At 40.1% G+C, this 60,000-nt stretch overlaps 1 protein-coding gene across 1 annotated transcript; it reads left to right on the forward strand.

Annotated features, from left to right (window-relative positions):
- The first annotated feature begins 7,513 nt into the window (after positions 1-7,513).
- On the forward strand, positions 7,514-47,041 carry LOC110164053 (globoside alpha-1,3-N-acetylgalactosaminyltransferase 1-like). Its single transcript, XM_055154998.1, has 10 exons — positions 7,514-7,547; positions 8,610-8,655; positions 10,344-10,382; positions 12,756-12,851; positions 13,408-13,440; positions 13,989-14,123; positions 17,508-17,616; positions 45,957-46,071; positions 46,136-46,252; positions 46,912-47,041. The coding sequence occupies exons 1-9, from the start codon at positions 7,514-7,516 to the stop codon at positions 46,150-46,152; spliced, it is 624 nt and encodes a 207-aa protein (XP_055010973.1). The 3' UTR covers positions 46,153-46,252; positions 46,912-47,041.
- The last annotated feature ends 12,959 nt before the right edge of the window (positions 47,042-60,000 follow it).

The following is a 60,000-nucleotide window of genomic DNA, read 5'->3' on the forward strand; positions in this document are numbered from 1 at the left end:
TGTTTTTATTTTGATTTCTTTTTTCTTTACACCTTTCTCTGTTTCTCTCTATGTCCCCTTCTCTCTTTTCGCGCTACTATTTTCTCTTTTTTCTACTTCCGGGGCAAGGCAAAATGTCACACAACTCAAAAGGCAATACATTCACAAATAAAATAAAAAAACAATAACTGCAATATTCTGAAACATATCACTTGAACAAATAAAATAATAACTCACTTATTACTATAAAATCAAATATACTGACTTTATCGTCAGTTAAACCAGTCCTGCCACAGACCAACAGCCTCTCCTGAGTCTCCTCTCTCCATGTCCCCCAGAGCGTCTGACCTCTGAGGATTTATACACAAATACCACTTACATATCAAAGCAGAGTGACTTTAGTTTCACAGACTTGAGGACAGGTCAGACCACAGAGGCTTTTCCTGACGCTCGTGTCTGCTGAGCCTTTACACCTGCTGATGATGCTCTGGTCTTGGGTTTTACAAAAGACAGATTGAAAGAAATCTTTCCACAATATACATTTTATATAAATATAAATTTTATGTATTTTATTATGGCTTCTCCATATTACTCTTATCATATTCATATTAAAACGATTACCACCGATAAATCAGAGCGGTGTCAGAACGAGGCCTTTCCTGATCTGTACACCAGGCTCCCCCTGGACTCTGCTGTGACGCTGCAGGACATAGAGGAGGGACACTTTTGGCTTTTTCACAGGATCTGCTGACCCTCCCTGACCACTGCTCCTGTTAAACTGCACTGAGACATTTGACCTTTGAGACACAAAGGACACTGAGACACTCACTGGAAATGTTTACTGCAGCAGAAGTGCAACAGTTTAATGCAGCAAAACTTGAATTATCCTCAGGATTAATAAAGTATCTCTTTCTCTCTAAAACTGACCTCTCCATGGAGAGGGCTCTGAAGTATGGTTTGAACATTCTGGTTCCATAAAATCAGGCAGGAAATATCCTACCTCCAGAAAGGTACATACTGTAGCTTTAATATAAACATTTATATTTCCAAAGAAACTATCGTCAAAGCATCAGTGATGGGAAAAACGTTTTAAAACAGTTGACATCATGATATGTATGATAACCGACTATGAAAACAGACATGTTTTTAGAATAACAAGCAAATAAACACTAGACTAATATATGTTTTATTATATATTCCTCCTAAACAAGTTTCTGGTTTGTTCATGTCATGCATTTTAACTATTCATATTCTGTGCACACAAAAAACTCTAGGTAAACATGGTGCATTAAAACTATTACATTTTTATGTTTTTTAATCTGGTTTTACCTGATTTCTTGGTGCACATATTGAGACACACAAATTCAATCTCAAAACGCTTTTTTGAATCAATAGACGCAAAACCAATAAACAGACATGCTTAAATTGCATTGTAGCTGATTCACCACAACCTCGATCTATGACCTATTTTATGAAGTTAATGTTAAAATGTGCTTTATTTTTGAGGAGGGTAAAATTTGAAACAATTTTATCCTAAACTGATCTGTCTTCTAGATATAATGTTGAGTATTGTTTTATTATCCAAACAACTATATAGTTTAAGTTTTTTTTTTGTTTTGTTTTTGTTTTTTCAAGAACAGATAAAGATTTTCCTCCAGGTAGGTCTTAGTCCTTTGTAATTGCATAATTAATTCAAGTCTTTACAGATTCTAGTGATTATTTATATATTTAATGTTAATCAACATACTGAGGACTGTGCAACTGGGGCGGGCCACAGAACTCAAATACCATGAAGCACGAGGTTCAACCTGTATCATCTTTCTTCTTCGCAGGTCAGTTATCTCTCCAGAGAATTTTAGAAGTGTTATTCTCTAACTAATTCAAAGACAGATATTTTTACTGTTGCTGCATTTAGGCGACATTGTTTGTACAACTATATTCAAAAGACTTCAGAAACAGAATCTCTTAACTTATTATTCTCCATATTATTTTTAGATTTACAATGTTTGTTTTACTTTCAGAATGAAAAGTGCTTGGGGCTACAGCAATTTACCACAAAGGTTAATGTGAGAAACTAAAGGTGCACTTGTTGTAACTTTTCTAGGTAGAGGGTCCTGTAAACTAAACTACATTTTCTCTCGATGGTATCAGATGTTATTGCTTTGTCTGATATTGTATTCACCAGCATAATGTATTTTAATAACCTTTCTATTCTTTCAAATGGAGACCAAACCAGACCAAGTTACAGGTCGGGTCTGTGCAGAGCGAATCATCACTGCTCAACTCAGTTCAGAATGTGTTCTGTCTTTTTCTCAAGGTATATAATATTCAGCCATAAAGACACCATGTAAATATCAAAATAAATGTGTAAGGTAGAGCTGTTTAATGTCATACGTGGAACATTCCTGGCAGTCTCAAGATGTACACCATTGATAGGAAATACATAAACAGGTGACGAACCTCCCAACTAAAACCCATTACTTTGCTGCCACACTTTAAAACAACACATACATGAATTTCAAGTCAATACATTTGACTTGTTGACTTTTTCCATTGATCTTGAGGGTCTGTACTTACGACTTGAAGCTGAGATGAATAGACGATCGATTTTCTGGAACAAAAGGCACAACAAAATGACTTCATATGATACGAATTATTGACCACAAACCTTAAAAGTGTTTACACTTACTGTATAACTTTTTCAGTCGAGTTCATGTCTCCTGATATGTCGTCAGGAGAGTTATTGTGTTGCTTCTGGAATGTTCTGACATTATTTATCTACCTTGAAAACACCAGATCTCGACTTGGGATAAACTGGCCCTGTAGTGGCATTCTCCTGTTGTCTCCAAGAAACAAATACATTTAAGCCATACTGTGTAACATTTTATCTATGTTAACAACTGAAAATCTGCAGGTTGTCTTTTTTCTTACTCAAGTTTTTTAGGGCCATTCAACGACTGTTTGACAACTTCTTTAGAGACCTGTTAAAACACGAGTCTACAAAGCCTCCTATATGTGAATGGGTGAATCAGCCTGTTATAGATCTAATGTACAATATTTCTGTTATGTAGTTAAACCATTTGTTATTTTTTGAATCATTGCTGAGTGTTGCTTTCGATTATATTCGACACTGCATCCTTTTTAAAGAGCTCTTGACATCAACTCCCTTGTTTCTACTTTTTGTTGTATTATCTCTTTGAACTTGAGCTGCATTTTACCAGTGTTGTGCAAATTGACGAATCAAAAGAACGCGTTATTGGAACGACGTTCATTTTTCAGTGAACTATTGAACTGAACGCACACTTTATCGTGTAAGATCAGAACTTTTGAACCGATGAATTTGTTCAGATCTTGTGTGGATGAAACACGTACGTCCATGGTTTGCGGGTCAGTTTAAACGTCGGAATTTGTTTGCTTCACCTTGACGAGTGACGATCTGCCTCGGCTTCACCTCGCGAAACCACAGCCGCGTGTCAACCGCCGGAAGGCGACCTCCACCGGCAGCTTTAGCGGAACGTACGGGCTCTTTGTGTCCCTCTCAATGCGGAAGTCAATCCCACAGACTCTCACTGGTGCGTTTAGCTGTGTATTTACCTCTGTATCCCAGAGGCCCTGCACCTACCCGGCCCAAAACGCAAAGACCTCTTCAAAGTAATCCTATATACAATGCACTACAATATAACAGTCCCTTGTTGGATCTGGGGCTCCTCCATAATGACATACAGAACTGCCCAGCAGCATACAACATCTGCTATTTAGGTAAAATACCAATACCAACCAATAGATCACCAAGACTCGTCTGTGCGCGAATTTTGACCGAGATTACGCCGCCTTCACAGCTCCTGAGAGCTGTCACAAAAAACCTAGGATGGGTCTTTTCTGAAAATCTACACGCACAGGATCGCTGAGCTGACTCCCGCGCGTCGATGATTATCATATTTAATTGGTACATATGTTAGTAAGCGCGTCACAATGCTTTTTTAACCCTGGATTGAAAGGTGGGCCTTATTCTCGATATTTTCTCATACGATTTAAACTAAAATCACCGCGATATCCTTAGCAAGCCGGTGAAACGGACCGAGAGGTGGCCCGGAGACTCCCGCGTATGATCCATGAGCCGAAACCAGGACCCGACGCAAAGTCCGGCTTCCACCTGATGCCAAATTACCCACGCAGCTGACGGCCCCCGATCGGCCAACTCGGGGTTCCTCTCAAGGGCGTCCCTAGAATTCAAGTTCTAGTCCCGGATCGTCCTGGTTTTGCGTCCCCTGGTTTAAGTCCTTGGTTTTAATGTCTCTGGCGTATCAGACTTCTGCGTTATAAACTTGGTTTTATAACCTTCTTCTAACCTCCAACCTACATCCTACAACCTCCAAGTAGTCCTGGTTCAGTTCCCTTGGTATCAATCAATCCTCGGTTTAGTCCTGGTTCATCTCGGCACTTCCCATTTCATAGGCTTCAGTTTCCATGCGCTTAATAGTCTTGTTATTCCTGCCTTTCACTAGACCTGGTTCAGTCAGCTCTCAGTTCTGGTATAGACCTGGCGCTTTAGTCCTGGAGTTATCAGACCCTTGTTCCAGTTACCTCGTTTTAGTCCTGGTGGGACCTGTTTAGTCCTGTGCCTTTAGACCCTGGTTCCTAGTTCTGTGGTTCTCAGTCACTGGTGAGAACCTGTTCAGTTCTTGGTTTGTCCTGGTTAAGTCCTGCGCTTCAGTTTGGAGTATTAGACCTGCGTATAAGTCCTGTTCATCTCCTGCTTCAGTTCCTTTGCGTCTTAAGTACTTGGTCCTCATCCTGGTTTAATCCTGTTCAGTGCGCCCAATCGCGTTTCACTCCATCTGGATATTAGACACCTCGTTTAGTCCTGGTTCTCGAATGAGTTTAGTCCTGCGTTTGGACTGGTTCTCAGCTTCTCGAGATCTTACGCCCTGGTTAGACCTTCTGGTTTTGACACAACCTGGTTTTAGTCCTGGTTCAAGTCCCATTTACGGCGCAAAAGTTTCAACATCTTAAACAGTTTCTTATGTGACGAGTAAATATAAAGTTGCTGCACCATAGCATATATGTTCTCTTCACCATTTTAAATACAATATAAATATTGTACAATCGTAACCCAATGTACTTAGAAATGACAACGATAACAGTCATAAATAACAATTACCCAGTTTTAAAGTCACTTTTTCCCCAACAGTCGTACATCCTTGAAAGTGTTGTAACACCCTTAGAGTCCAGTTGAATAATAACAAGCCTTTCATTATCACCAGATCTCATCTAAAATAATCCAATGAACTGACCCTTTAGACTCAGAATCCCTTTTCAATATTACAAAATTGTCAACTAAATGCTCGTGTAACTATTCCATCTCTCTGAGAAACAAGGTAACCTGAACTCTTGACCAGTTTCATGAAAAGCTGTCAATTATTGCAACAACCAACTGGCATACTACTATCTCTGTTTTTATCTAAACTGAGGAAACCTAAAGCATGTTCATGTTAAATAACACCACTTTCCAGAATGCGTACAAGCTTATCAACTTATATTTATTTAATCTAGATAATTTCCTGTAAATGTACGGACAAAAGTCTTTTTTAGTGATTTCTCAGACCCAACCTATATAACATTCTATCTGAGTCAGATTTCTGTTGACACTATGAAATATATTCAACCTGATCGACTATTATTACTCTGATGCCTACAATAACAGTAATACAGTGATTCTCTTGAAAGTTTCTTGTCCCGTCTCACAGTAACAACTTTCTGCAAATTTGAGAAACAATATATGCTTTTGACACAAATGATTAAATGCGTCCTCTAGTACCCCTTCTGTAACTCAAGAATTTACCAACTAGAGAAACAACCATTCATTCTTCCACTAGTTACATTGTGGGCTTTGACGCGTAGAATTTTTATTTCAAATCATTCGTCAAAACATATTGATCAAAACACATTTGACATTTTACTGAACCCCTTAAAGCAGCCAGTTACCGTTTCTGTCAACCAAGGGTTCCTTTAGCTGTTTCACATCTTCTTTTCCACTACAGAAGTTATTTACTTCTGTTAAATCCTGCAGTTATGTCCAAAAGTGTGAGGAAATTGCAATCAATACATAGTTGGACCATTGATATCTGCTATTAACACATCTATTATGAACAGGGAGTGAGAGTGGACATAATCCACACCATAGACTCCTGCAGTGACAGAAATGTTGTAATTTGATCAAGCAGCCGGATACCTTAAAAATTAATTCCAGGAGACTTTTGTCCATTCTGCATACGTTACACTATGACATCATAACAGCCGTCATCAGACAAACCTTAGAGTCCCTACATCATCTATGGGCCCGCCTCAAAGCAGAAAGTATACAGCAGGCCAAAAAATTTCAAGTTATATACATCATCTGATATATAAAAAATGTATTCAACCAGATCCACACATGTACTTAGTTTTCCATGAAAACTGTTTACATTTTTTCTGTACCCACTTTTTTGATTCTACAAGTTATCATACCGATATTTTAAACAGACCACTGTCATGAATAGCCATGCGAACAAACACATATCATTTCCCCAACATTATCAAAGACCCTCGCAAATCATGTAATAATTAGTATTTCACATATTTGCTGCATATTTGATCTTTGAACTGTTGACTCGAAGGTACATGATTTAACAAAAAATAAAAATAATTTTAATGATAAAAGATTTGCCCTTGGAGGCGACTGAACATATTTCATAGAATATTACCTTCATTTATTGCAAGTAAATATTAAAGTATCGAAGAAAAGCTGACAACATTATGCCAAATGCACATTCTTACTATTCTCCCCATCTGTTTCCCACTGACCTTTCTTAAATAACAAACCATACATTACTCCATAAAATTAAGCGGTTTTTTACCACACCTAATCTTGTTACCCCATATGATAGAGACAACATACCCTATAATAAGCAAATATTCAAACCAGTTTGTTAGGATATGTAAGTGAGAACGCTATTATCGCTGTTGGATTTATTTGCCCCAAAAATTGCTGCATAATTTCATTCCCTCCGTTCCACATGAGTTCTTTTATTTATCTCCAACAACTTGAATAAGAATAATATAGCAAGGTTTACTTTACACCTCCTGTTGGAAGTGCTAACTCATTTCCACTTTCTAATACACTTACTATCTTTCATACAGTCACTTAGTAATGAATAAGAGCTATTGAATGTAACAAAAACTGCCCTGTTTCCTTCCCATTACCACTTGACGGACTCCTATTCAACATCTGTGAACTTCCCTGTGTGTTCCAACATTCAGACTATAGCCGACAATCCAACAGCTATTTGAGGCTGCAGTGGCTCAGTTCATTACTAATGTATTTGCACTGGCACTCAAATCTATTTTCAACCATTATTTAATGTGTGCCCTTATTTCTTATTTTATTTGATCATAGGTTATATTATGTAGTTTTTACTAAAGCTTCACAAGTTTTTAGTTCTACTTGAGAAAACCAGTGCAGTAGTTTTTGGTGTGGAGTCTGGAATCGGAGAGAATGAGGCCCAACGCCCTCAACATCTCCAGTCCACGTAAGTTTGGATAGGTAAGTATAGCTGTAGAGGTTGAGCCTTTTTAAAGTATTTTATGTGTTGACATGTGTTGAAACTCTACACAGGTAGAACTATTCTTATGAGTCCAGTGAGAGCAGTGACTAGCAGTGGACAAGTCTGTGTCTCTCAGCTGTAAACTCAAGAAAGCGCACTTTCTAATTTGCAGTCCCATTATTTTATAAAAAATTGTGAAATAAATAGTTAAACATGGAACTGGAACAGAGCTCAACATCACTGCGTGTCCAGGTCTGATTGAAGGCTTTTACTAAATGTGAGAGAACAACAATGGAAACAATAGGCGAATTGTCAAAACCAAACACTGTCATTATCTCCAGAGAGTTGGATGTCGATTTAAAGTCAGTGAACTCTTCTTTAAATACAAAATAAAGATATTTTTATCTTATGAACACAGGTGCACAAAGGTGAGCTCTATTTCTATTCTTTCTTTTACTGTGAAATGTGGATGGTTGGGCCTTTGTGTGCAGTGGTTTTTACTCTTGATATCTGCGCTTTGTGTCATTTTTAAAGAGAAAAGGTTGGATTTGTGACTCTATTAACTGTGTGTGTCTATGTGCACACTCTTTTACATTTATTACTGGTTTGCTTCACTGGTTATTCACAAATGTTTCTTTTTCTGTTAACACTGTGACTCTTGAGCGGATTGGCGTTGTTTGAATTAAGACTTGTTTCTGTTCTCTGCAAAATATTCATTAGGATTATTTAATGTGTGTAACTGTTGAAAATTTGTGCAGGACTCAAAGAAACCAACAGAGCCTTCTACGTGAGCGTAGAAGATCAGTGACAGCAAATACATGACCAACACTCGCCCATCAAGTAGAGTAATACCTTATAAGTAACAGAGTGAACTCAGGTTATGGGTTGTTTTTGTTTTTTTCTTACCACCTGTGTTTCGTACCAAAAAAAAAAAAAAAAAAAAAAAAAAAAAAAAAAAAAAAAGGGAGCCAAACAAACAAAAACAAAATAGAAAACTCTATGACAACCTGAATATACTGATGTATACTATAATATTCTTTGACCCAGATTCACACCAGCGCACCAAAGTGTACTACACCTACCGAGTGGCCGAGTAGGAAAATTAATGCAAAAAAGAGATAGACAATAGATGTGGCAAAGAAAATACCAAAAGATGAAATAGCTATTTCTAAAATGTATTTTGCTTTCAATAAAAGTTTACTCTAAAGTCGCAAGTGAGCGCTTCGACGACCATGTTACCCATGTGTTTTGCTATTTTGATAGGTTTCAATTAGAAAAAGGGTAATTAGTGGTTAAAGTAAAGTTTAAGTAATAAAGAGAATAAATTGTAAAAATGCATTATTTTTCCTTCAGTCATTCTGCACTTTAATGTACTGTTGCATGAAAGAAAACACTCATGCCATATTTAATGATCAGATCTAATTGAATTGGTTTATAATTATGATCTTTATATTGTTATCAGTCTAGTTTAATGCGCAGATGTAAGAGGCACCATGAACGTGTGGCAGTGTGACCAGATTTGCATACAAACATGCGTACGATGATAAATTAGCACTCACATCAGTTATTCTGATGTATAACACTTGAATCATTCAACTCAAAGTTTTTCTATTTTATGAGATATTACTTCAAAATTGCTTAATGTCCCACCTACTAACACATACTAAAGTAAAAAGCGACGCATGTTGTATTTCCATATCCCATAAATCAATTGGTTCTTTACAGAATGCCAATTTATGTCCCTACATTTTAACATGAAACTAACCTATTGGGAATGAGAGGTGAGTATTGTATCAGCCTATTCTGTATTTATCATTCTATTTTTTTACTGAATAAATTTCTTGATTTTTAAAAAAATATCCATGTTCAGAGGAACCAACCCCCCACAAGACGACTGAAGTCTGTTGTTATTCTAATATTCGTCCACACTCTTCAGGTAAACAAGCTCTTAAAGCTCTTTGCTTCTGTATTATGAAAAAGACCTGGTTAGTACTTGATGAGAATAAACATGGGAAATCAGGCCACATTCCACAGTGGGGGACCAACTTATGAAACAATTTAGTTGGTCCTTGAAGGCACGGACCACATTTCAAGACACCAATCGACTCCTTTAAGTAGGAACATATCCAGTAGTGTGTGATCGAGTCGTGTGTGTGTTGAGGAAGTCCAGTGGTGTGATTGATAAGGAGTGATGGTGGTTGGAGGTCGAAATGACGCAGATTAGCAGCCCTTCTTCAGCTTGCCGGGGGCTCCGTTGATACTGACCTTTACCAATAAGTATGTGTTTACACAACAAATAGGTATGGCGTGCTCTCAAAAACACACCTGGAGTTGTGTTTTGTTTCATTCACACATGTTTGAGCAACACTTTATTATTAGTCTGTCTACATCTCCAAAGCTCCAAATGCTCTGTTCCACCTTGTGATGTCATGTAGTGGTAGTTTTCAAGTGAACAGCTTCTTTTACCTTTAGTTCAGTAGAGATTGGCAACTTCCATCATTATCCAAATGATTCTAGTAAAGATATGTGGAGTTTACACAGTGGGGAACTTCCTGTATTCAAATGAAACAGAAAACACACACTGAGGAGCATAACTGCTTAACTTTTGGAAGAAAAGTTCAGAAGTACAGAAATTGTCTGCCAGCCCTGGTGCTCAGATCCCCCCCAAGACCAGATACGATGAAGATACGATATGATGATATTTTGTTATTGTTACATCTCTAGCAGAGACGTCTGGGTTTGTTTCATTGGCTGACTGTGATTCCCATGTGCTTTTTATAGGTTCATTTACATTTACACTGGAAGAGACTGGTCCAACTGGTGAGTCCAAGATCACAAAGTCCACACTAGCACCTGTCACAACTCACATCATATTTAAGTCATTTGAAGAATACAGAAAATCTGCTTTACAGAAGAGCAGAGGTGTGTGCTAGATTGACTTGACTTTTAAAGAAATTGTACTTTATAGAGAACTTTTCTAGCAGCACACTTACTCTTACTTGAGGAACATTTTTATTTAAGTACTAGTACTATTGTACAGTGTAACAGTACTCTTACTTTAGTAATATAGTGTACAGTGTAACAGTACTTGTTACTTGTACTTGTTAATCTGAAATGATTTGAACATTTGTGTTTCTTGCAGCTCCCATTAATCGGTAAGTGGAGTCTTAGTCATAAGTATTTATAGTGCAGCAGATTAATTGCATATTTCAAGAGAATCGTTCACTTTGGTATAAAAGCATGACATTTGGCACAGACATTCTCTAAGGGTCATGTTTTGGGAAAAAGGCGTTGGCCATTCAAAAATTCAAAATGGCAGTCATTTTCATTTTTCAAGATGGTCACTATTTCTGTCAAATGTTCATTATGTCGAGCGTTCAAACTGTGATGTAGGCATAGCATTTTGTGAAAATACTCTGTTGAGAATGTTTTTTTGGAGAATGGTGCTTGTCCCTCAAAAAATCAAGATGACAAACATTTGATGGTTGAGATGCCATCAGCATTTTTCCTTTTTTTTTTTCTTCCTCTAAACGCAGTAACAGGTAGGGCATCTGGTATAAAGTCCTCTAGTGCCACATCACTCTGTAGAAATACCATAACTGTTTCAATAGGAAGTTCATTTTGAAAAATGTGTTTAAAATCATTTTAGTTGAGTTACTTACTTTGTTCATCTGTGCTCTGTGGTTTGTTGGTTCTCAAACATCTTCCTTTTTTCTGAAACATCAGCTGTAACATTCATGAACTTCCCCACAGCTGCAGCAGAGCTCTGGATATCACTCTTTGTTTGTAGACGACTCTGGAACAAACACATTCAAATCTGAGTACAACTGTCACACTCTTGTAGATGGACAGTCAAATACAATTTGTCTCATGGAAACAGTCCTTGACATTAACTCTAATTTCAAGTAAAACACCACAAACATGTTTTTAACAATGAGGACATTCTAGTGCAGAGAAGCACATAACATCTTTGAAAAGTCTCACCTCCAGATCAGTTCTCATAATCCTCCTGCTCCACACTGTGTTTCCTCTGCTCCTGGAACTGTCCTGTGTCCTGTTACATTAGAATTTTCCCTCCAAAAGTTTTGGGGAGGAGAATTCCAGAGGGAGGAGCCTCACCACAGATTAGAATAAAGTCATGTTTTCTCAGTCTGATTAAAACATGCAGGTCTCACATCGGCCACAATCAAGTGACCTTTGTAAGATTTAAACATGCTGGACAGAGAAACGTTAAAAAGTCATGTTATTGTTGTCAAATTTGTTTTTGCAATTGGAGCAACCCCTCTCAGACCATTTTTTCAGTATAAGTTTTTTATTTATTTCATTCTTTTCACAGACATTTGTCACACAGACACTTTACAGAGCATTATTCACTCCAGATGCGGTGGTGATAATAACCTGCTATTCTAGCCACAGCTGCTCTGGGGCAGAATGACAGAAGTGTGGCTGCCATGCCAATCGGCGCCATCGGCCCCTTGACCACCACCATCACTCACATGTACCTTTCATACTAGGCAATGTGGGTGAAGTGTCTTGCCTAAGGACACAACATAAACAGTTTTTTACAGCTGGTGCCCCCCTGTGGCACCTGATTTTCCCAGTGTCTCCCATTCAAGTCCTAACCAGGCCCGGAGCTGCTGAGCTTCTGAGATCTGATGACATCAGGTTTGGACAAGCCAGTGTGGCCACAAATAGAAAAGTCTTGAAAAATGGCCGCCATATTGAATTTTTGAGTGGCCAATGCCTTTTTCCTAAATAGCGGCCCTTAGAGAGTATCTGTGCCAAATTTCATGCTTTTTATACCAAGTGAACGTTTTTTTCACTAATCTCCTGCACTAATATTTGAGAAGTGAGTGAGCTGGAGATTTGGTATTTTTTGGTATTCCTCTGTAAAAAGGCAGATTAAACTCACAAGTTGCATCTGTCTTTATATAAATACATAGTTTTCTAGTTCTTCTTTTGTGCATAAATAGTTTTTGCATGAGCGCCCCCTGCAGATGTAGTCTGGTGAGTGCAGTTTGGGTCAGATACACAGATACAGAAGAGTTTCCAGAGCTTTTGCCACACCCCTTTTAGTCGACCAACTGACTGACAGCACAGGTCTTTATTCCTGCAAGAATTTCTTTACTCGCCTAAAGTTGTAATATTTTCCTGTGTTTTTGAGGACGCATAACCATTTCCTTGTTTCCTAAGGTTGCTGAGGGAGCAGGTGCTCTGCTCTGCGGTGGACTCCAAAACACCAGAACTTTACAACCGCTGCAAAGTAGAAGAGCTTCTGATGAGTCCTGGGTAATGTAGCCTTCTGTAATTGAATGATAATATCAGATACACTTCACAGCGAGCGAGACAGACTAACTGAAAAACTGTGGCCTAATGCTGGCTCTTTTGTGACTGTAATGTTGTTGTTTAACAGCACAAATCAACTCACCTGTTGTAGTTCAGAGAAGTCATATCTTTATGATCAGATTGTGTTCAAATACAAATTACCCATTTCATACCAAACGAAACTCCAGAGTGGAGTGAGACTTAAACCAGACTTTTCTGTTGTGTTCACCTGGCTCCTCCTGGAGGCTGCTGTGATGTTGCAGGTGTCCTCCTGTTAAACTGCACTGACACCTGTGACTGAGACACAAAGGTGACACTGTGGACATGTGTAACAGTGGTGGTACAAACAGGACTAAATGAATAAGCAATTGAAGAGTTCTCAGACATGTGTGAAATAGAGCAGTCAGTCAGTGAGAAGATAACTACTACAACACGGTTAAAAGCTCTAAAAAGTCAATAGGGCAGAATAGGTCTGATTGAAGGAAAATAATGTTTTGTCTTATGTTTCCATTCTTTTCAGGTTGAAATATGCCCAGCCGAGCACACTGATCGGGTATGTTTGCTCCACGGACACGACAAGGATATATTTTGTATAGTTAATTTTCACATTCTAAAATTAGATAATGTCATCATTTCAGATGGAGCAGGCCCTATAGAACTTTATGGGAGATTTACTGTTTCTAAAGAAAGCTCCAAACAAATGTTTCTCCTTCTCGTTCTTTGTTTGGGATCGGCTCCACAAAACTTGTCATATGAATCTTATGTCTTAAAGTCCTTTTAGCTCAAACACTCACGTCTTGACGGTTGAATAATGACTCCACTTTCTGAAGCAATTGTCAAAAAACATTTGTCTTTAGTTTATTTCTCCTGACAGAGAAGATGCTGAACTTTGTGCCAGTTTTTGTTTCATGTGGATCGGTCTAGAAACTACAGAAATATGAACCATAAACCAGATCAAGACCTCTGTGATCTGACAGTTACAGAGCAAACTCCAACTGAGACTCTGACCAGTCTGAGCTCAGGTTCTGCTACTCTAGGGCTCTAGTACAGATATGTAGTGATTCTCACAGTAATAACCTGTCACTCTGTCGCCCCCTGCAGACGCACTGATGTAAACTCAGTGACAAACTGGAACGCACCGCTGGTCTGGGAGGGGACCTTTGACCCCGTGGTCATGGACGTCATCTATAAACGAGAAAATCCGAGGATCGCTGTGCTGGTTTTAGCTGTTGGCAAGTAAGTTCATAATAAAACTAGAGGAATCATCGCCATGGTAACCTACGTGTTGACATCTGCAGTACACACAAAGTACAATACAGACATGACATACGTACAGTGTGGAGCTAAAACAGAGTGTAAACTCATATTAAGACTTAGCATTAAAATGTAGGTTTAAAAGGCAGTTAAGGTGCAACAGTAGATCTGAAAGTGGATACTCCTGACCCGCAAGTTTGCACTGATACATTATGTGGCCTGGATAGAACGTGAGTAGAGCAAGAGCAAAATTCCGATGGAAAATAAAATAAAAACAGTGCCAGAAAAGTCATGGTGAAAGTGTTTAAATGGACATATAAAAGTGCATAGGTCCATGTAATAATGCACAGCTCCACCTGTTTCTGTCAGGACTTTTACTCTGAATACATGTGTTTTTCATCCTAAAAACACTGCACTGGTCTAGTACATGTATCTTACACAGAACTCGACTGACCACGTGGACACAATTACTGATCAGTATTCTGTTTACTTCAGGCCTATTACTATAAAAGAAGAGTTTATTACCTAAAAAGGAAACAAAATCTCAACATTTGAAAATGAGTTTGATAGAACGTGAGTTTAATAGAACATGAGTTTGATAGAACGTGAGTTTAATAGAACATGAGTTTGATTGATAGAACGTGAGTTTAATAGAACATGAGTTTGATAGAACGTGAGTTTAATAGAACACGAGTTTGATAGAACGTGAGTTTAATAGAACACGAGTTTGATAGAACGTGAGTTTAATAGAACACGAGTTTGATAGAACGTGAGTTTAATAGAACATGAGTTTGATAGAACGTGAGTTTAATAGAACATGAGTTTGATAGAACGTGAGTTTAATAGAACATGAGTTTGATAGAACGTGAGTTTAATAGAACATGAGTTTGATAGAACGTGAGTTTAATAGAACACGAGTTTGATAGAACGTGAGTTTTGTAGACCATGAGTTTGTCAGCATGTGAGTTTGGTAGAACCTGAGTCTGGTAGAACGTGAGTTTGTTAGAACATTAGTTAGATAGAACTTGAGTTTGGTAGAACGTGAGTTTGGTAGAACGTGAGTTTGGTAGAACGTGAGATTGGTAGAACGTGAGTTTGGGAGAATGTGAGTTTGGTAGAACATGAGTTTGGTAGAACATGAGTTTGGTAGAACTTGAGTTTGGTAGAACGTCAGTTTGGTAGAACATGAGTTTGGTAGACCGTGAGTTTGGTAGAACGTGAGTTTGGTAGAACGTGAGGTTGATAGAACGTGAGTTTGGTAGAACGTGAGGTTGGTAGAATGTCACTTTGGGAGAACAGTAGTTTATTAAAATGTGAGATTGGTAGAACATGAGTTTGGGAGAACTTGAGTTTGGGAGAACTTGAGTTTGGTAGAACGTGAGTTTGTTAGAACATGAGTTTGGTAGAACTTGAGTTTGGGAGAACTTGAGTTTGGGAGAACTTGAGTTTGGTAGAATGTCACTTTGGGAGAACAGTAGTTTATTAAAATGTGAGTTTGGTAGAACATGAGTTTGGTAGAACGTGAGTTAGATAGAACATGATAGAACGTGAGTTTGATTAGAACATGAGATTGTTAGAACATGAGAGAATGTGAGTTTAGAACATGAGTTTGTTAGAACATGAGTTTGGTAGAACATGAGTTTGGTAGAGCATTAGTTAGATAGAACATGAGGCTGGTAGACGTGAGTTTGGTAGAACATGACTTTGGTAGAACGTGATTTTGGGAGAATGTCACTTTGGTAGAATGTCACTTTGGGAGAACAGTAGTTTATTAAAATGTGAGGTTGGGAGAACATGACTTTGGTAGAACGTGAGGTTGGTAGAACGTGAGTTTGGCAGAACATGAGTTTGGCAGAACATGAGTTTGATAGAACATGAGTTTGGTAGAACATGAGTTTGGTAGAATGTGACTTTGGTAGAACATGAGTTTGATAGAACATGAGTTTGGTAGAATGTGAGTTTGGTAGAACATGAGTTTGATAGAACATGAGTTTGGTAGAATGTGAGTTTGGGAGAAGGTCACTTTGGGAGAACAGTAGTTTATTAAAATGTGAGGTTGAGGTGAATTTGGTAGAACATGAGTTTGATAGAACGTGAGGTTGGTAGAATGTGACTTTGGAAGAACAGTAGTTTATTAAAATGTGAGGTTTGGAGAACGTGAGTTTGGTAGAACAGGAGTTTGGTAGAACGTGATTTTGGGAGAATGTCACTTTGGGAGAACAGTAGTTTATTAAAATGAGAGTTTGGTAGAACGTGAGTTTGGGAGAACATGGGCATTAGATAAACATACACAATTATAAGGAAAAATCCGGCGTCCAGCGAACACGTTTCCAACACGTATCATCATCGATCACACTAGGGAATTCCATAAATTCTGCCTAGAAACACGTATTTTACACGAGGCCCAAACTCTTCTACGGTACACAGATATTATTACTTGACAAACAAAAATATAAGAAAACACCTTTATTTAGTTGAAATCATGTTTAAATCAGGAAAAAAATGTATTGCTGGTGTAGAACCTTTGGATAGAAATCTCTCTATAGTTATAACTCTAATATAGATTTTTTTTTTTCTTTCTGCTTTCTGTCATTTTCAACATATTTTTTTCAATATTTCTTTGCAAATTTGCTTCTTGATTTGTGTAAAAATCGCTTATTTTCACAGTGGTGGTGGGGGGGGGGTCTATGACGTATAAGGATTTTCAACAAGCAAATTTTAAAATATTAAAAATTTAGTTTCTATTGAACTTTTTCAAATATTTACAATGTCAGGTCTGCATAAATCTATGTTTAACATTTATATTAAGCATTTTTAGTGTTGTTTTTATGTAAATGTATTGGCTATGACCTTAAACAATGTCATGTGGGACTACAAAACACTTCAGAAAATATGCCAAAAAAGAAAGAAAATCTATTTGATTACATTTAGAATCATTTTGAAGAAGTTTAAACATCAGCAGTTAAGTGTGGACGGTCACACCTCATGACATTTGAACACTTTAAGTACAAAAAACTCTCAGAATAACTAATGATTTCTGAAAAAATGATTTGGTTCCATGGAGATCAGTGGTACTACAGATATGTGGTGAATTATTATGAAATTCGAACCAAGAAATTGCAATTGGACAGAAGATTTTGGCGTCATTTACCCGGGTTCTATCCCGCCAACATAGAAGTAGAGAATCACCAAAACCTGTCACATGCACTTTAACCTGTAGTAACCAGCATCCAGTTCTATAACTCCAGCTCAGACTCACACACAATCATCTCTTCAATACTTCTGCTCACAACACAGACCAGTGCAGGGCTTTGGGGTTTATTCTATTTCATATTTCAGAGGAAAATGTCCTTTACATTTGAACAGGTACACTCAGTTTTTGAAAGGATTTCTGGAGACGGGAGAGAAGTATTTCTTTGTTGGATTCAGAGTGACGTACTACATCTTTACGGACAAGAAAGAAAACGTTCCGAAGGTAAGTTGCGATACAACCAACCCATCAAAGTCACATAAATCAGATGTGAAGTAACAGACTACTACAGTTGACCTCTATGATTCCTGTCATATTCCAAAGAATTAAATATCACGCTGTTTTCTGATCTGTGTTATACGCTGCAAAAACTCAAATCCAGCCAAGTTATGATTACTTGAATTAAGAAAGTTTGATTCTGATTTGAGTAAATTTCACTTGAGAAGTAAAATTTGAACAAAACTTTTTGTACTTAAAACAGAGCTGTCAGACTCAGGCCCGGGGGCAATATTTGGCCCTCGAGATCATATCAAATCTGTATTAGAGCTGCCCACCGGCTACAGATAGACTATAGAGACATTATTTATTTAAAATGGTGTTATTATTTTATATTCTGCTTGTTCTGGATTCAAAGTTTTAGCAAAAACTATTATTAAACATTTATTTTAATAAGAAAAGATTTACAATAAATATTTAGTTTGGCCCATGACTTAGTCCCAGTTTTTCATTTTGGCTTCTGTGAATTTGAGTTTGACACCCCTGACTTAAAATATGAAAATAAAATATATGAAAAAGATAAAATCTTGCTACACTTAAGATAAGAAAACCACAACTCTTTGCACTTAAAATAAGAAACAAAATCCATTGGTAGATCATTTTACTTTACTTGTCAAGCTGAATCTACTCATTTTAACTGACTTAGATATGAGTTTTTGTGGTGTAATGTTGCTTCCTCATCACAAACAGACCTGGAGGTGTGTGTGTGTTGTTTTTTTTATACATGTTTAAGACACAAACCCTGAAGATTTAAGCTGAGTTCTTCTCTCAAACTGAAAACACTCTCTTCCACCTTATGATGTCATGTGGTAATACAGGAAGTGCTCCACTGTGTTTTTAAACTCCATACATCTTCATTAGAATCATTGCGATGATTTAGATTCTAACATGGCTAAAAGCTCACAGGAGTCTATTTTGTTTAATATAGGACCTTTAATGCAGAAAAGTTCATTCTGTCTGCAATAAAATGGAGCAAAAGGCCAAGCCCTGTGATGTAGCTCCCCTGGTTTTTGTGTCCGTTGCTGAAGAAGAAGTTTGTACAAGTCGATATATATTGAGCAGCCCACAATCCTGTGAGAGACAGTGACAGTTGACACTGCCACATCACAATATTTCAGTCAAGTTTTTACACCCCAAGTACAAATGTAGACCTGTTCATATCCTGTCTGTGTTCCACTCTTCTCCAACAAGCCACAGTCCATCAAATTAAATAAATCTTTATTGTCATAAAGCTGTGCATACAACTGTAGTGCTGGCAAGATGAAATTACATTTCTCTAGGTAACAGTCAATAAAAGAACTTAATTTAAACACTCACGACCTCCCCGCCTCCCCCTGCCCCAACATCCATTCACCCATCCCTAAGGGTGTTTTCACACCGACAGTATTTGGTGCGCACCAAACGGTCCATTCAAACCAAAAGTGGTTAGTTCGATTCGTTTGCGTTGGTGTGAAAGCGTCAATCGGACTCGGACCCGAACCAAATCAAGCGGACCGAGACCTCAAAAAAGAGGTGGTCTCGGTTCGCTTGAATCTGCACCAAATGACCAACTTTGGTGCGGTTCCTCTGGTGTGAACGCGAACTCTGGTCCAAACCAGAAACAGTAGGTCCAAACGGACTATTCGAAATGCATCATGGGAGGGGATACGCATCTGCTCTGCCTGAAATGACGCAATATACGCCTTCGGCAACTCCAGCGCAGTAACAGATTGTTGTCCAGACGCAGCCGTGATTCATTTCTGAATTATTTTACCAACCATGGCCAATACAGAAAATGTAATACACGATGATCAGAGTAAGAACCAATGTGCGAACGTGTGGCTCCAGAGTGAGTCAAAATTATGAGTGCGTACCCCTGTTCAGGACCTGCACACACAGAGAGATCCCGGTGTTCCCCGTGATCATGTAGCAACCAGCATTTGTTATTTTAGACCATTAATTAACCAAATAATTTCATGGCAATAGGCAATAGCCTATTCAATTGATGTTGTACTGTTTTTAGGCTAGTGTGAGAAATACAGTCAGACAAGATCCAAACCAGAGTCCTGACCCAGCAGTAGCAGTTCCGGTTCAGGCCGGGCTCAGAGGAGCTGGAGCGGAGAGTGATGTCAGGAGCCTCGGCCTGAGTAGCGCTTTCCCCGGGAAGAACCAAAATGCGAGGAGCACGGACGCTCAGAACGACATATAACCAACCAAACTGGATTCATGCTTCTGTCCGGATGCTTTGCACCACCTCGGAACCAGCGGCGTTTCTTGAGCGTGGAGGACCGGAGCAGCCCGCACAGACCTGTAGGTAGTACCCAGCGCATTCTCACTTTCCCCGCATGGAACCAGCGCGCAGACGACAGAACGTACCCGCTCAGACCCAGTCCATTGTGCACTGGTCTTGCTCGCCACCATTTGGAACCAGCACATGGAGGACAGAGCCTCCGGACCATCTGACCAACACGCCTGTAGGACGACAGAAGACCAAGGACCAGACCCGAGCCACGTCCGGAGGAGCTGCGCACTACTGTGAGCGCTGTTGGCTGAGAGTAATGAAGTTGGCTCAACATTTGACGTTCGCTTGATATTCGGGGTTTAACTTTCCCACAATAAGACCCAAACATGCATTTTGCCTAAATAACTTGACCTAGGTTAAACAAAGTGCAACCTGATAATGTCTATATAACAAAACAACAGCATAAATACTACCTATCGATTTATAGGCAAAAAATCTACTCAGGCTGCTCCAACCTTTGTTCTGTGGTTAACGTCTATGTTAGGGACCATCAACAAATAGTCACCACATTGTTGGAGGGAGTCACTTTGACATTAGTGGAGCCGGGGTACACAATAACTACTTGAACAAAAAATTCACCAAAAATCAACCAAAACACTTTTTCCAAATCTGTGGGGCGTAGTAGTTCCCAAATAAATGTGTTTATTTACTACAGGTCACAAGTTGCCCTGAAATCATGATGACAAAAATTTCCTTCAAAAATTTCTCTTAAAATCAACAACATGACTATTTTCACTTCTGATGGGTGTAGTAGTTGCCCATCTATTTTACAGGTCACATTTTACACCAAAGTCACATAACATCTTTCAGTGTTGTCTGCTGCAACCAATGTGACCTGTACCACCAGTAACAAATATTCCCAGATTTGTCACCATTGCATGTATTGTTTATATGGAGTTTGTTGTCAGATTCTACTATTCAACAATTGTTATGGGATTTTGGTGCTATGGCAATGATCAACCTGTAGACAGTAACAACCACACCTTGATAGCAGTCAGAGTTTTTTTTTTTGGTGCTGCATTGGTATTATACCTGATAAAGCAGTACCTGATATATAGTCTTTCACTCATGTTACATAACAAGGAAGAAATATGTGATAACAACACAAATGCAAGGAAAATCAACAAAACATTCATAATTTCCATAGCTTTAATACTTTTAAATTTCACCCATATAAACAGAACAGGGAACAAAAAATAACAGAAAATTTATTCATAAAAAGGCCAATAAATAAAAATAAACAGATAAATAACACAAAGAACACAACTCAGTTATTATACATATATATATATATATATGTATACATATATATATATATATATGTATATACATATATATATATACACATATATACACACATATATATATATACATATAATTTGATAAAATTTTAGCTCTTGAAAGTAGAATAAATACCTATGCTATGGATAATTATACCTCCATTCTGACTTTTATTTGATAAGTCTTTGGATTAGTGGCATAAAAAAAAAATATATATATGTGTGTATGTATATATATATATATATATATATATATATATATATATATATATATATATATATATGTATATATATAGTGTGTGTGTATACATATATATATATACATACACACACACACACACACATATATATATATATACACACATATATATATATATATATATATATATATATATATACACACATATATATATATATATATACATATATATATATATACACACACATATATATATATATATATATATATATATATATATATATATATATATATATATATATTTTTTTTTTTTTTTTTTATGCCACTAATCCAAAGAATTATCAAATAAAAGTCAGAATGGAGGTATAATTATCCATAGCAAAGGTATTTATTCTACTTTCAAGAGCTAAAATTTTATCAAATTATATTAAAAAATGGAAAAAAGAATTCTACTCACTATCCAAAAGAAAAAGTACTCACGATAAATACTGAAATCCAAAATATATTATTATAGCTTTTATATATTGAACGATAAATCAATATTGTTATCATCATGGCAGGCCTAGACACAGGTAGGTGACGGATCCTCCTAAAGAAAAGCCTTGCAGTCTCTCCTTTTGTCCTCCCAGGCATCAGTGCTTCCCCTCCTGCAGCAGCAAGGCCAGCAACAGCATATTTGTCCTTTTCTTCATATGCAGAGTTCACACATCCATGCAGAGATGCGAGAAATGTCCTCTGTGTCCATCGACAAACAGGCTGTGTGAAACCATCTCTCACACCTTTCACACTGGATCTGTACATGAATGACATGAGATTTTCACAGAAATGCTGTTAACAAAACAATATTAGAAAATGCCTCACCTCCATCACAAATAACCCGCAACTCGTGCCATCCTGCTGAGCAGGGTGAAGGATGGTGGCAGCTTTCCACACTTGGCTTAACCAGTCTTTCTGCCCACGCAAGTTAAACCTTGTTTTAAAGTACTTGCTGAAAACACAGAGACATAAGGACACAAAGTATTAAGAGTTATTGACATGATGTCTGATACACCACTTACTAAGATGACTTAACACCAGTTTTTATCCCTGTTCACTAACTATCAACACAAATTATGCTGATTTGAATTGAATTGAATTGAAATGAACTGAACACAATTGTTACCGGAAGCGCTTGGCTGCTTCTCTTGAGTCATCGAGGTCAGCCTCAGGATTAGCAGGATCCACAACAAATATTTGTGATGTTAGGGCATTCAGGTACTAGACATGTAAGCAGAATGTTTTATTTAGAATAGTATGCCAAGCCATGAAGACTGTCCACAAACATGAAGGACATATTTTTGGTTTACTTACAACAAACTTCCAGTGGTTCTGGTTAACATTGACAAAACCAATGAGCCCCTCATAATCATCAAAGTTCACCTATAGGCAATGATTTAATTAAACACAGTTACAAATCTTATTTGGTCCATGTACCTGTTTTTTAGCAGGTCACAGATGGAATCAGACCTTCATTACTTACATTTTTCAGACTTTGTCTTGCAACTTGGTTGGTGTCACCAAAGAGTAGTACACCTATTATGAAATGGTGCATTTGGTAGAGCCGGCACAAAGCTGTGCTTTGGATGTAGAATTCAATTGTCTACGACATCAAGAAACCACTCACTTTATTGTAGTGTATAGATTTTGTATCATTATTAACACTATATTACAGTTAACAAAAATACATGTTCACTTACATCGCCAGTCAGAAGATTGTGTGGCCTCAGTGTCATGAAATCCCTGTGTCTCAGAATAATTGAATCATTGCTGTACTGTGTCACTGCAATGACAACTTCACATTCACGTTTTTTCCAAAGAATCTGTGTTGAGGTCAGTGGTAATTTTTAGGTACACACAAGGACATAAATATACAAGAAAACAAATTTGTCCATTTGTTACTTAACTGGAGATGGGGGCTAGTCTGTAAGTGTGTGTTTGAGTGTGTGTGCTTAAGGTTACATTTGTAAGGTACATGTGAACACAATAGCAATAGCAAAATGAGGAAGATAAATCCCCATAAGAGTTAAAACATACCTTAGATTCTTGCTCATGTGTGGCTCCTGTGTCTTCTTGCACATCAGCTGCACTGACAGACACCTGAAGGACTTCACCTTTCGCTTGTTTATGGGCAGCTCTGCTACGGCATTGCCGAGTTTCTCTGGGTTTTTTTTTTTGTTTTGGTAAAATCATTTTTTGGGGTATACTGTAATATTTAGATTTTGACTTTGTGATCTTTGAATCATCTTTTTTTTTTTAGCCCAGGTCTCCTCAGAATGAGTAATGTCTTTGGACAATCTTGGCCTGACAGTTGGGTGGTCAGGGAGATCATGGTGGAGTTGGTGCTCTACATATCTTCCTTTAAGAGAAGCATACACCCTTCTGATAAATGCTGCTGGATGCATTCCTTTTTTTCTTCAGTAAGATGTGGTGTTTAACGATACCAAACCATGCCTCGACATGGCAATTTGTATCTCTGCCAGGCCCTCTGTCAATATTTTCTTTACTACTGTCCACATCTAAGGCATGGCGTCGTAGGTCTCCTAACATGAGACCACTCCACAGTGGAAATATGGGCCTGTATGTCTCCAGCAAAGCCTTGATAATGCCTGGATTGTGGAAAATATTTTCTTCTGCGCAGTCCTCTGTTGAATCCATGGATGTATCAACATTTTCAGATACCTCCCTAAAAACAGCTGACCATGGAGAGCCACCATCTAAAGACTTTGTGTCTTCAAGATCTTCAGACATCTTGATCTCTGGCATTTCCACATGAAGTATGTCCTCCTTTGAGCACTGAATTAGTTTCTGAAGTGCTTGAATGTTTTCCTTCACAACTGCTGTATTTTTCGGAGTGAGTAGAACACTGCATAGGGACCTGAAGATGTCTACACCTTCGATCAAAGATTTACTGTTTTTCAGTCTGGCAAAGATGAACACCAGGAATTCTTTGTGGCCCTTGTCCACCACATGCTTGCCAATTAATTGTGAAACAGCTTTAATGATATGCGCTGAGCAGAGGTGGACAATTGTGGTTTTTGCTATACTTTTCTGCCTCTTGCCCTGGCATATTGCAAAGCATTTCTTCAGGTATGTCTGCACATTTTCTTTGTTGAAGGCCAAGAGGACAGCCTGAATTAGTGCCCAACTGTAGTCCGTCTCCACTTTCCTCACTCTTCGGATTGTGAATCTGGAAAGGATGTGCAAAAACCATTGTAGCCAATATGAGATGGACGGGACGCTGTGTGTGTTTGTGAGGAATTCAGCTACAGGTAATGGGGGAACACCAGGACCGTGACCAGGTAACACCAGAGCATAATATAACACCTGCCTTTTTTGGTCTGGGATTTTGGAAACTATGCTCCCTGTGGCATCTAAATAGAGGCTCAGGGGCACACTCTTCCTTAGGTGTGCTACTAATATGTGTAAGCTGGTGTCTGTGTACATGTGTTAAACCAAATGGGTCGACCTGAAAAATCTGAATATAACCAGGGCCATGTAAATAATTGGTGTTACATTCTCTAATAATGTTCTGAGTCAAAAGAATTTCCAAGGCCACATTATCATGAAGATTCAGGCTTCTTCTGACCTCACTGGAAATTGCATTCAAGATGCCTCTGTTTAAGCATTTTGTGAAATTACCAGCCTTCAGCTGTGTCTGAGGGGTTTGACTTAAGAGTTGGTAGAAAGTTTTGCTAAGACCCTTTTCTTCAGAAATTAATTTTCGCTAGTCGGCCTCTTCTTAAATTTGATGCTTGTCTTTTTTCTTCTGTGTTCTTTTAGGTGGCAAATGTTGCCCCGGCGTAAAACTGTAAAAAAGACCTTTGTTTGGCTTGTGGTTGGCTTTTGGTTTAATCGGAATGTATAGGTTGCTTTGCAACTTGGAAATGAACAAATTGCTTTGATGGAAAGATAAGGAGAGTTCCTCTTTCGACTTGAGAGCAATGTAATGTGCTGGTACTTGAAGGCAAGAACACAGCAAGGATTGTGAATACTGAACTTACTATATAGGACATGTGTCCATGACTGTTTTAGTCTTCGAGACCCACTCTTAGGTTTAATTGTCTGCCATTCCTTTGAATTCAAATGAAATCGAACCCTCCTTGGATACAAAACCGATGTCTCTTTAGTGTTTGGTGTGGTCAGGCTGATCAGTTTTGTCCAGTGCTGACTCAACACTGCTGCTTTTTTCTTCCTCATGACATGAACCCGTCGCCATCACTTCCTCAACTCATCACTGCTTATCCCTTCCTCGTTGACATGAACCTGTTGTCAATACTTCCTCAACATCACTGCTTTTTCCTTCCTTGTAACATGAAGCTGTGATCCTCACTTCCTCAACATCACTGTTGTCCCCCTCCTCATGACATGAACCTGTCGTCGTCACTTTCTCAGCACCACTGCAGTTTCCTTTGTCATGAAATGAACCTGTCGTCATCACTTCCACATCACTGGTTCTTCCCTCCATCTGCCTGTAATTTTCAATTCGGTCTCTGAGCCCTCTCCTATTGTTATTCCATATGACCCATAGCCAGTGTGTTTTTGCTGAGTTTTCCTCTCCAAATAGAGTCACACACAGCTCTTTCCAAATTCCAGCACTGTAGGATATCCCTTGAAAATTATGTTTTGAGAATTCCCTCACCACAGATTCAGTGCCACCTGCCTCCTCCCATAGGTTTTTGCGAGATGCTACTTGCTGTTTTCTTCTTTGTGCCATTTCCTAAACAAGTGCACATTTGTGTAGATGATAATCAATTTGTTGTTTTTATTCATACCTAAATATATTAAATTTATTAACATTTATTTGTTTGTACTGTTTCCTGGTTTATTAAATATATTTTTTTTTCGCTTGCACATTTGTAACATTGGTAGGGTATCGGCAGACCCGGCGCCTCATATAGGCAGCTAAGGCGCTCGTCTAGAGCAGTGATTCTCAACCACTGTGCCGCGGCACACTAGTGTGCCGTGAGAGATCGTCAGGTGTGCCGTGAGAAATTATCCAATATCACTTTTTTTTTTTATTAAAATGTATTAATTATTACCTGCAAACATTATGTCATTGTCGAGTGTCCGTGCTGTACTTACTACAGCACGGACACTATACTACAGTGTAGTATATAATGACTGGCAGAGTGATCTAATATTCGTCCGGGTGGCAACAGGCAGCTAATTGCCTCGTTCCTTTAAACCAGTGGTGCTCAATACGTCGATCGCGATGTACCAGTCGATCGCCAAGGTCGTGTGGGTAGATCGCCGTGTCTCGTCTCGGACTCGCGTTTGGACTCGGTCTTGTCTGTCACTCAAGGTCTGACACTCAACAAGTGCGGTCATATTTCATTACGGCCGCTGCTGTTGGTAATAAACTTGTACAGGTGTGCCAGAGCGTGTGGGGCGTCTCAGTGCAGCCTGTGCGCTCAGTGCAGCCCGCAGAGACTCTACGGCACATCACAAACACATACGCTTCCTATGCACGGCTCGTCTGCAACAGCGTGTGCCCTCGTGTACCAGCGTGCATCACAGGGCAGGTTCAACTTCCTAAACATCCTACCTGTCCATCTGCCTCACGTCAGCACGCCGCCCCTCGCCTTTTCACGCTCTCGCTCCTTCCTGCGTACAGCGAACACAAGCCCCTCCCACAGTGTGCGCTGATTAGAAGAGCAAGACCAAACGTGAAGCAAAAACCAGTCTAAATTTGTGTTCCAGTGTTGACACAAAGCAGGTCTACAGCATAGAGCAGATCTACAGAACAGACCTACTGCCACATTTGGCTGAAGTTTGCCTAATTAAAGTGCACAAATGCATCTGTGTTTGTCACGATGTGCGTTTGGTTTGGTAAACGTGCAGAGGCTGGTAAATATCACTGCAAAACCAGAAAAGAATGAAACTCCAGTTTGGAACTTTAAAAAAACAGGTTTAAAAATCTTCCTTCACTTTTTTCACAGTTTTGTGTAAAGTGCCAGAGGAAGTTCTCTTAAAGAAGGGGTTCTCAAACTGTGGGGAGGGTCCAAAAAAGGGGCACAGAGTGTTTCAGTGCAGTTTGCTTGGTTTTGTATTAGGTAGATCTTTATGACTTGGTCATTTTGTAAGTAGCTCGTATGCTGAAAAAGTGTGAGCACCCCTGCTTTAAAAGAATTAGTAACGCATGTGCGTGGTGACAGTCATGGAGAAGTTTTTAAAACGGACGAATGCAAACTCCGAACTGGGCCTTGGACAAGATTCTGACCCAGAAGAAGAGCTTTTCAAGCTTAACTGCTATAAAAACTAAAAACAGAGAGAGATTGAGAGCTGTTGATGAAGAGCTTCATGTGTGTCTTTCTTCTATTCCTGTCAGGATATCAGCTTTGTGTTCATCTAAACAGGTGCAGGTCTCACACTGAGTAAGTAGAAATTAATGTAGAAATTATATTGTAATTAAATATACTGTATAGTGTCATTTTATAACATTTTGGTTAGTGGTGTGCCGCAAGACTTTTCCAATATAAAAAACATGCCGTGGCTCAAAAAAGGTTGAAAAACACTGGTCTAGAGCGCCACATGTGTCTGGGGCGCCATCTAGTGGTGGTCGTCACCATTTTTTCTTAAGTCTACCTACCAAAACCGGAATTGCCACTGACCAAAATGCACGATTGGGCATGGATGGGCTATTTTTTCATCCACAACCGCGACACAAAAACTCATCATCCGCCCGCTGTCCATTTTGCACCGAAGGTTTTCAAAACCGCACCCGCCGCCATCCGCCGATTGANGTCATTTTAACATTTTGGTTAGTGGTGTGCCGCAAGATTTTTCCAATATAAAAAACATGCCGTGGCTCAAAAAAGGTTGAAAAACACTGGTCTAGAGCGCCACATGTGTCTGGGGCGCCATCTAGTGGTGGTCGTCACCATTTTTTCTTAAGTCTACCTACCAAAACCGGAATTGCCACTGACCAAAATGCACGATTGGGCATGGATGGGCTATTTTTTCATCCACAACCGCGACACAAAACTCATCATCCGCCCGCTGTCCATTTTGCACCGAAGGTTTTCAAAACCGCACCCGCCGCCATCCGCCGATTGATTTTAGATTTTAGAACAATCATACAGCAAACAAACTAAGGAGCCTCGATAAAAATGCAAACTCTATAGCTCATTCATTCCAAAATTCACTCAGCGTGTATGTTCACATTCTTAATTGTCCGTAACAACCCCAAACTTACCTGGTTTTCTTGCGCAGCTAATTAATTGACAACGTTTTCCGACTAGGCTATTTTTGAACCTTCTTGCCTTCGTGTTGGATGTTGTTACATTCTGAACATTCTGCCATTGCCCGATGTTATTTCAAAGTCATAGCCTCACTCCATCGGTCTTTCTTTAAGTTTTAAATACCCCGAGTGGCAGTCTACGCTATAATGTCTGCGTGTTTTAAAATATAACTGATATCGAAACAAAATAGACAGAGCATCTCATCCAGATGAACCTTTATTGAAATCAGGCAATGCCCTCTTTATATTCCAAGTGAAATAGGCAAGAAAAAATATGCATAACTAAATAAATATGGCCCTATAGCCACTTATGTGTTGGCAAACAGCTGAAAATAAACTAGAAATAATAAAATAAACTGCATATAATATGTGCCTCGTAAACCTTAGGCATCAATAACCCGACACAACCTTAACCTTCAGAACATAAGAACGAGGCCAAATGGGCTAATTAAGACGCAGTGTGTCTTAAAAACAAAACAAACAAACAAACAAACAAAAAAACTAAACAGAACAAACAAAAAATGCTGACTAGATTTTTTTCTTGGCACTATGTAGGAATAAAATGGCATCTACAGTGTCCGGATTCAGGCGAGAGCGCCTGGCTTCTATAACGCGCCCTGCTGCACTGAAGGAGCGCTCGCTCGCAGCACTTGTTGCTGGAATACATAACACTCTCTTGGCAAGGTGCTGTAGTCGTGGAAATGACTGGCCTTGTTTCTCCCAAAAGGAAAGTAGATTTTCCTCTTCTGATCCATCATCAACACGCAAGTCTGAAGAGGAATACTCCTGTACTTCATCCACAGCTGCACCTCCTCCCATTCCGTGAAGTCAATTCTTGACTTTTTCGATAGTGCGCCATCAGCTATACAAAAGACCGATGAAATAATATAATATAATATAATATAGTATAATATAACATAATGCTGTTAGGAGGCTAAACTCGCTCTCCTCCCTACCCACCAGGCATCCCCCTAAAAAGACCTTTGAAATTTTCTGTCATTTTATCATTATTATTTAATTTAGCTTTCAGAGTGAGAAACCTAATTTCTTCTTTTTATGTGAATATGAAAAATACTGACAATTGACTTTTTGAATCTTTGAATAATATATAATGGAAAATACATAAATAATAAATAAAAATATACAATAATAATAATAATAATAATAATAATAAAACCTAACCTAGGCCAGTAATCTATACCACCTTGCTCTGTTGTCATCATGGGCTCGGTGACAGAGTTGCTTTCTTCTGTCTCCTGCCTGACACGGACGCCTTCCTCAGGTAGAAGTTCACGGACTTGCTTAATGACTTCTTGTCTGTCCTGTTCTGTCAGCATTTTCAGTGACTTAAATTTTGGGTGGAGAAAGGTGGCAATTTTATGAGTAGCTGTAGGGCACATCTTTTCATCAAGAAGCGCAGACACGCAGGAGCGGAGACTTCTCATGTAAGGTGGGTCTCCAAACTTGGGCTCACAGTGTTTTTTGAGTTAAGAGAACCATAGTAACACCATGTGGATGGTTGGGTAATGTCCCCCTTCGAGCTCGCTGATCGCTAACTTAAAAAGGGTGAGAAAGTCATTCAAGTGAGTTAGCTGATCCTGGTGAATCCCATCAAGGCGATGTTCTTGGTTCCTGTTGGCCAGAAGCTCTCTTATGTCCTGGTATTGTTTATGTATCGATTCCAACATGGTTACTTTGCTGTTCCATCTCACATCACATTCTTGATTCACAGTGTGCTTTAGGCTGGCGATTGCACCAGTTCTTTTCAGGTAGGCAACAAGCTCTTTGCAGTAATCCATCCTATCCACAACATCTTCAATACCATCGACATCAGCGTCCTTTGTACTGAACGTATGTCTCTCTAACTATGTGTTAAGGATGTGTGCGGAGCAAGGAATCCAATGGTAGGATCGGAGTGCAGCCTTTATGTTGGAACCCTGGTCACTGACAAAAACTGTCTTGTCTGGCAGTATTCCGTAGGACGATAACACACTGGTAATCTGCTCATGAAGGTGTTCGCTGTTTTTTTCAGTGTAGGGTCAAATTCTACCGTTGCCAAAATGCGATCTACCAACTTCCATTCACAGATATAATGACACGTAAGGACCGTGTATGCCCTCTTTTTAAACTCATCCGTCCACATATCTGTGGTTACGGCAATACCACCGTTGTTGCTTATATAGCTCTCTGGATGGCCACCGAAAGTTTCTGCTTATCAGTGGATGCCTACGCCTTTGCCCGATCGCAGACAGTTTGCCTATGGGGTAAGATAGCAGTAGCGTCAACTGCACCGAACTTGGCACCTATATCAATCAGTGTCTGGGCCACTTCACGGAATCCTTCACCAGACACTGTATCGAATGGGCGCATATCAACACAGCACAGGTCCACACATGCATCTGTTCATTTTGATTTGACATCCTGTGGTACTCTTTTTGGATCTCGACGGACGAAACTTGTCAAGGTGTTTATGGAGGTTTGGGGTTTAGCACAGATGTGATGCACCATGTTAGACGTACCCGTCTTATGACTGTCATAAACATAAACAGCTTCACAGCTTTTGCACATGACATAACCTGCACTGGTGTCATCCCGATTCACCACCTCAAAAAATTTATCCCAGGCAGCACTTTTTCGACATCCCTTTTCTTTGTTTTTTAGTTCTCCTTTTTAAGTTTCTCACGTACCACCTTAGCTGGCGCTTCCATCTTTGTTTATCCTTCCGACCCGGGCACGGATCTAGGATATGACGTACACTTCATACTACAACTACGACTACGACTCGTCTTTTCAGATGTAGGTAACAATACTAACAATAATTTTTTTTTTTTTTTAGTAGTTAAACTGCCACCCGCCCGAATTTAATTAAAATATAATTTTTCGCGGATTAACCGCAATCCACGCATCTCTACTGGACTTTAGTGTGGGCGGTCGGGGTTCGAGACTCGATGATGATACTGTTTTTTTTTAGTTTGTTCTTTTCCCCTTTTGTGTGTTAACAGCATAATTTATTAAAACTCAGTGTTTTTATTAGTTAATGTGATTTTAGTTAGTTTAAAAAGAAAAGCAACCTAGAACGCACATTTCTGAGCCTTTTCCCCTCCCCTGCCCGCGCTGTACATAGTGAGCGTAAAGGGGAACAATGGTACTGAATGGGGGGCCCGGGGAGAGGGCGTCAACATCAAACTCGCATAGGGCGGCTAATGGGCTAGAGCCGGCCCCGGGTATCAGTACACTGTATCAGGCACGTGCACATGAATATAGGTCATGAAGGTGCTTGGACTCGAGGTCTGACACTCGACGAGTGCGATCATATGTAATTACGGCCGCGCGGCAATACACTTGCACTGGTGTGAGGGAGTGCGCGCTTGTCTTTTTCTAAACCAATGTTCTTCCCCCTCACAGGACCCCTTCACAGGACCCCTTCACAGGCCCCCCTCACAGGGCCCCCCTCACAGGACCCCTTCACAGGACCCCCTCACAGGGCCCCCCTCATAGGGCCCCTTCACAGGCCCCCTCACAGGCCCCCCTCACAGGACCCCTTCACAGGCCCCCCTCACAGGGCCCCCCTCACAGGACCCCTTCACAGGCCCCCCTCACAGGGCCCCCCTCATAGGGCCCCTTCGCAGGACCCCCTCACAGGGCCCCTTCGTAGGGCCCCCTCACAGGGCCCCTTGAGGGGACTAAACCAGGACTAAACCAGGTCTAAAGAAGGTGTAAAACCAGGACTAAAACAGGATTTAACCAGGACTAAACTATATTATATTACACAGAAAGGTCTCAACAGACTGTTTTCTGAGGAAAACCTATGAGATAGAGTCTGAGAAAATAATCGCGTATATCGCGAGTCGCGTCGCGTGTGTGTTTATGAGCGCAGTTGATTAAAGCCGCTATAAAACGAAGTATTTAAAAGTTCATAAGTTAGTCATTCCTGGGTCTATCAGGTAAAATAAAAAGTGTCTGAAAGATAAAACCCACCTCTGTTAGAATATTTCAGTTGTAAATCGGATGGAGGACACGAGTGTATCGACACGGTCCGTCTGGGATGGCGTTGCCTCAGACTATAAATCAGATGGATTATTTGCCTGCTGAACATGCGCAGAAACATAAAAAATATCATCTTTTTTCTTAAATAAAAAAAAATACATATTTTGACTATTTTAGCACAAATTATGTGATTATTTTTATATTTTTAATATTTTTGGACCGAATTAAAAATACTGTAATGTAGCGACCTATAGCCTAAACTTAAAATTTACTTAAACCCTACCACCTGTCCATCCGCCCCACGTCAGCGGCACGCTCCTCGCCTTTTCGTGCTCTTTCTCCTCCCAGTGTAAAGCGCTCACATGCTTTCTTCTCAATGCACTGATTAGAAGTGCAAGATGAAATGCGGCGCAAAAACTAATCTAAATTTTGCTAGTGTCCGCACAGAGCAGTAGCTGAAGTTTGCCAATGAACGTGCTCAAATGCATCTGTATTTATTACGACGTGCTTTTGATAAATGTGCAGAGGCTGGTAAATACCACAGCAAGACTAGTAAGATAATATCACTTCCAGTTGAAAAAACAGGTTTTGTCTTTGTCTCGGCCTTTAAAAGTCTCGGTCTTGTCTTGATCTTGACTCTATGAGGTCTTGGTCTTGTCCTGGTCTCAGGACCCTGATGTCTTGGACAAGTGTTGGTCTCGATTAGTGTGGTCTTGGCTACAACACTATCTGGCAGTACATAACTTCTTTGAAATTGAAATAATGGATAACTTGAAATGCATGCAAATGTGTGACTATCATAAACAACTTAATGTCTTTTAACATGTCGCTGCTCTATGTAGCCTAAACTCTGTATTACTCACAGCAACTGAATATACTCCATCAGAATCAGTTAGTAGATGTGTAGACTGAAAAGCACACTTGTTGTGAAATACTTCAATGCTTTTCTTGAAGTGATTTGGAAGATAAAACACTGATAATAATAATTATTCCAAAATCTGTGCACACTAAGGACATGTTGTCTTTTGTGTAATTGTGCGCAAAGCAGTTGGCAAGTAAGGTGATAAATAAATAATGAGTCAAATGTGTGTGTGTGTGTATGTGTGTGTATATGTGTGTGTGTGTGTGTGTGTACAAAGCTTTTTGTATCACAATATCTGAGGTGCACAGTGTAAGACTTAATGAGAATTAAGGCAGGAAAAAATATTTTGCTTCTTATATAGCATGGACATGTCAAAGTAATATGTTGTATTTAAACAGTGTTGGGAGTAATGTATTATAAAAGTAATGTATTACAGTAATGCGTTGATTTTTGCTGTAACGCAGTAATGTAAGGCATTACAGGGGGAAAAATAGTAATATTTTACTCGGTACAAATGTGAGTAACGCGCGTTACAATGCTTTTTTAACCTGGATTGAAGTGGTGGGTTTTTCTTCATAGAAATTCGTTAAAATCACCGTGAAATCAGCAGCGGTGAAACGCCGGAGACGCGGCCGGATAGACCTTCAGTTAACCGTGGGCGAAAGGACCGACCCAGAACTCTACGCTGTTTAGACCTGGTTTAGACCTGGGCCACTTCTGGTTTAGACCTGGTTTAGACCTGGGTCACTTCTGGTTTAGACCTGGCTTACAGTCGTCCCTCTCTAACGCGATTCACTTTTCGCGATCTCGCTGTTTCGCTGATTTTTAGAATTTTTTTTTTTTTGTGCAATTTTGCATGCCTTTTGTTTTTAGTGTATGAACACGTATTGCGTTCCTCCCGCTGCGTCCTGATCGGCTGAGGGACTCCTGTCTACTGTACAGTACAGTACAGAATATGTTCAGCTGCCAAATTTAAATAAATGTTCAATCTGTAGCAGTGTGATTCTGAAGTGCTGTATGTCTGCAAGTTTTCTCTCCGACAAAATCCACAACGTCGACGAAATGTTCTGCACCGACAAAGTCTCCTGCGCTCGCACCCAAAAGACAGAGGACGATGCAAACCATCACACAAAAAGTTGGACTTCTGGACACGTTGAAGGAAGGTAGAAGTTACGCGCTGTAGCAGAGTTTTGCACCGGGTCTTGTACCCGCAAATAGTTGCTGAAATTAGGACCGTGAGCCCGAGCAGCAGGGTCCATAAAGAGCGATCGGGCGACAGCCGCTCTTCCCTCCATGAGGTGCGGAGCAGAGCCGGTCCTTTCTCCTGCGGTCTCCTTCGAGCCCGTCCCCACAGTGAGTCCTGTTTTAGTCCTAGTTCAGTTCTGGTTTAGTCCTCCTCTTCAGTCCTGGAATCAGTCTGAGGTTAGTCCTGTTATAGTCCTGGTTTAGTCCTGGTTTAGACCTGGTTTAGTCCTGGTTTAGACCTTGTTTAGTCCTGGTTCAGTCCATATACGGCTCAAAAGTTCTTTTTATTTTTCGCAGTTATTTTGGTGAGAGTAACTTAAAGTAATGCAATAGTAATGTAATGCCTTACATTTTAAATGCAGTAATATTGTAATGTAACAAATTACTTTGAAATGACAGTAATAAGTAATAAATAACGCATTACAGTTTTAAAGTAACTTGCCCAACAGTGTATTTAAATGAGTAAACATATAAGTCAAGTAAATGACTACGTAACATCAACAAACCAATTATTTATGGATAGTTTAGGAAACTGCACAAAGAAGAAAAAAACAAGCGGCATCCTGCAAAAACCTATGGGAGGAGACAGGTGATTTTGAACCTGTGGTAGGGAGTTCTCAAAACTTAACTTGCAGTGGGTCTCCCTACAATGCTGAGCTTCACTTTGCAGTCAATTCTGTCTCTTTTGGAAAAAAAAAAAAAAAAAAAAAAAACATTAGAAAAAATGCTTTTGTTGATTTTTGGTGAATTTTTTCATGTAATTATTGTGTCCCGCTTCACAGTAATGTGACCTAGGGTCCAATTGTGACCTGTAGTAAGTAGACACATTTATTTGGGAACTACTACGCCCCACAGATTTGGAAACGGTGTTTTAGTTGATTTTTGGTGAATTTGTACATGCATTTAATGTGTAACCCTGCTCCAATAATGTAAAGTGACTCCCTCCAGTACTGTGGTGACTATTTGCTGACGGTCCCTAACGAATATCAAGCGAACGTCAAACGTTGAGCCAACTTCATTACAATTGTTGGCTGCTGCTGTTACTGTAACTCTGGGCTGATGCGGTGAGTTTGTACAAAGTTCTACATGTTGCTGTTTTTTTTTTGTCATTCACTTTTTATTGGGTTTTTATCTTGTAAAAATAAACAACATTCAAACAGTAAGAACAAAACAAGACAGTGGGGGCAGATAAACAGATATAACTACTTTATACAAAGTCAGGTCTTCTTGTCTTTACATACCGCAACCATTTTGACCAATAGGTTTCAAATATGTCACTTTGTAACTTCAATTTAAATGTGATCCTTTCCATTTTAAAAATGCTAAATATCAAGTCTATCCATTCATCCAATGTAGGCGTCTCCTGTCCAAGCCACTTCCGAGTTACTCCTTTCTTGGCAGCCACCAGCAATACTCCCATCAAGTATGAATCTGCTTTAGAAAGGTGCAACGAAACAAAATCTCCCAAATACATTATTTTAAAATCATATTGAATCTTCCTTTTAAAGACCATTTCCAGTATTGCATGAACTTGTCTCCAAAATGGAGCCACAGAGGGACAATTCCAAAAAATATGAAAATGGTTAGCTTGTACTTGACCACATAACCTCCAGCAGCTGGTCTGATCAGAATATTTAGATGTTTGAGCTGGTGTACAGAAGTATCGAGTTACATTTTTCCAACAGAACTCCCTCCAACAGGGGGCGCTTGTTACTGACCACTGCTGTGTGCAGATTCTGTCCCAGTCCTCAGTTGTAAGAATTATGTTGCCCTCTGCTTCCCATCTTGTTTTTATATAAAGAGTATCATAGTTCTCTAGATTTTGAAGGCTCGTGTATAATTTTGAAATAATTTTTTGATAGGAAGCGTCTTCATATGCATTTTGAAAAATTCCAAGAATATCACTTTTAGTGAAATTTGTTTTTTTGGGGGAACTTTTTGGTAACAAAATCTCTAATTTGTAAGTATCTAAAATGATCATGATTTGTCAATCCAAACTTGTCCCTGAGGTCCTGAAAGCTTCTTATTACCCCGTCCTTAATTAGAGTGCAATATGTATTAAGGCCTTTATTACACCACATCTTAAATCTTGAGTCATATCTACCAGGAATAAAATCAAAATCATAAGCAAACCATTTAAAAAGTCCCGCTTTTCCCTGTAATTTATACCTTTTTAGTATTTCAGTCCATGTCTTTATGGAACTTTTGAGTAACTGCTTTGCAATATCTGACAGATCATCCAACAATGATGGGTCCCCTATCAACATACCGACCGGCAGGCCTCCTGTTATTCCGCACTCTATGTCCTTCCATTTTGAATTATAGCTAGGTTTGCACCAGCCCACTAACGGGCGTAACTGTGATGCTCTGTAATAATCTTGAAAACACGGAAGTGCTAGACCTCCTCTGTCCTTTGAGAGTTGTAATGTTTTATATTTCACCCTTGGTTTTTTGCCTGCCCATACAAATCTTGAGATAGTCTTATCCCATTCTGTAAAATATGTGTCTGGCTTCTCAATAGGAATTGACTGGAATAAGTACAACATTCTGGGGAGAACATTCATTTTTATTGTTTCCACTCTTGATGTTAAGCTCAGAAAGGGTATTATGTTCCATCTGTTAATATCTTTAGTAATTTCAGCTTTTAAGGGGCCATAATTGTTTTCTTCTAAGGTAGTTAAGTCAATTGGTAAATATATGCCCAAATATTTAATACATGTATTGTCCCAATTTAATTTATATGCACATCTTAAATGTTCAGGGGGTTTATAATTAAAACTAAGCACTTGAGTTTTATGCTCATTTAATTTATACCCTGAATATGACCCATATTCTCTCAAAACTGTAAATAATTGTGGCAATGATGCTGTAGGGTTGGATAAGTAAACCAGAACATCATCCGCAAACAATGCAATTTTTTGCTCAATATTTGACATCCATATTCCTGTAATCATATTATTCTGTCTAATCCACTGAGCAAGTGGCTCTATAAATATTGCAAAGGAAAGTGGACTTAAGGGACATCCCTGTCTCGTGGACCTCTTCAAACCAAAAGATTCAGAGAGTGTCCCATTCATTTTGATCCTAGCTGTTGGTTTATTGTATAAAGCCTTCCATATTTTAATAAGCGTCTCATCAAATCCAAATTTTTGCATAACTTTAAATAAGAATTCCCATCTTACAGAGTCAAAGGCTTTTTCTGCGTCTAAACTCAATAGAACAGCCTGCGTTTTATTCATATCTATGTGTCTCATAATTTGTAGTGATCTTCTAATGTTGTCATGAGTTTGACGTAATTTTACGAATCCCGTTTGATCTGAGTCAATTATCCCTGGTAAAATCTTGTCTAGTCTTTTGGCTAGAATTGATGTAAATATCTTGTAATCTAAGTTCAATACACTTATTGGCCTGTAGTTAAAACATTCTGTTTTATCTTTCCCCTCTTTTGGTATAACTGAAATAATAGCCTCTCTCCAAGATGGAGGTGTCTCTGCATTAGTCATTACCCAGTTGAATGTCTTTAATAATAATGGTGTCACCGCATCTTTCAATTTTTTGTACCATTCCGCGCGGTAAATCCATCAGGGCCTGGAGCCTTATTAGTTTTCAATCGTCCTATGGCAGAGTGAATTTCCTCCTTTGTAATTTGGGCAGTCAAAGCCTTGTTTTCATTTTCTGTAACAGTAGGTAATTTCAATGACCTTAACAAACTCTCCATTTTATGATCATTAGTTATATGAGGCTGTGAGTATAACTTTTTATAATACTTCTTAAAGCAGTTCTGAATTTTATCTAATTGATTGTACATTTCTTTGGTCACCGGGTCTTTAATCTTGTAGACTGTATTCTCTGACTGTTGTTTTCTTAATTTGTATGCTAGTTGTTTGGTATATTTGACCCCTCCTTCATAATAACTCTGTTTGACAAATAGTAGCTTTCGTTGTATATCTTGATTATAGATCTCATCTATCTGATTCCTTTTTTTTCTTAATTTCAAATCTTGTTCGGTCATCTAATCTATCTTTATGTTTGGTTTCCAATGTTAATAGTTCTAATTGTAGCTTCTCCAGTCTTTCCAACCTTTGCTTTTTCAAATAAGAAGTTTTAGCAATCACTCTCCCTCTCATCATCGCCTTACATGCATCCCACAAAATGGGTGGAGTTGTATTATTGTCATCGTTGATTTGTAAGTATTCAGTTATTTCTTTAGATAATTGTTCACATAGCTGATTGTTGAGTATGCTATTATTCAGTCTCCAGTGAGTTAGTTTTTGTTGTTGAGACTTGGATATATATAGATATAAAGGAGAATGATCAGATATATCTCTCACTCCGATCTGACATTTTTGCATTCTATTGATGTCTGTACTAAAGGTAAAAAAATAATCAATTCTGGAGTAAGAAGAGTGTGGGGACGAGTAGAAGGTATAGTCTCTAATTGTTGGGTTCAAATACCTCCATACATCTACAAGACCCGTCTCCGACATCATAACTTTAATCTTTCTTGTTATTTTCTGTGACTGAAATAATCTATTACTAGTTGAATCTATGTGTGGATTTAAAGTTATATTAAAATCTCCTCCACAAATGAGCATTCCTTGGCTCTCTGTCACAGCTTTGTCTAAAATATTTAAATAGTCAGATTTAGTACCAGGAGGGATATATACATTATAAAATGTAAACATTTCTCCACCCAGTTTACCTTTTACCATCACATATCTGCCTTCTTTATCCTTAACTGTTGCTATATGCTCAAATATGACTTGACTTGATATTAAAATCGCCACACCTCTTGTATGTTTTATCCCGTTAGAAGAGAAAAAGACATATTTAAAACCCTGCCTCTTAAGTCTTTAATGTTCCCCAATCCAAATGCCAAATGAGTTTCTTGTATAAACGCGCACATCTATCTATATCTCCCTTTTTTTTAGTTTTGCCAGTATTTTACCTTGCTTGGTTGCACTCTGGTAGCCCATTTACATTAATCGAAATTAGTTTAAGCATTTAGTTTAGACTTAATATAATGTCATCAATATTATTTTAGTTTTGCCAGTATTTTACCTTGCTTGGTTGCACTCTGTAGCCCATTTACATTAATCGAAATTAGTTTAAGCATTTAGTTGAGACTTAATATAATGTCTATCAATAATTAACAAAACATTCTCCAATATAATCGTAAGGACAATAAGACAAACAAATGTAACCCCCACTGTTGAATTAGAACAAAGAAACATGAACAAAAACAAAAAAACAAAAACCAAATAAAGTCTTCCTTATCCTCAGGGTCAGTTGACTCCTGTATGTCTCTGTTGGTGAGCGAGGAGTAAAGTCCGTCCTCCCGGTCGGAGCTCCCCCTTGCGGTGGAATGCTGAACCAGCCAATACATTCCTCGACCACAATGAGTCCAACAAATACGAACACTAATACTAATCTCTACTTCAACCGATTCCAGTTTCAACTTTCTACTTACAGCATCATGGACAGAATAGAATCAGTTACCTCAGTTATGAAGATAAACAATAAAGCTTATTAGTCTTCTAGGATCCATCTCCTCTTCTAAACTCTTGTAGTTTGCGTCTCACCCTCATTCCGATCGTTGCTCCTCTCTCATCTGCAACCACTGCTTCCCAAGGAAAAGCGCGGCGGATTTTGTCCTCCATATCCACACTGGCCGTTGTTCGCACTCTAGTTGCAGACACCTCAATCCCCCGCGCCCTCAGATCACTCGCCGCGTCTTCAGCGTCTCCGTAAGTCCGCGGCCCCGTACTCCAGTGGATGCGAATCTTCGTGAAGGGCGTTTGGAAACGGATGCCCCTCTCTTTAAGCGCCTTTTTATTTCTCCATATGCTTTACGCTTCTCCAAAACTTCATAGGCATAGTCATGGTCAAAGTAAATCTGTTTATTATCAAACATAATCCTCTTCTTCCATGCCAGCCTAAGGATGGTCTCTTTCACTTCAAACTGCAAAAAGTTTATGATCACAGATCTTGGTGTTGCGCCTGGTCCCGGTTTTTTGCGTGGAAGCTCGGTGAGCTCTTTGAATCTGGAGAGACATTCCCTCTGGTAACTGTAGCTCCTTAGTGAGCAAACTTCTCACAAAGTCCATCACAGACGCGCCCTCTGCGCCCTCAGGAATCCCGTATATGCGTATGTTGTTTCTTCTGGATCTGCTTTCTAAGTCAACAACTTTTTCCCGCAATCTGCGTTGTTCCCTTAATAAGCCAAGCAGGGCGTCTTTGGTCACTACGCCGCTCTCTTCAACCTCCGAAATACGCCCTTCTGCCTCGGCAATGGCTTTGTCGTGTCCCTCGAGTTTAGCTGCTTGGTCCGTTAGCTTTTGGTTTATGCTCTGGGTAATAGTCGCCATCTCGACTTTAAGATCTCTGACCATTTCTACCTTAATCTCCTGAAGTGCTTTTATGAATTCGCTCTTGAAACTTCGTAGATCTTTGTGAATTTCACTTAGCGTTAGGGAGTTTTCTGCGTTGCTCGCCACTTCGTCATTCGCACGTAGCTCGTCACCAGCAGCTAGCTCGTAGCCATCTTCTACTTGGGCTTGCTCCGCGTCTTTTTTTCGGCATATCTTCTTCCATGTCCGCTTTCTTCGTATGTTTCTGTCCTCTTTTGGATCGGCCCCCACTCATCGCTTTTTCTAGACCTTCTTGTGGTAATTTCGAGTGATTAGGGGGATGATTTAAAATCGGTTGTGTAGCAGGTATTCAGCTATGCGTCCATGCGCTCTCCGCGTTCCCCGGAAGTCCCCTACATGTTGCTGTTTTATGAGCTCATGGTGATAATTTGAGATGAGGACGGCCCGTGGTATTAACAGGGAACATCGGTATTGGTAATTGGAGGTATCGCTGTTTTCCCGGGAAACAGAGGCACATCAGTCGGACCAATTTTGTTTCGTTTGTCGGTGTGAAAGCGGACCACTCTGGAGTGTATTTGCTACATAGTAATAATTTTATTGCCTGGTGCGGACCAAATAATCGAACTAGCGGTGTGAAAACGACCTAAGACAGATTCCATTAGTGCCAGGGCCAGTTAAAGTGACTGAGTGGAATAAACACTAAAACTAACCTAAAAACAATAATATACATATAATGTACATAATGTACATATTTTGTAGTAGTATATAGGTTCAGGGTCAAGTGTTCAGCATCCTAATGGCTTGTGGGAGGAAGCTTCATCAGTCTGGTGCTTTTGCTGCGCCTCTGTTGAATTGTTTGCCTGATGACAGCAGTAGCAGCAAGTGTTTGTGTAAAGGGTGAGATTGGTTCTTGAAAATGTTCAGTGACCTGCTCCTGCAGCAGCTCTAGAAATGTTCTTGGACAGAGGGGAGGGAAACTCCGACTACTCTCTCAGCTCCCCTAACTGTCCTCTGCAAGGCTTTTTTGTCAGACATCCTGCAGCTGGAGTACCATGTTGCGACGCATCAAAACACTCTCTACCACACCTCTGTAGAAGATCCAGAGGATTCTGGTGGGGAGAGAGGCGTGTTTTGGTTTCCTCAGGAAGTACAGTCTCTGCTGGGCCTGTTTCCTGATCGCAAAGATGTTCTTGCTTCAGGTCAGGTCTTACGAAATCTGCACTGCAAGGAACTTGATGTTCTCCACTCTCCACTGTCCAGCCACTGATGCTGAGAGGATCGTGTTGACTGTGATCTCTGGAAGTCGATGATCATCTCCTTCGTTTTTGTCCACGTTAAGCACCAGGTTGTTCTCTCTGCACCAGCCCTACAGATCTTTAACTTCTTCCCTGTACAGTGATTCCTCATCCCCCCAAATAAGTCCCATCACTGTGGTGTCGTCGTTGCCCTTGTGTCTGGATGCAATGTCGTGTGTTAGGAGTGTAAACACCAGTGGACTGAGTACACAGCCTTGAAGGAATCCAGTGCTCAGTATCTCCAACAAGCCATAGCCCATCTCCAACAAGCCACAGGCTTCTACAACCAGCCACAGCCCGTCTCCAAAAAGCCATAGCCCGTCTTGTCATAAGTGTTCTGCAAAATGCTCTGAAAAGCAAACTATATTCCTGAGATGTAGCTCTATTAAAAATTATAAAAAATAAATGAACAATACAGTTGATTTGATTAAATGTATTGTTTGTGGTATTCAGAATTCAGAAACGACTTTTCCTTTCCTTTACTGTACTTCCCTAAAATCAAAAGAATACATGGTGGCTCTTTATCATGAAATTTTGTTGGACACAGGTCTTGTGGTGAGTGGACACAGGTCTTGTGGTGTTGGACACAGGTCTTGTGGTGTTGGACACAGGTCTTGTGGTGAGTGGACACAGGTCTTGTGGTGTTGGACACAGGTCTTGTGGTGTTGGAGTGGACACAGGTCTTGTGGTCTTGTGGTGACACAGTGGACACAGGTCTTGTGGTGTTGGACACAGGTCTTGTGGTGAGTGGACACAGGTCTTGGACAGGTCTTGTGGTGAGTGGACACAGGTCTTGTGGTGACACAGGTCTTGTGGTGAGTGGNATAAGTGTTCTGCAAAATGCTCTGAAAAGCAAACTATATTCCTGAGATGTAGCTCTATTAAAAATTATAAAAAATAAATGAACAATACAGTTGATTTGATTAAATGTATTGTTTGTGGTATTCAGAATTCAGAAACTACTTTCCTTTCCTTTACTGTACTTCCCTAAAATCAAAAGAATACATGGTGGCTCTTTATCATGAAATTTTGTTGGACACATCTTGTGGTATGGACACAGGTCTTTGTGGTTGGACACAGGTCTTGTGTGTGGACACAGGTCTTGTGGTGAGTGGACACAGGTCTTGTGGTGTTGGACACAGGTCTTGTGGTGAGTTGGACACAGGTCTTGTGGTGAGTGGACACAGGTCTTTGTGTTGGACACAGTCTGGTGTGGACACAGGTCTTGTGTTGGACACAGGTCTTGTGGTGAGTGGACACAGGTCTTGTGGTGTTGGACACAGTGGTGTTGGACACAGGTCTTGTGGTGTTGGACAGGTTGTGGTGAGTGGACACAGGTCTTGTGGTGAGTGGACACAGGTCTTGTGGTGTTGGACACAGGTCTTGTGGTGTTGGACACAGGTCTTGTGGTGAGTGGACACAGGTCTTGTGGTGAGTGGACACAGGTCTTGTGGTGTTGGACACAGGTCTTGTGGTGAGTGGACACAGGTCTTGTGGTGTTGGACACAGGTCTTGTGGTGTTGGACACAGGTCTTGTGGTGTTGGACACAGGTCTTGTGGGTGAGTGGACACAGGTCTTGTGTGGTGGACACAGGTCTTGTGGTGTGGACACAGGTCTTGTGGTGTTGACACAGGTCTTGTGTGGTGGACACAGGTCTTGTGGTGTTGGACACAGGTCTTGTGGTGGTTGGACACAGGTCAGGTCTTGTGGTGTTGGACACAGGTCTTGTGTGAGTGGACACAGGTCTTGTGGTGAGTGGACACAGGTCTTGTGGTGTTGGACACAGGTCTTGTGGTGGACACAGTGTTGGACACAGGTCTTGTGGTGAGTGGACACAGGTCTTGTGGTGTTGGACACAGGTCTGTGACACAGTCTTGTGGTGTTGGACCACAGGTCTTGTGGTGAGTGGACACAGGTCTTGTGGTGTTGGACACAGGTCTTGTGGTGAGTGGACACAGGTCTTGTGGTGTTGGACACAGGTCTTGTGGGTCTTGTGGTGAGTGGACACAGGTCTTGTGGTGTTGGACACAGGTCTTGTGGTGTTGGACACAGGTCTTGTGGTGTTGGACACAGGTCTTGTGTTGGACACAGGTCTGTTGTTGACACAGGTCTTGTGGTGAGTGGACACAGGTGGACACAGGTCTTGTGTGTTGGACACAGGTCTTGTGGTGTTGGACACAGGTCTTGTGTGTGGACAGGTCTTGTGGTGTTGGACACAGGTCTTGTGGTGTTGGACACAGGTCTTGTGGTGTGGACACAGGTCTTGTGTGTTGGACACAGGTCTTGTGTGTGTTGGACACAGGTCTTGTGGTGAGTGGACACAGGTCTTGTGGTGAGTGGACACAGGTCTTGTGGTGTTGGACACAGGTCTTGTGTGTTGGACACAGGTCTTGTGGTGAGTGGACACAGGTCTTGTGGTGTTGGACACAGGTCTTGTGGTGAGTGGACACAGGTCTTGTGGTGTTGGACACAGGTCTTGTGGTGTTGGACACAGGTCTTGTGGTGTTGGACACAGGTCTTGTGGTGAGTGGACACAGGTCTTGTGGTGAGTGGACACAGGTCTTGTGGTGAGTGGACACAGGTCTTGTGGTGTTGGACACAGGTCTTGTGGTGTTGGACACAGGTCTTGTGGTGTTGGACACAGGTCTTGTGGTGTTGGACACAGGTCTTGTGGTGTGGACACAGGTCTGTGGTGTGGACACAGGTCTTGTGGTGTTGGACACAGGTCTTGTGGTGAGTGGACACAGGTCTTGTGGTGTTGGACACAGGTCTTGTGGTGTTGGACACAGGTCTTGTGGTGAGTGGACACAGGTCTTGTGGTGAGTGGACACAGGTCTTGTGGTGAGTGGACACAGGTTGTTGTATTTCTCCTCTATAAAAGAATGAGAAAGTATTCTAAGTATTCAGTCTTCTGATTGGACCATGTAATGAATGTGACACCAAATCCCTCTGTACTGCACATAATCACTCTGGAAATACTGAAGTCCAATATTTCACTTACTGTTGTGGTCAATAAACGATATTTGCCGATATCGATATTGCTATTTTAAAAACCAAAGCAATCACCAAGAATGTGTAGTAGTTATGTAAGTTAGAGTAAAGATCACAAAGTTGACTTTTTGCTTATGTGAAGATAATACCATCAAATACACAGTTCATAAGGATGTATGTGGTACAAGCCCCTCACTGCCACATGATCACTCCACACTCACTGGTGGCCACAGGGAGCCGAGCCTCCTCTCCACCAACACTCACACAGCACTTCCATACTAGGCAAGGTGAGAAAAGTGTCTTGCCTAAGGACACAGTGTCAGAACTTTGTCTGAGCAGAAATCGATCTGAGGACAGACTGGAATGATACATGGGTACGAACAGACTGGGACAGTGTAGAACAAACATCGGGTTAATGTTCAATATTGATCCGATACCGATCTATTGATAAGATACATGTATTATACACATTATATTGTTGTCTCGGCTGTGCTGCAGATTCCTCTAACTCCAAGGAAGAAACATCTCGATCCACGATGTGCCCAGTGCAAATCGATGGCAGGACGTGGTACTGAGCAAGATGAAGTGGGCCAAACTTGCTTTAGAGACATGGGTGAGCGTCTCACACACACACACAGATACATGTGTGTATGTAGATTTACAGTGTGTTGTTTCAGCTCCACAGAGAGGCTGACTATCTGTTCATGATGGACGTGGACAGTGTTTTTCGTGGCCGTGTTGGAGCAGAGGCCTTGAGTCGGCTGGTTGGCACGCTCCACCGAGGATACTACAGGGTCTGTTTCAGGTCACAACTGTGTTTAGTACAGACTGTGCAAAAGTCAAGCAGATTATTTCAACTTACTCTTTTGTGTCTGAACTGTCACAAACATGACTCATGTGTCCCCAAACAGCAGCGAAACATGTTTAAATATAACAATACTGAGAACTATTGAAATGCAGATTTATTCTTAATGACAAAAACACTGGACATGATGGACGAGTTGTTCATGTTATAATTAATCATCTGGGGTTTTGTTCTGTCTCTCTCTGATCTGAACGGTGACTCCCTAAACCTCAGCACCTGCAGCATCATGAGTCAGTGCTAGTGCAGCCTCTGCAGCTCAGGGGGGGAATTCTGGAGGTTCTGAGCTTCACATGAAACCTGAACATAAACTGAGAATGAGACAAATGCAGATGTGTCTCTGTCTGCAGGTGAAGACTCTGGTGATCAGAGTCACTTTTTTAAAACTGAGTGCAGGTTTCACACTGTCCTTCAGCCTTCAGCAAATCCTTCCTGATTTCCAGAGACAAAAAAGTCCAAACTCTTGTATTTAGACGTCATCTTTCACCTCTGTTGACTTTTGCACCTGGCTGTGGCCTTTCTTTGTGTTGTAAATATCCTCTCAGGTTGAGTGAATACATTACAATACATGACTGCACTTGTCGTTTCCAGACAACAAAGCGTGAGGACTTCCCTTATGAGCGGCGTCCTGAGTCACAGGCGTACATCCCGCCGACAGAGGGAGACTATTACTACACTGCAGCCGTGTGGGGAGGGCTCCTGGACGACATGTACAGGCTGGTCAAGTACGACCTTTGACCTTGTTTTTTTAATGCATGATGTTAGATCAAACACTGTACACATGGACATAGTTAAACCGTGAGCGAGAGTGTTCCAAACAGGAGGTGAGCACATGTGCTTCCAGCTCCATCCACTCTGGCTTCCAATTCACTTTGTATTGAAAAGTGTCACCTCTCTCTCTCTGACTGCTTCTGTCATTTTAGTCTTAAAATGTTTGTATTAACTCACTCTACATGATCCTAAAGCTTTTATTTCACTATTTTGTCTGTAAATCATTAATAACAGACCAATCAGGCGCCTTCTTTCCCCGAGGCTCAACTTTTTTCCCCCCAAAGTGTCACTTAACTGATGTAAAACTCTGATCAACATTAACCACAGGTCAATCCACCAAACCCAGTCAGAATGAGAAACACATGAAAACCTGTCGCATGAGTTTTGATTAAAATCTGTTGGATGTTATTTGTGTTACTCATAGACACTGTGATGAGAAATCACAAGAGGATGCTAAAATCGGAGTGGAAGCAGCGTGGCAGGAAGAAAGTCATCTCAACAAGTAAGTCCCTTTTAAAGTTACACTGTGAGACTTTTCTGCTGGTCTCCATGGAGATGGTATTGCTTTGTGTGTAAGCAAAATCTACAACTCAGCTCAATATTGAGTTTGTCTCTGATCTAAAACAAGAAAATCAAGCCCACAGTAGAAAACAATGAAGAGTTAAAGCACAGAAACACACACTCACGTACACACACACACACACACGTACACACACACACACGCACACACACGCACACACACGCGCACACACGCGCACACACGCGCACACACACGCACACACACACACGCACACACACGCACACACGTACACACACGCACGTACACACACACACTATACACTGAAAATGTGTTGCTCCTCTCTCTGTACCTGCCTCGTCATTTTGGTCTTAAAATGTTGGTAATGACCCACGACACATGATCCTGGGCTTTTTATTTGGTTGTTTTGTCCATTAATAAATTCCTCACTCCCCCTGTAGCTGTAGCATCATGAGCTTGTTTGACTGGAGCTGACGCTGTGGGTGACGTCACACTCACTTGGTCCACTTCTGTACTGTCTGTTCTGTCATCTGTCTTATTATATTTATATTATAACCAGACCAAGTTACAGCTCAGATCTGTGGAGAGGAATGCCTGTTTTTCTAGGTATTTTTGAGCAATAAAACCACCACTGAATTTAAGAAATGAAGGTCGATCTGTTTAATGTCACACTGTGGAACATTCTAAGCAGAGCAATGACATCCACACAAACAAGAAGGTGACGAACCCAAAACCGAAAAGTGACACAGTTTAGTGTGATATAAGAACTTTAAACAAAAATCTAAATGACTAGAGTGAATGTCTTTACGTTTACTGTGTTATTTTACAGATATTTCCTGTACAACAAACCCACCAAAGTGCTGTCTCCAGAATACCTGTGGTCAGACTACGAAGGGAGTATTCCTGCTGACATCAGGGTGGTCAGGATCGCACAGGTGGTCAAGAACTACCAAGAAGTTAGGCCCAATGGTGGAAACTAGTGTGCACAGACTAAAGTAACTGCTTCTGTATTTCTTACACTGTGGGAAGTCAAATCTTTTTTACAGCTGCAGCTGTTTGAGGAGATGATCAGGAAGAAGACACGCACCATCCAAGAGACGCTGCATCGTTTCAGTTCGTCCCAAACAGATGAAGTGTTGCTCGTCCTTCTGGACAAAGCTCCTGATGTTCCTCTGGACACTGTGACTGTGAACATTGTTCCTTTAAATGATTAAACGTGTTTTTTTCCAACTACGGCCCAAGTGTCTTTTTATGACAAAGGTTTCAGTGTGAGACTTTATCTCTAGTGTCTTGTTCCACTGGGAGAGTTTTATTCAGACTTTGTACTTTGATATTCAAACTTGCACACACACCGGCACACACACAGGCACACACACTGGCACAAACACATACACACACAGACACACACACACACACACACACACAGTTCTACTGATCACATTGTACTTTGCCATAAAATCTCCAAAAGTTTCATTCACAAATGTTGAACGTGTTTATTTCTATGAGTGTTACCGTCTTACAACACAAATCTGCATTTGCACAAGATCCACCTGCTCCCATCTGTATTAAACATGACTGGCCTATTGATACTTTGCAGTGACATCACGTTGGGGGTGATCTACATGTATGTGTATGGTGGAATGTTCAGCATTTACCATGGTGACACAATGTACATGTAAGCGAGGAATCATTTTAACCTTAGGAGTATTAAAACATTTAACGAACTCGTATTACACTAGTTCCTGATCTGTGTCATCACAAACACATGTACCTGGAGCTGTGTTGTTTCTTTCACATCTGTTTAAAAACCCCAACCCAGCCCTTCACTCTCTGTCACAAGAGAACTCTGTAGAAAATGTACTTGAAGAGGATAATGTGATAGACTACCTGAAGATCTCACTTGTTTGTTGACCCTTGACACTGGAACTTTTAATACAAGATCTCATGATTATGTATGTCTGAAACCTGGCCACACTAGAGCTAAAATGGGAAGAAAAACTTTTGGTCATTTTTTTGGAACATATTTGACATGAAAACTGGACACACTGGAGCCACTACTGCATTTGAAATAATAAACATTTGAGACTTCCGGTGACGTCATGATGGAAGCAACAGCCTAGACACGAGGCTCCGTTAAAAAGTTAGAAAAAGAATGGCAACTTTAAGATAAAATACCTTCAGATTGGTACCGCACAGAAGTATACAATGAGCGCACCCTCTAGGACGAGACTGGGAAGCAAACAAGTGTTTTCGAAGGAAAATGAGGACAAGAAAAGGAGATCGCCTAGCCCAGCTAGCAGCATTAGCTCAGAAGCCCTAGATGCTAATGTTAGTAATGAGGATGACCAGCTAGCGGGCAAAAAAATGATATTGGAAGAGATGAAAAAACTTCGTTATGAAAACATCCAGGGTCATAAACAAACCAAAGAAGTGCTCGACCGCTTGGAGACATCTATAACGAGCATAAAGACACAACTCGGGGACCACAAGAGGAGGATTGAGGAGTTAGAGGACAGAGTGGGGGCGACTGAAGACGGGGGAGCGAGGCGACACCGGGTGCTACACTACCTCCTCCAGCGGGACGTACAGCTGACAGCCACATGTGATGACTTACAAAATCGGCTGAGGAGGAACAACTTACGCATTTTTTCAATTCCAGAAGGGAGCAAAAATGGTAATGTGGCCGCATTTGTTAAAGGCTTATTGCCCAAAGTACTGCAGTTGCCACTGGACTTGGACATCAAGATCGAGAGAGAGCACCGCTCGCTCGTGTCAGGGCCATTAAACCTGGAGGCTCCCCCCCGCTCGATAATCGTGAGGTTCTTGGATGCAGCGGTGAAAGACATCGTCTTGCAGCAAGCGTGGAGACAAGGACAGGTCATGTTTCAAGACAAAAGGATCTTTTTTGATCAAGACTACTCTCCTGAATTACAAAAGAAGAGGTCAAAAGTGCATGCAACTGTCAAGCAGCTGAAACAGAAAGGCATGCAGGCCAAATGTCTGTATCCAGCACGCCTGAACATTAAGATGGACTCGGGAGAAAAAACTTTCGTGTCCCTTACTGATGCGGCGGACACCCTGGAGAAGTTGGTTGGTTCATGTGCCCTACGGAGAAAGGGAGCGTCTTGTAGAAAGACTGACAGAAGAATGGAGCTACAGTTCAAATAGAAAGAGAGAAGGGACATTTTCAGTGGCAGACCTGAAGGCCATGATGGAGGAAAAAAACAGCTGAAGACAAAAGCTTAAATAGGTAAAAGTAACCTAAAAGAGTAATGCAAAGGTAACTTTCAATTGAGAAAAGACTGAAGGTATAAAAGTAGACTGAAATCATTATAAGTTGTCACAAATAATATAAGAAGAAAAACTAATAGGAGTCTTTTTGGTTTGGTTTACATGAGTGGGTCACACTCACAGAGACCTTTTTTACACATTAGTGTACTTCTGGTCTTAAGCGCACACTATGTGCTTTGTGGCGCAGAGAGTCTAAGTCACCACTCTCTGTTCCAGTGTTATCGGGGGTCAGGCATGGTTATCGTTCAATTACTATGGCTGACTGCACAAGTGGAAGTTATGTTATATGTTCAAAATGTTTATATGTTCCCCCTGAGTCAAGTGGTTAATTTAAATATATTTTACAGAAAGATAATTTTGGTTCGATTATTTGCACAAGTTATGTTAAATTAGGTACAGGTCAAGAACTTTGTAACGGAAAATAATGGCATCATTGAATCTCATAACATACAACATTAAAGGTATGAATAATCCAATTAAGAGGAAAAAGATTTTAACACAGTTAAAAAAGATGCAGTGTGCTATTGCGCTACTTCAAGTAACACATTTGACAGAAAAGGAACATCTGAAGTTAAGAAGGGAATGAGTCGACCAAGTTTATTCCAGCTCGTATAAGGAAAAGAAGAAAAGAGGGGTGGCAATCCTGTTTAGCAAATCAGTCTATTTTAATTGTGAAAAAGTTTGTCAGGATACAGAAGGAAGATATATCATGGTGGTGGGAACTATTGCGGAGATTAAATTGAGTATTTTGTGTGTTTATGCTCCAAATGAAGATTGGCCACTTTTCTTTAAAAAAATTGCAAATATAGTGGCAGATAAGGGGGAGGGTATGATACTAATAGGCGGTGATTTAAACTGTGTTCTCAATAATAATATGGATAAGCTACCTATAACACCCAAATCACCAAGTAAAATGTCTAGAAGCCTAGCAAACATGATGAAGGAACTCGGGCTACTTGATGTCTGGTGTTTCCTCCATCCAAAAGAGAAAGACTTCACATTTAGGTCACAAGTACATGGGAGTTACTCAAGGTTAGATTACATTTTAATAACAAAAAGGACATTAACCAGGTTAAAGAATGTAAAATAGAAGTAACTACACTTTCAGATCATAGCCCTGTGATGATGAAACTCAATTTGGGGTTGGAACAGTGTTTTCGTTACTGGAGGTTAAACGTGTCATTACTGACTGATACCTCTATCCAAGAAGAAATAAGGATAGCCATAAATGAATATTTTGAGTATAACGACGAGGGAATGGTCTCACCCTCTGTTCTGTGGGATGCGGCAAAGGCCACTATTAGGGGGAAAATAATTTCCATAGGTTCCAGGTTAAAGAAACATAGAATGCAAAAACAGCTTCAGTTGGAAAATGAAATTAAAAGATTAGAACAGGAGCATAAACAACACAGAAAACAAGAGGTATTAGACAAACTTAAAGAAAATAGAATCAAATTAGAGGAATTACTGACCTATAAGGCGGAGGGTGCTCTCAGATTTGTTGACAGGAAACATTATGAATTTGGTAACAAGGCTAGCCGACTGCTGGCATTTCAACTAAAAAAGGCTCAGGCGAGTCGCATAGTTTCAAAAATTAAACAACCTCATAGTAATATGACGTCAACCAATCCTAAAGAAATATCAAACAACTTTGCAAAATTTTATGAAGAACTATATAAAGGTCAAATTCAGGAATCTAAAAGCAAAAAAATTCAAGACTTTTTTAAAAGGGTGAAAATGGTGAAATTGGCAACAGACGAAGCCTCAAAGCTAACTGGACCTATAAGAGAAGATGAGATTAAAGCGACTATTGGGTACACCAGGGACAGACGGGTTTGCAGGAGAATTTTATAAAGTATATATAAATGAGCTCACCCCGGTTTTATGTAGGCTTTATAATTATGTCTTGAATTCAGGGAACCCTCCAGAGACATGATCTGAGGCCGTCATCACAGTCTTACACAAAGAAGGAAAAGACCCACAGCAATGTGCAAGTTATCGCCCAATCAGTCTACTATGTGTAGATTACAAAATATTAACCTCAATTTTAGCAACTCGAATACAAAAATATATAAAAAAACTCATAAATCCGGATCAGACAGGATTCATTCTGGGTCGTCATGGATCTAATAATATAAGGAGGGCCTTAAATTTACAGTCAATAATGACTAAAGATGCACAACCATCCATGCTTCTCGGATTAGATGCCAAGAAAGCTTTTGATCGTGTGGATTGGCAATTTCTGGAACAAACAATATTGGAAATGGGGTTTGGGGAGAAGTTTGTAAGTTGGTTTAGGTCATTGTATAAAAATCCCAAATCAAAAGTTCGGGTGAATGGGCATTGTTCTGACTTTTTTAATGCAGAACGAGGGGTACGACAGGGCGATTCATTATCACCAATTTTGTTTGCTATAAGTATTGAACCGCTGGCGGAGGCCATACGCCAGGATGATCAGATCCAGGGAATCAAAGATGGGTGTAGGAGCTATTTGCTTATTTTGTTGATTCTAAAATTAGTTTATTATTTTTGTTTGTTAATTAGTTTACTAATTTAGTTTTGTTGATATGTATAATATATTTTTGCTATGTTAATATTATTCTTAGTCTAAGTTGGTATTATTTACGTTAGCACCTCTTTTTTGTTTTTGATTTAATTTGGGTCACCTCGGGGATAAAGGAGGGTGATACACATGGACCAGAGTGACCTGGGTGGGCCTATGGTTTTTTGCCAGTCATGAGGAGAGGCAGCAGGAGTCGCCTTAAACATGTATTCCTTGTTGCTTGCCCAAAAACTGGAAAATAAATCTTGGAAAATTATCTCTAGTCATGGACATTGATTTGTACTGCGTAAACCACATACCCATGGTGCCCAAAGGTGATTATCTGAGTTATGTTTAGTTCTGAGTTTGCCCACGCTTTTGTTTGTTACTTTTATTTGACAAATAGTCACTACAATGGGGAAGGGACAACCCATAAAATTGACTTATTTGCAGATGATATCTTACTTTTTATAAAATATCCTGGTACTTCAATCCCCAGACTAATGCAATGCTTACAGGATTATGGGGATATATCTGGATACAAAATCAACCAAAATAAATCAGAAGTGATGAAGACATCTGGGCAATGGCCAAACCAGCTTAATGAGGAGGTGACTTTTCACTGGTCAGAACAAGGATTTAGGTACTTAGGAATAATTCTCACACCCAAACCTTCACAACTGTACAATGCAAATTATGATAGACTGATTAAGCAGATTAAGAGTGATCTCACCCGCTGGGAGGTCTTGCCTTTATCTCTATATGGCAGAGTGGACACAATAAGAATGAATTTGCTTCCTCGTCTTCTGTTCTTATTCCAAGCTCTGCCAGTCAGAGTCCCAGTCTCGACATTCACTATGCTGAACAAATTAATTTCTCAGTTCATCTGGCAACAAAAAAGACCAAGAATTAAACTGAAAACACTTAATTTACCCAAAAATAAAGGTGGTTTAGGTTTACCTAACTTAAAACTCTACTATTGGACTGCTCAATTAACAGCTATTGTGACCTGGGTTGCAGGGGACGAGGAGGTAAAATGGATCAAAATAGAACAGGGGGAGGCTAAGGGTGTACAGATGTCCATTCTTCCATTTTTACATATAAAATCTGTCAACAAGATGAAAGTTGGGAGTGAGTGGACTAAGCATACCCTAAAAATATGGGATGAAGTAAAAAAGATGCTTAAAGATACTGGTTCATTCTCTAGGGCTATGCCTATAGTGGGCAATGTAGATTTCCCACCTTCCGTGTGGGACCAGGGCTTTAGGAGCTGGGCAGCTAAAGGTCTTAACATTCTCAACCAATTGTTTGATGGAACGGATTTCAAATCATTCGCGCAACTTCAGGAACAGTTTAATCTCCCTGCAAGAGATTTATATAGATATCTTCAAATTAGGCACTACATTGTGAATCATAAAGAACGTGACCGAATTGTAAGTAGTCCAAATGATATAGAACAATACTTAATTGCAATAGCAAGTAAAAACTTTCCATCTAGGAAACACGTTTCACACTTGTACAAAATTCTTTCATCCATTAACTATCAAAACACATATAATGTTAAAGAAAACTGGGAATTGGAATTAAACACTATCATAGAAGAGGTACAGTGGGACAAGTTATGTGAGGGCAGTCACAAAGGAATTAACAGTCAAATGTGGAAAGAATTCAATTGGAAAATTATAATACGATTTTTCCATACCCCATTTGTAATTTCTAGATTTGTTAAAGACCATTCAGCAGCATTATGTTGGAGAAAATGTGGAAAAATAGGCGATCACACACACGTCTTTTGGGACTGTCCTGTTATCTTAGAGTATTGGAGGGGGATCAGGGACGAAATTGAGATAATTCTGAAGAGAGAAATCCCATCAAATGTTTTACTTTACTTATTAGATATAACACCAGAAATTTTTAATGCAGACCAAAAGTATATTTTGCATATTTTATTGCTAGTTGCAAAGAAAACTATTACAGCCAATTGGAAACAGGTTTTAGCACCAACTGTAACAGAAAGGAGAAACAGGGTTAAACAAGTGTATTTGATGGAAAAATTGACATCTTTTCAATTGAAAATGGATTTGTTTATACAAAGATGGCACCTAGTGAAAACCTACTTGGGAGTGTGATTTTTTAGACACCTTTTATTCTTTTTTTTTTCTTTTTTTATTATTATTATTATGGTTATTACTATTATTGTTGCGGTTAGTATTACTGTTACTGTTATTATTATTGTTATTATTATTATTATTATTATGTTTTAATATGTTTCATTTTCTTATTTTCCCTTAATGTGTGTATGTGTTTGTATGCATATATGTATAAGTGTATGTATGTAGGTGTGTATGTGTGTACATATATATATATATATATATATATATATAATATATATATATATATATATATATATATATATATATATACATATATATATATATATATACACACACACATATATATATATACACATATACACACACACACACACACACACACATATATATATATATATATATATATATATATATATATATATATATATATATATACATATATACACACACACACACACACACACACATATATATATATATATATATATATATATATATATATATATATATATATATATATATACATAAAAAAAAAAAGTGTGTTTCTCACCTTCCATGGTGGTTGGTCTCTCACCCTCATTCAGCTCGGGTCCTCTACCAGAGGCCTGGGAGCTTGAGAGTTCTGCGCAGTATCTTTGCTGTTCCCAGTACTGCACTTTTCTGGACTGAGATGTCCGTTGTTTTTCCCGGTATCTGTTGTAGCCACTCTTCCAGTTTGGGGGTTACAGCCCCGAGTGTCCGATCACCACAGGCACCACTGATGCCTTTACTTTCCAGGCTCTCTCCAGCTCTTCCTTGAGCCCCTGGTATTGCTCTAGCTTCTCGTGTTCCTTTTTCCTGATATTACCATCGCTTGGTATTGCGATGTCAACCACCACAGCTCTGCTCTGTTTCTTATCCACCACCACTATGTCTGGTTGGTTCGCCATCACCATTCTGTCAGTCTGTATCTGAAGTCCCACAGGATCTTGGCTCAGTCATTCTCCACAACCTTTTGGAGGTGTTTCCCACCTTGATCCTGGGGTTTCCAGCCCGTACTCTGCACAGATGTTTCTGTACACTCTGCCCGCCACTTGGTTATGTCGCTCCATGTATGCTTTCCCTGCCAGCATCTTACACCCCGCAGTTATGTGCTGGACTGTCTCAGGAGCCTCTTTGCACAGTCTACACCGTGGGTCTTGTCTGGTGTGGTAGATCTGGGCCTCTATTGCTCGAGTGCCCAGGGCCTGCTCCTGAGCAGCCAGGATCAGTGCCTCTGTGCTGTGACCTGGCACACTGGTTCCCCCTTGCCGTGGCATTTGTGTTGTACCTCATCAATCTCTAGTTGTGATAGCAGTTGCCGTTTGTGGATGTTGGAACACTGAGCTACTAGTTGTTTGGCCGTTAGCTTGGACTGTGGGTATCGTAATAACCATTTCTCCCACATCCTGTTCATGTAACCCCTCTGCCTAGGGTTACTGTAGTAGTAGCTCCAACAGAGCCTTGTTCTCGCATCTCGCCCATCTCCGCCGTGTTCCAGTAGCCCATTTTTCATTAGGTGCCCTGGTTCCCCAGCACCTGATGCAGACCTTGTTTGGCCGGGCGACGTCTGAGCCGGCATGTCATACGTTTCTTTCTCTCTCATCATTGTATGAGGTGGGCAGTAGCACGAAGGGTCTTGCCCAAGGACCCACACTGGTTAGCTCATTGCCCCCCCCTATATATATATATATATATATATATATATATATATATATATATATATATATATATATATATATATATATATATATATATATATATATATATACCTGTACAAATAAACATCATAATAATCACGTGTCAGCTTTAAAGTCCCTGTACCCGTTTTTCCCTTTTTTGAGTAAATGTGTCTTACCCCAGTACAGATATGTTATATAAGCAGCTCTTGAGGTCAACATAAGTCAGCAATGTTGTATTGTCAGAGAATCAGGAAGTGTTATTAACATGCTAGTTGTTGTTGAATGCATGAGGTAAATGTGGAATAACTTTGGACCATTACAAACTGTTGACAATGAAACTAGTTCATTTTGAAAACAGTAAAACCAGGTACAGAGACTTGAAATGTGTGTGAGGGTGTCTCCTGGTGTTTGTCCTCCAGCAGATGAGTGACCTCTTCAGAGTCTGTCTGTCCAGAGCAAAGGACATGTGGATGTCCTCCATCTCCTCCAAACCTCTGGTCTTCTCTCTGCTCATGGAGATAGTGCTGGAGATCAGCAGTCTGTGAAAAGTGCTTACAAACTCATCATGGTGAATAAACAGGATGCTCCGAATGCATAAGGGAAGTGAGGAAGAACTTGCAATTATTACAAAATTCAGCAGCACGTGTCCTGACGAGGACCAGAGGGCGGGACCACGTTACATTGGTTTTAAAATCACTGTATTGGCTCCGTGAGTTTCAGGATTGATTTTAAAGTTCTTTTACTGTTTTTTTAAATGTCTTAATGGTCTTGGGCCTTCTTATCTTTCAGAACTGCTTTTACCCTATGAACCCTCGCGGATCCTGCGCTCCTCCGGCAGCAGCTCCTGGTCATTCCCAAAGTCAGGACACACACTCACGGAGAGGAGTCTTTTCAGTACTACGGCTCTCGTCTATGGACCTGCAGCCGGAGGAGCTCAGGGCCAAAGAGAACGTTCATGTTTTTAAGAGCAGGCTCAAGACCCACCTTTTTAGCTCAGCTTTTGATTGAATTCTTATACTTTTACTTGTTTCTACTGTACACATTTTAATATATTTATTTATTTTAGGCATATTTTTAGGATTTCCAGTGTTTCCTCTGTAGGAGCCTCTGTATCAGGAGCAGAGGTCGGCTGTGGCTGTCGGGTTCTGTCATGTGGGCTCCTGGTGGAGGGTTGGTGCTTGGGCTTCATCTCTCCCCTGGGCCCTGTGGTGGTTCCTGGTGGTGGTGGACGTCTCTCTGCTCCTGGTGTAGACGGCTCCTCTGATGGTGCTTTCTCAACTGGTTCTCCTGTCGGGTGTCGGGTTGTTTTTTAATCACTGTAAAGCACTTTGTGTTACATTTTTGTATGAAAAGCGCTTTATAAATAAAGTTTGATTGATTGATTGATTTGGAGCACTGCAAACTGTTTAAAATAAATGAGTTCTGACAGTGAAAGTCAGGTGCAGCACCTTTAATGAAAATATCCAAGAATTAAAGACGCATGAAGTGTCTTTATTTTACAATAATGTATTTAAAAGCAGCAGATTAATCATTAAATTCACAACATTTCAGTAAGAAAGACAAAAACATTACAATAAGTCCTTCATATGAACACAGGCAGTGCTGTGGAGAGATGATCACAGGTCGAAACCAGGACCAGGACTGAATTAGGACGAAACCAGGACTACACCAGAACTAAACCAGGACTAAACTAAAGTAAACAGGACTAAACCAGAACAAAACCTTGACTGAAGCTAAAATACATTTGTGAACATGTTCTAAGCATCAAAAGTGACCACTGAAAAGAACACATAGAGTAAACATTATTATATTGATAAGTGCACTTAAAACAGCACTTGATCATTTCTATCAGTGAGAAGCTCCATAGGTGTGTGCAGAGGGGGACCAAGGTGTGTGCAGGGGGGGGTCATGGTGTGTGTAGAGGGGGGGCCACAGTGTGTGCAGAGGGCCCAGTGTTTACAGCTCTTAGTTGTTAGGTGTGCACTGGCCTTAACAGTTCCAGTGATGTACTATCTATTGTTAAACCAGGACTAAGATAGGACAGACAGGTCTACATCAGATCTCCACCAGGTCTAAACTCATTTGAAGGTGATGAGGTAGTCGGGGTAGGCGTGGCTGTCGTGGAAGATGATGAACATAGAGGGATTCTGAATGTTGTCCACCACACTGTCGAACTTCTCAGGGGAGCCAGCCTTCTTCAGAGGAGCGTCTATCGTTGTTGAGGTCCCTGTAGTGAAGTCTCCGGTCAAGACGGAGCACAGGTACATGAGCTTCTCACCTGAGGTGTTGGGGCGGGAGTATGTGTCACTACTCGAGTACTGAGCGTTCACCGCAAAGTACGTGCCTTTTCCGTACGCCGTGGCTGTGGAGGGAAACAGCACAAGAGTTTAAACAGGATCACCACTCTGCCACAGGGACACTCTCCACTCAGACATACAAGAGTCACATCCCCCAACTGAGAGAGGGGGACCAGATACACACTCTGTCACAGTTAAGTCTAGTGTCCACTGAGTGATTTTTTTCATCTTTTAAGACTGTTCTCAAATCGTGGGGGTGTGATGCCAGAGGGGGGCGTGTGACCTCGGGGAACATGCTTTTTTTTTTTGCCATACTAGAATAAAGTGTAATTGCACATCCACTACAGTAGTTGGCAGTGACGCTCTCTTTGTCAGAGTGTGCGCAGGAAGTATTAGCTCTATAGGCGAGTTTCATTTTTGACAAAAG

This window comes from Boleophthalmus pectinirostris, unplaced genomic scaffold (assembly GCF_026225935.1).
Source record: "Boleophthalmus pectinirostris isolate CB_2022bp ecotype Guang Dong unplaced genomic scaffold, ASM2622593v1 HiC_scaffold_1, whole genome shotgun sequence".
In the NCBI taxonomy this organism is placed as follows: Eukaryota; Metazoa; Chordata; class Actinopteri; order Gobiiformes; family Gobiidae; genus Boleophthalmus; species Boleophthalmus pectinirostris.

Coding starts and splice junctions, on each gene's coding strand:
- LOC110164053 (XM_055154998.1), top strand. CDS start 7,514: ATGAGGCCCAACGCCCTCAACATCTCCAGTCCAC. Junction 10,383..12,755: donor GGAAGAGACTGGTCCAACTG/GTGAGTCCAAGA, acceptor TTGTTTCCTAAG/GTTGCTGAGGGAGCAGGTGC. Junction 17,617..45,956: donor AGAAAGAAAACGTTCCGAAG/GTAAGTTGCGAT, acceptor GCTGTGCTGCAG/ATTCCTCTAACTCCAAGGAA.